The sequence below is a fragment of the Struthio camelus genome, chromosome 1, assembly GCF_040807025.1.
Source record: "Struthio camelus isolate bStrCam1 chromosome 1, bStrCam1.hap1, whole genome shotgun sequence".
NCBI lineage: Eukaryota > Metazoa > Chordata > Aves > Struthioniformes > Struthionidae > Struthio > Struthio camelus.
In genome coordinates this window covers 30,541,352-30,613,440 of record NC_090942.1, presented here as the reverse complement: position 1 = coordinate 30,613,440, position 72,089 = coordinate 30,541,352, and the positions used below count along the sequence as shown (strand labels likewise).

At 39.1% G+C, this 72,089-nt stretch overlaps 2 protein-coding genes across 2 annotated transcripts; one reads left to right on the top strand and one right to left on the bottom strand.

The window, feature by feature from the left end:
* Nucleotides 1–18,417: 18,417 nt before the first annotated feature.
* Nucleotides 18,418–45,392, bottom strand: PPP1R3A (protein phosphatase 1 regulatory subunit 3A). Its single transcript, XM_009689510.2, has 4 exons — nt 44,599–45,392; nt 23,424–23,482; nt 23,176–23,312; nt 18,418–20,958 (listed from the first exon to the last, which is right to left on the bottom strand). The coding sequence occupies exons 1-4, from the start codon at nt 45,390–45,392 to the stop codon at nt 18,418–18,420; spliced, it is 3,531 nt and encodes a 1,176-aa protein (XP_009687805.2).
* Nucleotides 45,393–52,809: 7,417 nt separating this feature from the next.
* On the top strand, nt 52,810–53,634 carry LOC104153583 (forkhead box protein D3-A). The gene has a single exon (XM_009689533.1). The coding sequence runs from the start codon at nt 52,810–52,812 to the stop codon at nt 53,632–53,634; it is 825 nt and encodes a 274-aa protein (XP_009687828.1).
* The last annotated feature ends 18,455 nt before the right edge of the window (nt 53,635–72,089 follow it).

The window sequence follows — 72,089 nt, the reverse complement described above, 5'->3', positions numbered from 1 at the left end:
AACCTGAACCGATTCCGTGTTGCTCCACTAATTCTCCTCTTGCTCCACAGTACTCTACACTTATCCTACAAAGACACTTTTAATTTGGATCCAGCACCAGTAGGGCACAGGAAAAATCTCAGTATAGCAGTTTGTCCAGCCTAGTAAATTTTCTAGGTGCACATTTACAGTGCAGAGCTGTTTCCTAGCTGTGGGAATCAGAGAAGGTCCAGAAACATGAACCAGAACTAGCAAGCCCAGCTGGAGCCACACTATCTCCTTGCACAGACAGCAGAGCGCCTACAGTCTCTTCAGTCATATTATCTGAGTTTTAACACCATTCAGCAGCAGTAGCTGCCCGTTATTTCAGATGTGGAAAGCTGTTATTACTCTGATATGCCTTTGTGTTGGGTTAATACTACTGTGCTTTTAAAAGGCTAACTGGTGACTAAACTGCCCTATAATAGCTTCAAGAACAAAAGGATTCAAGTGCAGAAATGCAGTCTGGTTTGCTTAGGTGATTGCAGTGAGTTGGTGCCAAAAGTATTGGCCTAAAGGAAGATAACTTACAGGATTTCACAAAATGAAAAGGCCAGTTGAAGCCTGAGGTGCAGTGAAACGAGGCACTGTGGTCACAGCTGAACCTGCATGTACGTGTGGTTTCCAAAGGAAATGCTGGCTTCTATTAATATGGGAAGAGTGCAGAATCAGATATCAGACACCACCACAGATGGCAGCTACTGGTTGCCTGCAGCAGCAGTGCTGGATCATCATTACCTCATGATAATTCCTGACTGACTGCAAAATTAGTGGATCTGTGAAGAGCTGAAAGTGTGAATACAATACACATCAGAGAAAAGAAGTCCCAGAACCTTCAAGGTCTGAGGGCTGCCCCTTTCAGCCACCATAACTTACCCTTCCCTGCTATTTCAGCCCCTACAGGACTTCAGCTTTAAAGGACTGGTGCTCTCCAGCTAAGAAAAAAATGCAACGTGCTTCCTAGGTCTCCATTCTGGGTGCAAATCTCTTCTTTTGTCTCAAGCAGTGCAGGAGGTCGGTGCGTGGCATCTGTTCTAGCTCCCAGCGTGAACAGGGACCCCAGGCGCACCGCAGAGCACACGTGGGTCATGCCCCAGGTCTGGGCAGTCAGGGTACGGAGGCCCCAGGCATGCCGCTTACTCTTGATTTTAGGCATGGCCGGAGTCATTCTCTCAAAACCCACTGGATTAAACCAGCTCACTGCTATTATCATGTGTAAACATTTTTTACTCTTACTCTACAATAAATGTTAGAAGGGTGGTTGTGATCTTGAGTTGAAATAAGGAGTCATCATCTTGTAAAGACTGAGGAACGCTGGGCTAGAACACAAAGAGGTTATTAATGCTGTTGAAAAATATACCACCTGAGCTTGAGTCAATAGCCAGGGAGGCAATTAATAAAGAGCAAGACTAACAATATATTTGTATTCTCTTTGTGTACAAAATGTAACTGAATAGACATAAAATCCATCCTGCCATTGTCTTTCTTTTGTTGTGGTTGTGATGGAAAGGAGATGAATGGATTTAAGAGTGGTTTCCTATACAGCAAAAGTCATGTACAGTATCCCATTAACATTGCGGAATAGCGTTGGTACTGCAATGAATTACCCAGACAAAAAGCTCTATACATACTTCTCTATCACTCATGCAGGGTATGTGACTAGATTTCCACACAAATTCACCAGCTTTTCACAGAAATAAAATATAACAGATGGCTACTCCTGCAAATTCTTCCTCTAGGAAATACAGAATCATGGAGGTTTTAAAAATACTTGTTCTAAAGAAAGTAAAATAGTTTCTCGCTAAGGCTTTATGTGCATTTTTTTTTGAAACCTGTGGTTTATAATTTTACATTACAATAAATCTCTGATTTCTTTACGGTAAATCTCTGATTTTATATCAGATTGTTGGGGTGCATGGCGAAGGTTGATTTTAGAGCAAACTGCTGCTGAAAAGGCAGGCTGCCTTTTCCCCGTACCTCCAGCTACATGCTTCCTTCCTCTCCTTCATACTGGCACCTCCTTTCATGTGGTGAGCTGGATTCAGTTAGTAATTTGTTTATTTTTCTGGCATTATAGGTGGACACTGATCTGAGCAACAATTTAGGTTGTGTCTAGGCAGATGGGTGTAAACAAAATCTAGTTTGCTTTACTCATATTCCAAGGTGGGTTATTAGTTCAGGCATGTGTAGCTATCCTATTTCCAAGCCAGAGGTGTATTCCAGTACAGATACATATCCGTTTGTACATACCCTGAATGGTTCCATCCCAAGCAAATTTTAAAGTTTTTTTAGAATAACAAACAGTAGCTCTAGAGGTTTTGCCAAAGCAAACACAAAACCAAACAGAACCAGACCTGACTGATAGCTGGTTTGCACGGTGCTGTTCAAACAGCTGGAGCACCTGCTGCTCCAAGCCCGCGTGCTGACAGTCCACCTGCCCAAGGATAAGCGCATTGCAATGCGTATTGCAAGGTAAAGCATTTTGGCTGCAGGTGACAGAGGAGAAGAGTTGTGTAGTCACACTGACATTTTAGTGATCACAGAGCATAACTTAAGTGCCACTGATACTCTCCTTATTGAAAAGACAGCTAAAAGAAGATATAACTCATAGGCTGAAAAAACAAAAAACAGAAATCAAAGCCATTTTGAGCTGTCAAACAGTTCTAAGCAGCTTTTTGTTTAATTTGTTCTGATGCTTTGACAATTCCTTTGTTTACATTCCAAGTTTATTATTTAAAAAATGTTGTCAAAATGCCAACAAATGGCAAATGATTTTTTTTTGGTCAGTGAAGCAATACAAATCATGTTCAATAACCTAAATACAGAGAGACCTCAGGTCCTAGAGCAAAAAAAAAAAAAAAAAAAAAAAAACTAAGAAAAAAAGAACTATAAATGGCCATACTACAGATTAAAAGAGTGCCTGCTCAATGAATATCAAATTTTCCCCATGCAAATGCTTGCTTAATCTTCCATCAAGTTCTTTTCTATATTATTCCTACCTTCCATAAACTGCATTTTGCATGCTTTAAAGGTGATCACAAAGAAAAGAAAATCATATTTCAGAATCTCTGGGAGGCAGGATTAATGAGTGGCTTAACCTCAGTTCCTTTGAATGGGCATTTATTGATCCTGACAATAACATAAAGAAGTGAATGATGGAGAATTCACTTACTCACTTTGTCTAGCTATGGTGTGGTGGCTAAAAAGGATTGAGACTAATGGTACTGAAACTATGAAAGTAATATATGAAAGCTAAGAAACTTGTGTCATTTAACAGAACAGGCATTCTTAGTTTCTTCTTATATTCTTACTTTTTACAGTTTGAAACTATAGGTGCACATATGCTATTTTAAAATGTGGAATTTGAGTAGATTCACATAAGAAAATTGTATGCTCAATTTACGAGGTCAAAATCAATTTTTTTTTTCACTGACAACTCAGCTTGGCTATGTTTGGACATTTGAAATTCAATTTGTGTTCCTTCTGCCAAATGTAGTACATAAGCATCCTCATTAATGATTTGGAAACCACATATCTGTACAGTTTTAGCTGTTATTTCTAATGTGACCATAACTATAGTATCCAGGTGGAGTACTGAGAGCCTTGTTAAAGATTCATGCAGTGCCTAGGACACAGCTCACTGTTCTATAGCTACATCAGTGCTGCTGGGCTGACTAATATAACATTGTTTTTCTCACCACAGTGTGACTCACAAGCACACCTCTCAGAAACAAGATAATACTTCTATAAAATAAGTTTCTGGGCAACTCAGGATGCAGCAATAGTTTGAGATATAAAAATAATAATTAATGGTGAATTAACATTTAAGCTAATATTCATCTGTAAGTCTTATTCTCATTTAGCCTGACTTACTATAGACACAGCAGGATCTTACAATGTGTCTTACAATCTTACCAGATCACACTGGTTTGAAAATAGTTATACAAAATGTTCAATTTATGCTGTTCTATGTTTTGGTGTAAACTGTAATAATTGAAGAATTGTACAATCACTGTTCATTGCATGATCTTAATTGTAATGATTTTATACTAAGTGGGCCCTCCTGTGCAAACATTGCAGGTGCAAATTCTGTGCTGTCTCATGACCCATGGTGCCCTGTTGACTACTGTGACACTACATCATGTATAAGACATCACAGCTAATGTTTCCAAAAGCAACTTCTGTGCCCATACAAAGATGCCTAACTCATATTCTATTTCAACTGAGCACCCAAAATCACAAGGCACTTTCACAAACGTGCCAAATGTTGTGCCTCTTTCTTGACATTTCACTTGCGAGCTCCCCTATCATTTATTCCCACTGGCTAGCTTAAAGTCACATCCTTGACTGATGGCTTGCTGGAAGGGCTTGTACTGTGGCTGGTCTAAGCTGCCACCGGGGCTGTTTAAATTCACTGAAGAAATATGTTTGGCCCAGCAGAGGCTTTGCTTCCCATGCTGCTGCTTCTCTGCTATCTCCTGAGCAACTACACAGAAAGGAGCGAGTGGGACAAACCGTACTTCGCCTGATCTAGGGCTCCTCTACGTCCGCATTTGTTTTTGATCCAGAAAGGAAGATTCTGTTATATTCACAGAGTTCTGCTCTCTGAGATGCTACAAACTCCCATTGCTAATAATGCACATGGAGAGAAAGGGAAATATATATAGACCTTTCATGTGAAATATGCTAGGATACGCAGCTGAAGACGTAATCAAGTATAAAGTTGGCCTTTGAAGGAAGAAGCCATAACAGTAAATGAGCTTGCCGAGGTTCATGCTCAACTACCTCCTCATCCTGGCACGCCCGTGTTCGGCACACTCACGGAGCGCTGAATTTCAGCATCTTCCCAGCTGCGACCTGCTCCTCCTAGAGGGACTCCCCACAGCAGCAGGGTGCTGAGGGTGTAGTGCTCCTCCCCATGCAGGGGATTTATCCTATTGGTGGGCACATTGCCGTCACGGGGGTCCAGGTGACGCCAGCCTTCTGCAGGTTCCCGGCTGAGCCACCACCACCACCATCACTGCCACCACACATCATTGGTCTCTGCACCCGCTCCCAGCCCTTAATTAGTGACCCTATGAACTGCTGCTTTCCAAGGTGGCCAGCTGGAATATATAAGTCATGCTACACTGATAAAAGATCAAGTGTTTAGTTGGGGGCCCCTGGAAATTTATCCCTTAGCATATTCCTTTTCACTTCTCTTTCACCAGTTGTCCCATTTGGCAGACAAGGCGATCTGGGCAGTTGCACACTGTATTCAGCCCTCATAATGGACACAGAGCCAGAGATCATTTTTTACCGGCTTCCTAAAGCAACTAGGCTTATGCAATCATATTATCTGTGTCTGTTCCACCTAATGCTTTTTAACCTGTTGGCCCATTTCAACCAATTTTGAAATAGGGGCAGCGGTCACTAAGAGATTATGTCTCCATAGTATTTTGAAAAACACTGATTAAACAGAAGAGAAAAATTCAAATTATCACCTCAGCTGAAGGAAAAGGGATGTGGGGAGAGCAGAGCTCAGCCTTGTCTGTGTGGTGCAAGAGGCAGCAGGAGTACATGAGCACTGGCAGGCTGATAAACAAGCTCATCGCTCCCAAATAGCCACACCACATGGAGCCCCGGCCTTAGCAAGACAGGACGGAGGAAAAACTGGGAGCATTCAGGAAGGAAAGGCAGTTTGCTGAAGAGGTGAGAGAAAGCTGAGGGTACACAAGGGCCCGTGCCTCCTCAGGATGAACAAGATAGGCAAGGGTTTGACAAATTTACTGTAGGAAAGTGAAAAAGAAGCGTAGGCTGCAAGTTCATGGGAAAGCAGGTTTCATCAGCGCTACCAGTCATAGTAAATTTGCTTTGAATATTATTAATTCAGTTCCTTACAGTAGCCAAACATGGTTACTAACCTCTCTTTCCAATGGGGCTTTATACCCATCTAGTGCCCGGAACCACTTTGGGATAATAAGGTTCCTACAGTAAGTGAGAGAAAGCACATCTGCAACTATTACATACAGACACAACACAGTGCCTGCAAGTGAAAGCTTCATCTATATTGTTAAAAATTAAATTCTAAAATGTATATCCGTGACAAACATAAATTGAGGGGTGGGGGTAAGTTTAAGGACTAAGAACTGATTTGAGGCGCTATCAAACAGCCCCTTTAAATTCCCTAAAGAGGCTTATGCTGGGTAGTGCAGATGTAGACACAGCCCTCTGGGTCCAGTGGCTCTGCAGGGTCCTCTAGCAGTCCTGCAGCCGTGCTGGAGCGTGCTGTGACAGCAGAGGCCCTGCCAGGCAGCCCACGCACCAGGGTGACCCGCGGGGCTGGGCAGAGCTGGACCGTGCACCGTGGCTGTGGCTGGGCAAAGGGATACTGTGGGCCACGGGGAGATCAGCTGGATATCATGTGGTGATCCCATATTAACATCGCCAGGGTTCTGCTTAGAGACAGAGGTTAATGGCTGTGCAACAACAGCACGTGGGTGTTAACTTGTTATAACTTCATTCCCCCCCCCCTTTTTATTCTCTGAAAAGTGAGGCTCACATTAACTCTGAGATTGAGTTCAGAAAGATTCATCTCATGCTTAGTGCAGTCCCATTTTGAGAGGAAAAAGGTGTATCCTGAGAAGAGTTAAGCTGATAGTAAACTACTAATTTTGAATATTATCCCCAATTAAAATAAAATTTAAATTTATTTTCTAGAAATAAAAATGTCTTACATTTTCCCTCCCTAATTATAATTTTTAAATGCCAACTCTTTCAAAAAATCTTTATAAACTAGGTGGAGAGAGAGGTGAAAACATGTTTTATCATAATTATATAATTGCACAGTTATAAGAAGAAAGTATTTTAGAATTTCCATTTGTCTAAAGTGCCCTGTGGACTTCTCCACAGCATTTTAACTGCACTATCAAAAGCAAACACCTGTTTGAAATTAGATCCAAACAAGAAAAAAAAAATACATGCATTTTTGACAGTGAGACTAATTAACTACTGCCACAGATTATCAAAGGATATAATACATTCCCAATAACCCTCCTTAAATCAATACCAGTCCCATTTTAAAACACGTAGTCTCTCATCCTGGGACTGTTATTTGAAAGTCAGTGATCTGTGATGTGCTGGAGTTCATAATAATGATGGTCATTTTTTGCCAGAGACGTCCCAGAACATTTTCCTGGGACATTCCTGGGACACTCGTATACCACTTCCCCAAGCTCTGGCTCCTGTTAGCTGCCATCGACCTGCAATCTCTTCTCTTGGACAGCAACAGTCATCAAGTCTTAAACATATTTGTCTCCATTTGCTCTGCCTCTCTCACTTTTGCCCTACTATACCCTCCCACCTGCCCTTAAAATCTATTACTTGTTAGAATAAAAATAAATTAGCAATTGCCCTGAAAATGTTTTACAAAAGAAAAGCTATCTCATATCTTTAAATAAGATGTAAGATCCCAATTTAGAAGTGTTTTAGCCATCTCTTGCTGATGTCATTGCCTTAATACCTTTAAAAACACAGCTGTTATTTCTTAGACTTCAGTATTGGGCCTTGTTGTGCCAAGTGTTGTTCCAACACTGGGTTAAATGCAGTCCCAGGCATGAATAACTGACATGCTTGCTGCACAATAGTGAGCCAAAGCCACTCCTACGCAGACTTTTCCCCATTTCTACTCTCAGCATTTCCCATCTCCTGCTGTGCTGGATGTGGGTGTGAGCTGGACCTGTCTCTCTCCAGGCACTGAAATAAGCAGAAGATCTTGCAGCCCGATCTATGCCCACAGGCTAACTAAAGGACAGAGCCAGCTGTAGGAGGACTTGTCACCCAAATCTGACCTACCTTAGTCCTGTTCTCCAAGTGCAGCAGGAAGATAGATCAGAAGTAGGGGAGCTATTGATGGCCTAAGCATTAGATTTAAGTCAGGTGGGGACTTCTGTTTGGAAATCTGCCCAAGCACAAGGGGACTGTGCTGTGATGTCTTCCGTCTGTCTTTTGTCTGTCCTGTCTTCTCCTTTCTTCTCATTTCATAGCTCAAACAAGACGTGTGCAACTCCTGGGGCAGAATCCTCAAAAAAGTGTCCTCGTTGTATCTGGAACTTTCTTCAGTGTTTTTAACTTCCTCTCAATTTCAAAGAATGTAGCTGTGTTTTTTAAAAATCTTTTTGTGGGAAAATATTCAACTCAAACACAAGCAGTTATTACTGCAAGAGCTGGGTAATGACATGGATTATCACCACAGTATATAACACAATCTGTAGCCAAAATCACCCAAAACACCATATAGCATAATGGTAAAGCTGGAGATGATTTCTTAGACTTCCAGACGTCCTCAGTCAACATAGACCTGCTCCACCAGGTGTCTTAGGCAAGTAGCTTTTAAATAAGAATTTTTTTCAGCGCTGCCCAATGCTGTTTTTTACTGGAAATATTTTCCAGTAATACTTTGAGGGAATTGTAAGTATCAATGTGAAATTTTCATAGACCTCTTGAACTACAAAATGACGCAACGAAACTTACAATTTATATAACATTTTGTTTATATGAAGTCAATAAGATTTTATGACCAAACCAAAAAAAGAATTCGTCTAAAGAGCATATCTTTCTGAATAGAATCTGTGAAATGATTAACCTGGGATGACATTAAGTCCCTCCAGGCACCTTCAGTTCCTCAGCATCTTCATCATTATTCAGTCAATATATGAGCTTTCTTGCTTTGCTCCAAGTACAGGCTCATTCTGCAGTACTTTGGGCCAAAGACCTTTTCCCCTTTTCAGTAGTTCAAAGTAATTCAGGCTTGCTGGTCACGCTTGGCAGTGTGCTTAATCATGTTCACTGGATTTTGAGCAGGTCAGAACAGGTGAACCTGGAAAGAACAGGTCCATGTTGACCCAGAGTATGAGCTAACCAGACTTTTGTCTGTCTCCAACACACCATTTAGAAATACCTACTGTGACAGCACAGCTTCTGCTGGAGCCTTTATGCCAGAAGGGAAAAGGGATCCACACGTTAATAAACAGTTTGCATTTGATGCCATAAAGGAGGCAAGATATTGTGAAAACAACCAGGTAGGTATTTGAAGGGGGATTGCAATTCTTTATGATGTGGTTAGAGAGGTTCTTCTCTGAAATCTTCAGCATATTCAGTATTGGAAGAGCTCCTTTCCTTTCAGAAGAGTATACATTGCAGCGTCAGGAGCTGGACTTCTCTGCTTGTGTAGTCACTTCTCCTTAGAGTCTCCACAGCAGGGCTCTATCTGCTAGACTGCCAGCACCAATGTGTCTGGTATCTGTCTGCTTTGGGCTATGATTTGATTGTCATTAATCTAATGGTAATAAATTAAATGATCTTGAAGATTTTATTTGCATGTGAGTAAAATATCTGCTATATCTTTGCTTAGGTATGCCTTTGTGCTGAGTACAAGTGTGCAGAGTGAAATGCACCCTGCCTAACGTTGAATTGAATGGGAGTACCCGTGAAATAAGAATGTCTAAAAGGATATAGGTATTAAAAAACTGGGCACCTGGAATCAAAGTTCTCTTAATCATAGCTGTGATGCCAAACAGGAGAGAAAATATTGTCAAGACTACAAGGTAAGTATTGAATAGGAATTGCAATTTTTTATTACTAATTTATTTAGGAGTAACATTAAAATCTGTTCCAAAAAAGTCTGTTCTCATGCACTGAAGGGGATGGATAATTTTAGTCTATGTTGAATAAAGGTCTCAAGTGCTTAAAGCAGTCCAAAACTGTAATCAAATGAGTTATGATCTGTCTATGCTGTAAGGCAGGGTCAAACTGCAGTGTGCCCTGAGTTCTGGTCCCCTGATCTTCCTCTGAGACCAGATATAAATAACAGTTCCCTTCCTCCCAGTGATCCTTGCGCAGGAAACCCACATGCTCAGAGGAGTGGTGGGGCAGCCCAGGCTTCCGCAGCCCGGGGAAGTTCAGAGCAGGGAGCTCTTTAGGGGTAAAACTTTGCACAGTATTGGCACCTCTGCCCCACTGTGCATACTCAGCCATGACTTCTATCTGATTCTGAATTGAGCTAGACTCACCAGGTGCCTTTCTATTCAAAAGAGGGCTGGGAGCATGTAAGTAGGTAAGAGGGTTTCTGAGATGTCATTCCGAAACAACTAATTTTTCCATTCCATTGCACAGAGAGTACAGAGGCCCTACTCAGGGCTCTGGATTCAGCTCCCAGTTGGTAGGCGCCTAAACTCTTCACTGAGTCAGGCCCTATGGACTGTGAACTGTGAACTTGCCCACAGCAATTTTACTATCTTAAATATCCCAAGGATCAAAATAATATGAAAGTTGTGATGGCTAGCGTGTTAGTAAAAAATGTAGCTTTGTTTCCACACAATAGAACATGTTTTAACATTGTTTTATTAAAATTAGAATTAATGAGATTACAGTTATCATTAATCGAATTTATAATCAATTTTCATTGAATTTGTAAGTTCTTGAATTTTGTAGACTCAAAAGGAAGTTACATTCATTACATAGCAAGTCATGCTGTTGCCCTATGCAGTAACAGACAACACACTTTTGAAAAACTATTATGTTTGCTTCTTTGTATGTCTGCACTAAAAGATGATGTACAGCTGCAGGTGTAAGTTTGTCCAGATCAGCTAGTCTAAAAGGTCGCAGCAACAGTTGCTAGTGTTGAGTTTCTTGCACTTTATGCCTTGCAATGTTTGATAATTTCAAGCTAATAAACAGTTTATTTAAATATTTCTTTGTACCAAGTTATAGATCATGTAATAAATAAAACAGTGTATTACTGTACTTGCAGTTTACCATACATGTTAGCACAAGATTGAAGGCAAAGGTCTGTGCTCCAGGACATAAGAGGTTAAGCAATCAATAGTGGTCACATGAGTGGGCATACATGAAATGTCGAATAGAAGCCAACTTAAGCTGGCTTTTAGCACATACTGGCCATTCCGTAGCCAAACACTCTGCACTTACAGCAGCCTAACTACCTAGCCTGTAAGGCAAACAGAAGCATTGCCTTTACCCCTAAGAACACAGTCTTCATCAGTCAGTCATCTTGTTACTGATGCTTTTGCCGTTATTTATTTATATACCGGGGGGGAAAAAATGAAAAGGCTTTTCTAGCTTTGTGCCCTCTTCTACAGTGTGGCATATTTTAGAGAACTGTAATGTGTTGATCACAAGTTCAGCCCGAACGTAGAAGATAATAATCTCATTTCAGTGTAGACACATATCTTCTCTCTTTCTTTCTCTTTTGCAGTCCTCTCTCTCTTCCTTTCTGCTCTCTGTTTTGTAAGGTGCTTTATTAATAATTGTGTCATAATTCTATAAAAATACTGTGCAATATAAAAGGGTACAAAATTGGGTAAAGAACAGTAGTTATTAATTAGAGGGTCCATGGGTATTTTTCTTTTATTAGTCAAGAAACAAATGGTTTACTAGGGATAAACCAGTCCCTAGACCTGCTATGGTCTGTTTAACACATAATCTCATAGAAATAAAAGTCTAATCCCTTCTCCCTGTAACATGAAACTGTGATGGGTATAAGACAATTGCTCCTGTTACTGGCAGCTCATTTCACATAGGCTTGCTAATTCTGAGGTCAATCAAGACGTTGTTTAGTGTGTCTAGCTGCCCCTGAGCCATTCAATAGCCTAGACTGTTCAAGGAGGTAAGAAACCAACGCAAGAGGCTTGCTACCCTTGTCACCTTTCAGTCACAGATCTTGACCCATCTGTAACACACACAGTGACTGAAAGACATGTAGCTTGTAGCAAGAGATAAGGAGCTTCTAAGGAGCTTAACAAGGACTTTCCCCAAACAAGTCACTGCTGCTGTGTTTAAAGAGTTCATGCTCCTCCTAATGGCCCCTGATTGCCCTGGGAGTAGTTCTCCCTATTAAGGAGTTAGCTTCTTCACTGACTATCCCTTGGCCAAGTTTTCATTCTCCATTCTGAGATACCTGGGAAGGATGGCAGTATGGAGCAATCTTTGGTCTTCCCCTGGAGAAGCCACCGCCAGTAGTAAAAGTGGCTGGCACACTCAGCCCCAAAAAGATCCTCTGGTGGAGAGGAGGAGAAATTTCCACATGAAATGCAACCACTATAGAGGCTTGTATGAGACTATATGTCCTATGACCTCCCTGCTGTCACACAGAAGAGAAGATGCAAGGCATGCTCTCATGCCCTCTGGTCCCTGGGAATCATCATGTCCTCCTGCAGCTGTGGATAGTAAAAACAAAGAAGCTCCTAGATGTCTCTGGACTACACTAGGCAACAGGGGGACTACAGGGGCCTAATGAATTACAGCTATTTCCACACTAACACCTACAGACTGATGTGTACTACGTGCTCCTTGTTTATAGCAGATACCCATCTCATTGGAGATTGACCTGAGCAACTGGCCACAAGGCAGGTTTGTGGCTCCAGTAGGACGATGTCCCTTCCCAGGAGAGCTATGGTGTTCTGAGAAAGAGCCTGTAGTTTTGGCCCTCAGAGCAGCTCTAATCCTGAATGACTGAATATTAGGGTCAAGGGCAAGAAATTCTCCACTATAACTCCATTAAATAATAATCGATAAAAGTTTCAGTTGATAAAAGTTAGCATACACTTTACCTCTTACTTCTTTAACCTGTATTTATGTTTTCTGTTCAACCTACACAGAACTTATTAAACTGTCATGTCTTCAGAAAAGGCTGTTCAGAAACTTTCCAATTAGCAATTCTGTTCATTGTTTCTCCTGCACTCACCCATGAAGCCTAGTTCTCATCTTTCCACCCCTTTGTCCCAATGCCACCCCCACACATATGCACACACATACGTACTACCTCATATATACCATCAAATCATACATAGCTCACTCATTAAATGACTCAGCTTACCTGTTTCAACCCTGCTCAGAATATAAAAACCATCAGTTCCCTTCTGCCTATCTACCCGTTTTCACACAGGGTAGATACTGTCCTTACCCAGACATAAGAAGTTTTAGCCTAAAAATCTCCTCTGCTTCTAAGGAAGAGTAGAGTACTGAATTATTCCCTCTGTTTTGAACCCTCAGCTGCATCAAGACCATTTAGGTCAGTAAAATATCTTGAGTCCCCTCATTACCCATGTATTTCTATGGCCTCTTCACCGACAGTACTCTCAGAAAACCTGCTATTCTTGAAAGCTCAGCTGAGATCTACCAAAGGTTATGGGTGCCTAAATAGGTACTACACAGGAATTTAAGCACATATGTAGGTGTAAGAGAGGAAACCACAAAATTCACCTATCTCCTGAGACACCTGCACATTTTACTAGTCAAGTTCCTCAGCCCACTATATGTAACTTAGCAGACCAATACTACCTGTGCTTGATCAGGAAAGGCCTGACCTTAAAATACACTTACAGGATTGAGCTCTTCAAAACACGCATTCAGCTCAGCCATTGGTGGTTATACCCCCTTTCCTATGATACTTCCATGGCCAGAACAATTCTCCAGTTCTGTTTTTCAAGAAAAGATTCAAGAGGCACTGTCATAAGGCTGGAAGAGTGATTTTATAGACTAAGGAAGAAGCTACCTTGGTAAAGGAGACATGAAGGTTCCTGATGTCTGTTTTGTATTTTACCTAGTCAGAATTTCACATACAAAATACAGGTTGCTTTTGGAAAAGGGAATATATCCAAATGTCCCCTCTTAGCTGAATGTTCCAGTCCCTGATTTAAAGGGTTAAACTTTTCCTTTCTCCAGCCACAAAACCCCGGGAATATTTTCTGCAAAGTGCTCTTTCTCTGAAGGTCGCAGCTTAGGTATGCCGGTGCACAAAAGGGTTGCAGGATGTAAAATCTGATCTGACAAAGGTATTTCCCTGCAACCCAACATTAAGCATCTAATCCCTCTGACAGAGAAAGGATGTAAGACCCAACCCTACCATCAGTATTTCCTATTAGATAACTTTGAAAGTTCCCTGTTCAACACTTTGTCTATTTTGATTCTCATTCCTAGATTTGATAACTAGAGCACTAAGATATTTAATTCAGAGGTATACATATCACTCAGGCATCAAAAATTTAGTAGAGTGACACATGACTACCATATTAACCTTCCTTTGTGGATCTAGTTCATACTCTGTCCTCCTTAGCTTTCATTTCCACCATTAAATAGACCTTTAAAAGCCTGCAGCTTGTTTTTGCAGTCCACATAGCATCAAGCCAAAAGTCACTGATGGGTATGAAGCAGCCAGCTGCTAGCAACATCGGACATCTTGGACATTAATGATGTAGTTTATTCTCACTGTCTCTTACCTAGGTATCTGGATACAGATCCATTCCTCTTCCCTCTTTCTCTAAATTCAGAGTTTAGTAAATTCAACAAATTAGAGATGCTACAGTATGAAAATTAATGTAGTCATTACACGTACAGTTTGGACAGCAGCCATAGGACATACCTTACCTCATAGACCTGAAGTAATGCAAGCAAGCCTTTTCCCACAATATTATTTTCAATCTTTATATTATAGCAGAGACGAGCCTTTCATGGCAATGGGTCATGGAGTCATGCTTCTCTTTTTTGTAGTCTGAAGAAATAACTATTACTAGAAATCAAAGTATTAACTAGAAATATGTTACTGAGGCCTACTGAGCAAGCTAAATGTGAATCACTGCAAAAAGCCAACACATCATTTCTTCTGTGAAATAAGTAAAAGCTGAATATTTTGCCAATGTTATAAAGGTGTTGTTTTCTTACTACAAACAAAAGAAAGAGTATTTTTAAAAGATAGCTTATCAAATGATAAATAAAAAAAGATAAAATGACTTGCTTTGTTGTTTTAAGTACATAAGTACTTAAAAGTTCAGGCACCTGTGTTCACAGATCTGCCTAGAGTCCTGTTTTGCAATCATAAGGTACGATACACTGTCTAAATATCTTAAGTATAGAGCAAAAAAAAAAAAAAAACATTCCAAATCTGGGAAATGCTAACAGATTTCCACTTGTATGTAGATGAAATATGCTTATTCTAACATTCAAATATTTACTCTAAATTCCAACTCTGAATGACTGTACATGTTAAAATGGCAGACTGAAACGTTTAACCTACTGGACACAGGAATTTCACACAGCTAGCTATTTGGAACTAGCTGTCTGTAGACAATGAAGCAACTTAGAGAAGTTTCCACTGATATTTAGTGATCGATTATGATACATGCATTTAAAGTCCACTACTTTTCAATGAATGTCTGCATTAATAGATCCTCTCTATTTATTACCTGTACTCTTTTTGCAGTCCCTATTGCTTTTCCTGGGCTCTTCATAATATTTTTCTGGCCATTCTTCAAAGACTGATTTACTTTCATCCCAATGACTTTCTTCCACCGATAGCCCTGGATCCATCAATTATCCCTGATCTCTTTTCTTGTAGTCCAATCAGTTGAGCTGAATCTTTAACAACTGACCACATATTTTGAGTTGAAAGAAATGCGAGAAATGACTTTCAACTTGCATACTGCATTACAAAGGGCCACCACACCATGTTCCCATGGCTCCAGGGTAATCTGGCTGCCAGGCCAGATAAGCAAAGAGCAAGAGACTCCCCAAAGTTTGTACTCTTTGGAGCCCTCAGGCAGGCTAGCCCATTCCATGATGGCTGTCCGTGCTTGCAATAAGGTCTGTGGCTCAAACATTCAAGATTATTCAGCTATCTCAGATGCTTAATCATTTATACTAGATATGATAGAAGACTTGGATTTCTCTAAAAAATGGACATTGTAGAAGTCTGTACCCTTCATCCTTTAGGCCTGCATCTCCTGAAGAAGAGGATTTGGGCTGCAAATGAAAGGTCTATACTCTCATATGGAAAGCAAAATATCTATTATTTTGAGCAGGGAGTCACTTACAGCTGTCTAGTTCAAAGAGGAAGTTAGGAATCTCCCTGTGCTTAGAGGTACAACCAAGTCCTGGGGAACAGAATTCTCCTGAAAATAACAATAATCTAATGGCTAAAGTACATCCTACTCCATGAAAGGGCTGGGTTTAATAAACTCCTTAGATGAGGATATTCAAAAATGGGTTTGAATCCTGAAGACTAGTGGTTAGAGTGTTTACCTAACAGGATAGGAACTTGGGATTGGATCCTTGTGCTGAATTTTCTGAATTTTGCTTTAAATAGTTATAGGATAATTAGACTGAAAAAAAACTCTGAACTGGGAGTTGAATCTAAAGAGTCTTCTCTCTGGTGTGATTGTTTTAACTATTAGACTATAATGTGTCTTATGTGCTTGTTCTCTCTAGCCCCAGGAGTCATGTACTTGACTGCACAGTGACAGTTTCAGCAGAACAGATGCAGTGTGCTTTCTTCACCTTTGCAGCCCTCTAAGTGAGGACCTTGATCCTGTCAGAATATATTAGATACTACCTGAGAACTCCCACTGTACTGGTAAGTGAAACAATACCTAGTACTATACCCCAGTGAGGCTTAAATGCCGAACAACTTAGACTGGGGACTTGTCAATTGCTGAGAGTGAACTTCCAAAGTTAAGGGAATGTCATGCTATTTGCAAGAGCCTGTGTTCACTATATAAAGACTAGGTTCTTCCAGCATTTGGGATCTCCAGTTAAACAAGGGTTTGGTTTCATTATTTTGGACTTAACACAGATTCTACCTCAGACTTGCTTTAAGTCTAAGCCTAAGCTTTTCATTGTATCTAGTTCCGAGTGCCTATTGAATTAATTTCTTTACCTCAATGAACATTTAGCTCCTAAATCCCTAGCCTTTCATTACAACTCATGCATGGATTGCTGTAAAAAGTTGTCCAGGTATTCACACGTCAGCTGATCAGCTATCAGCCATCAGCAATACGCCATCCACACGTTTGCTCACCTCACTGAAAGTATCCTGTTTCCACGCTGCTCCAAAGTTTTGCCCTCCTGGAGAACAGGGTTGCCAAGTCTCCTAACTTTCTGAAACTGTACCTAAGTTTTAAACTAACTCTAAAAGATATGTTTCAGAGCTAAGCTAATTATTAAATAACCTGACTATTGGGTAGCTTCAGCCATATATTGCAGCCAAGCCTTCCACAGTCAATGTGATACTTCACAATGGCAGTACTGAGCTGAGAACGGGGAAACAAATCAACTTTAAACAACTTATTTTCTTCTTAAATTCTAGTACTCCAGTAACATTATGTAGCCATGGTGCTTCTTTTAATATACTGCCTATGACCGACTTTGTGGCTATCATCCAGAAAATGGCTGATGCGCACCATAATCTGCCCAACCTCTTTCCTTCCTGACAGGCTTCAGGCATGACTGTACCCAAGAGTCAAGCGATGGTGGAGCAGCAGAGCCCCTTGTATGCCTACCACATGAGATGCCTGCTACGCAGGATCTCTGTGTGCTTGTTAGAGCAGGTATGGGGCTTTTTTGCCTGACCCAAACAGTACAAGGCAGCCTTACTGAAAATCAGGGCAATGCCCTGGGTTTTCACTTGCTGTTTGATTAAGTCTAGGTCACAAGCTATAGCAAAAAGCAATACGCCTACTTCAGAGAGGCTCAACACAGTCATAGCACTCCTTTGTAAAATTTATTTAAAGCTTTGTAGATATGCTGAAGCAACACTGGTGAAAAAATATCATTCAAAGCATTTGTCTGGAATAATACTTAGTTCAGTGAAATTCTCAGTCATGTTACATAGTCTTCATTTACAAAAACCAGAAATGTTTGTGGAAGTGAATGAATGGTAAGAGGCTTGAGGCTGTGGTCTTCAATCTATTTCAGCTCTTCAGGGTGGGAGCACCACATCTATCTGGCTACACAGCTACATAGAGAGAGTTACATGATGTTGCTGGAGTTAAAGCCTTACATTTTTCAACCACGGGTATCCTTGGAGCACCAAGTCAAAATAATGAAGGAAAATTTTGGGGAAAAAAACTATCAAAGTTTTCATATTTCTTAGCGTATTAGTTAATTACACTAGCAGATCAATTGCAATGTCAGTATCGGAATACTGAGTTAGTTACAATGCCATTCCTTGTGTTGTTATCTACTACTCAAACCCTTAGAAAAACTCCCAGAAAAATATGAAGCTTTACTGCAAAAGAAATTAATGCAGGAAAATGATGTTTTTAAGTGCTAAAGAGATATGAAGCATCGCATCTTCATAGTCTGTTAAGGAGCAACATCTGTACTTCATTTTAACTTGACGTGCTTCAGATCTCATATTCATATAGGTATTTAATGATCCAAACATAATGGTCCTATATAGAATAATTACTCATATGAAAACTCAAGTTTCATACGTAATCTTTTTGAAAAGATGCTTCAGTGGAAAACTTGCTTTGGTTCTAACAATGAAAAAGCTCTTTAACAGTGCAAATGCTTTGGAGGGGTTGGAGACCATTGGTAATGGATCTTAAGCACAGTTGACAATCAATGTTATTCCTTCTTGACAGACTCCTTGCTTCTTTCTCCTTCCCGGTATAGCCAATACAGGGAGAACAGGTAGAGTGCAAGACAAACCATTAAATCATAGTGGTAGAGTGTTGCAGCAAACACAAGAAAGAAGAAGAAATAACAGATTTTGTAGCCAATTTGCTTTAAAGCTGGAGACTCACTAGGTAGCTCATGTGCTTCACTCTTCTGGTCAGGAATATCTGCAGAATCAGAAGTGTGCCTGTTTTTGTCCTCTGAGTCATCAAGCCCATTCAGCGTATTCCCCTCAGTTATAAGACTTTCAGATTCAGAGCCTGTCCCTTCAACTTCTTCAGGAGGCTCACTAATTAAAACCTCTGGCCTTGATGAATTCTCTTGTTTGAACTCTGCTTGATGGAAACATTGACCTATATTCCTTCCTCTTCCTTCTCTAGAGATCACTGTGTCTGAACTGGAAGGAACTTCTTTTCTCTCAGCTTCAGGAGAGAGGTTTTTATTAATACATGTCATTTCATTTGGTAGACTTGAATCATATCTTGACTCAGCAGCAACCTTATCAATGACTGTGAATTCAAAGTCTCTATATGGATACTCTCCTGCCTCAGTGGATTCTGCAGAAGCTGTCACTGAAGAGCTTTTATAATGGTAAATGGGCACAACATTTGCACCAGAAGATGGCATTTTTGTTTCAGTTTTAGCACACAGGTAGGAAAGTGTTCCAGCATAGCTTTCTTCCTTGCGCTCTTTCGCCTCCTCACTGTACAGATGCTTCTGGGCACTCAGGGGACATTTAGGTGCTTCTGAATATAAACCCTGCCCCAAAGCTTCTTTCTTTGCTGCAGCAGAAGCCCTTACTGCTTGCTCTACAGGTAGAATATTGCCAATGTCTGGTTCTGCTTTGGCAAGGTTTTCCCTACTATTGCATACAGACATCGTTTCTCCTTGCAGTGTTTCATGTATGCGTGCATTATAAATATCTAAAACTGATTCTTTTTCAAATTCAGTGTCATATAATACACCTACTGTGTTGGGTTGACAAAGAGCATAATGTGAACCATCATTTCTCCCTTCATGTGTATCAAACGCTGTTTCCTTTTCCTCTGTGGGCCTGTCATTTAGTGCAGTCTCTCGAGATAGCTTAGCAATTACTGCTTTTTCACTAGCAGACATTTTTTCTGGAGAACTTTCTGATGTTGTTTTAATTATATAAGCTGTATCTGCCTCTGCTTTCTCTGTAATACCATGCTCAGAGACAGAAGACTTTTCACAACTTTCTGTCTCTTCGCAGGTAAACAATTCTTTGGTGGAAGCAATATTCAGAAACCTTGTATTACTGCTCACATCCCACCTAACTTCAGTACCCATTTGTTTCCTTATCTGTTCTGTTGTATTTGCTTCACTTTCCTTTTCTATCATTCTTCCTTGATTTTTGTTGTCTGACTTTCCACTATCTTTTAACCATGTGAATCCTCTGTGTTCCTGAGTGTCTTCAGCTCTTCTTTCATCAGTAAAAGAGGAAGTCAGAGGATCTGCTTGTGCAGGCCTGAGTGCATGGGCATTGTCTTCAGTTGACAGAAATGTTGTGTTGAATGTTTTAGTAGCATGTTTTCTATGTGACTTTAAAGGCTTAGGTGCTTCCTCCTCTCCGATTAGCGCTAAGTCTGCTACTTCAATGACTTTCTTCTCTTTCTCTGTATCAATGTTATAGTTCTTCTCTGACATTTCACCAGATACTTTTTTATGTGTATATTGGCTTTTTGTGGAATCTATTGAGACATCAGAATGTGCAAAATTGTCTGCATATAAATCTCCTCTTAAATGCACCCGAACTTTGCTTTCAATCATCTTGATTTTTCCTTCATTTTTGTCAGCGTCTGACAACAATGAATCTAGAGTTTGGTGAGACATTTGCGGCGCCTGGTGCTCTGGAGCTGGATTAGCATTGCCATCCAGCGTTTCTATTATGCAGGCACTTAATTGCATTGATTCATCATGCTCTGAAGAAATGGTTTCTGGACTCATTTCACAGGCCTGTTTTGAGGGATCAGCACCATCCTCACTGATGAATAACCTCTCCATCATCTCACTTCCTGAGGCACTATCTGTTTCACCTTTTGAAATATCTAAGTAGCTCTCTCCTTGCCAGCTTGAGACAGTAGTCATAATATCGATAGCCTCATTCTGCTTTGTTCCAGGAAAATATTTTGCTGATAAAAGAGTTTCACTGGTACCAGTACATTCCAAAGACTGCTCAATGCTGTTTACAGACCCAGTAGTAACTTTCTTTCCTGATGACTGACTGTTATAATCTCTTACGGAATACTCTCTGTTGTCATTTAATTTTTCTCCTGTCTCTTGTGAAGTATTTTCAAATGAGGAACTGATAGGCACAGGGTGCCTCAGCAAGTCACTGCTTGTTTCTATACAGGTTAGCTTTCTCTCCAATCCTTTGGTTTCATTTGGAAAATTAACTGATTCTGTTGTGTGTAAGTTCCTTTCATCTCTGGAAGAGGGACCGCTAGCTCCTGTGAGGTGCTGATTTAGCTGAAACAATAGAATAGAAAAGAATGCTCAAAAAGCACTTTATGAAAATATGCCAAATGAATGAGGCAGGATTTCATTATGGGAAGTTTTGTTTTTAGTAACAAAGCTTTTATGGAAACGTGTTCCAAACCATTTGCAAAATTTGCATTGTATGTATTTTTTAACATAGGTAATGAGCTTTACGGTGGTGCTGAAAAGAGCAGGAAATAAAGTAGAATTCAGAACCCTCTCTCTTTATTCATGAGTTCAGTAAGCCGCTAGTGCATTTTATACAAATTAAATCTAAAGAGAATATTCCCTTAAAGGGAGGCTAATTCATTCTCTACATATTCGGTTCTAGGTTTGGGAAGAGGGAGGCGGGGGGGGTGGGGGTGACACTTAAATGAGGGCATTGATACAGTACATCAAAGCCTGGTAACGTACAGTATTGTCCGGTAAAACAAAGACACATTTCACACTGACAAATACTGTAAGGATTATCTTTGCTTCATTTCTCTCAGGGACCATTTTACAGGCTTCAAACCAGACTGTTTTTAGACAATCTGGTAAGACATGAGTTGGAAATGAGATTAGTGAAGTAAAAGGCCAGAAACTAATCACTCTCCCTCCTAGCTCTCAAATATTATATTGTATTATTCAGCTATGCCTGCTTGTCATTGCACTCTCTCTCGCTTTAGCATAGTCACAGTGATAGCACTAGCTGATCAATTAGAGGCTAGCTTCTTGGGCACCCCTTTATACATTTGCACTTGCTGTAGATACCCCCATTACAGTTTCTCTTATTAATATGTTTTCTGCAAAGCCTCTGCAAACTATTAATAGTAAAACGTCACTCAAAGAAAAGTGAGGGAGCTAATGTCTCTGCAAATTCTGTTTTAATGACCCTCTGCCAACCAGTGCTCAAGTGTATTTGAGTTCTTCGGTGATGCCAACTGTCAGGATTTAACAGTGAGATGCCTGTGTTTTTTTCCCCTCCTCATAACTGACATTTGCATGATCTCAATAATTATATGCAAATCTTACGATTTCCCCTTCTTCTCACATAAGGCTCATGTTACTTGTCAACTGCACAGCTGTCTTGTGAGCCAATGCCTGTGTGTTTCAAAGATTCAGTTTTATTTCCATCTATTATAAGCCTTCATTGTTTAATTCATTAAAGAGCGCACAGTGCAAATTAACATCTAAATTATAGCTCCCCCTTCATTTAATGTAAGGACAACCCTGGCAATTTATAAACAAATGGTTATACTTGATCTTGCTTTTTTGTAGCAGGGTGGACTGAGAAAAAATAAGTGATTTTAGAGGTCCTTTTTTATGTTTCACCATTAAAAAAATGGAGATGTTGACTTTCAGGCAGTGCAAGGTCCCACAATAGGTAACAATTTTGAACTTTCTTCAAGTAAAAGGCAAGAAAACTTTATATTTAAATAAGATGAATTTATTCTTTCCCTCTCTATCAAGAAGAAAAAAGAATGGTTCTCATCTTCCTCTCCTGTCTGATTCAGCATTCACATTTTCACAGGTGATAGCTATTATAATCTATGATTATGAATCTGTGCACCCAAATGATATGAGCTGAGAACAGACACTGAGAATAATAGATTGCTATGTGTCTCATTTATTGCCATTTTTTCTTTTATACGGAAAAATGCAAGCCAAACCACACATACACATGCACACACACAAATCCGAATAGATTGAATGTTCACTGAGTGTGAAATTTATTATAACAAATTTAATGCCAAATACTGATATAGAAAAATCTGCTGTATAAATATATATATATTTATTTTGTTCATATAGCATGTTACACTGTTATCCTTTGTAAAATCCGAAAGGCTAACAGTACCATAAATGTAAGAATTTTACCAAATATAAAGCATTTATGTAAGAATATATCCATCCTAGAGAGTAGGTAGAGAGATCTTTGAAATGATACTCTTCTAATGCCTTCAAAATGTCACTTAGAGCCTCTGGTAAAGAAGTAAAAGAGAGAAGTCATTAATTTAAGACCAGAAAAAGTTGAGGCAGTATACTAAAATCAAAGCACCTTCTATTGTTGAATCAGTTAGAGATTCAATGAAAGTACAGACCAAGGCTTTACATTTGTAAATTAGTACATCAGTCAGCTCTCTTAAAAGGGGGCATTTCACCAGCTTTGAAGCGTAAATGGATTCATACCGTTTAATACTGTAGATATAATTGTATAACACTTACCAGCAACTCTAATTCTTTTTCATCATCTCCATGATCACCCTGGTTGTACTCTGCATTTTTACCTTTTATATTTTCATTAGCTGGCTCAGTGCCTTTGTCTTCTGCTTGCGAATAAACAATCTCTGGGATGTTTGTTTCTGAAGAGTTAACAAAAATATACTTGAATATTTTCCATGAGGTTGTTTGTTACACTATCTTTATAATTAACATGTGCAGTAAGGAAGAACTAATTAAACCGGGTGTTGTACCTGAAGTCCTTGAATTATTCCATATGGCATCATCAGAGGTTGCCGATATTTCTTCTTTGCTGTTAAACAAAAAGAAATTTTCTGTGTTATTCTGCAGAATATAATTGTTCTAATTCCTTTTAGACTCAGGTATAAAGACAGCTAATTAATTACACAAAACTTTGAATGCTGTTTGAAACTCTGAAGACAACAACTTTATCGAATGTAGCTGGTTGGAATGACCTGATATTAAGACTTGGTCAAAGAAAGAATTAGCCCAGAAAATGAAAATGTGTTGACCTTCATATTACATTGCAAAACTCAGGCCTTTTCTGAGAAAGCAGCACAAAGGTGATTAGATGGGTCAGTAACAGGAGAGCGTAACAGTCAAGGGTCCGGAAGGATTTATGTATTTGGGAGACTAGCCCTCTCTGTTGCTTATATTTTTCAAATATGTGTGTGTGGACAGAGAACACAGGAAAAAGACATCTTTGTTACTTGAAATAAATCAAAAGAGTCTTGCTGCATGTATACAGTATAAATCCTGTTGCTAAGCTATCCCTGTCCGGTAGGAATGAATCCTGCTTCCCTGCAGCCAGCACGGCTTTTGCTGTTGCTTTGCTGCCTTTGAACACAAAGGCCAGGTCCTAAAAGACAACCACCTGAAGGGAGATGCTGAGTGCCAACAGTCCTCAGCAATAGCAATGCAAAGCAATAGCGCTTTGAATTGTGTGCTTATAGGCATGTAACCTTTAGTAAAAAAGGGAAAAAATGTAAAAAGAAGGTCACTTATGTAAAATGTAAATTAATATATCTTTCATAATTCCCTCTCAATGAGGCGGATTTTTTTTTTTCTGTTGGTCTTACCTTATGCATTTTTGAACCAGCCGTCCACCTGTGCTACTGCAAATTACTTTCTGATTTTCAGATATTAATCTTTTCTCCTTCTATTTTATCCTAGCTTCTTTCATTTGAATTGATATAACATTAACTCTGTCACCCAAAATGCCTAATTCAGAAGGAGGATGCTAAATTTGTACATTGTTGAAAGAATCTAGACATCGCCTGTCACCAACTTTTTTAAAGCCAGCCTTTATAGGCTGGATTGCCATACAAAAGCAGACAGCAGATCCATCCAGTCCAGTATCTGATCTCTGGCACCAGCCACCATTAGATACTTCAGAGCAAGATGTAAAGTTCTTGTATTAAAAGATATGGGATAATCTACACTGCCTTATTAAGGTTCCGCTTGGTCTTTTGTTGTTACAGTATGTCCTTGATGCACAAGGTTTAAGATCCTTTCAACAGTTCTTTTTCACTATTAATTACAATAATGCTGAATATTCTTGATATGCATATGAATGTCATGGCACTTCTGAATTCTGCTACACGCATTGCCTCCACACAGTTCTCACTCTCCTACTCACACGAAATTGTACTTTCCTCTGCCAACAGTTGCTATGATCAGAATAACCTGCATTTCATCCTGAAAAGGCTGGCAGAGCCAGGCCCTTATTACTAGTAGACCTGTGGGTTTTTAAGATAAATCATCACTGCTTATTATCTGTACATCATCATGCATTTTTTGTACTATCCAAATGCTCATCTTGGTGTTATATCTGCTCCCCAGTTTTGTTCTGCCCCTTTCATCCACCTGCTTCCATAAGCCTAGACACTGAGTAGTTAGGGGCTGTAACCATGAGACAGATGCAGTAAAGCACTTAGGTGCTTAAAAGAACATCTGCAAAAGCCCTGAGTCAGAAGCAAAAGCCCTAAACAACACATGGGCTGAGTCAGTCACCCCAAAATGATGATCTAAAATGGAATTTCTCAAAGCCCTTCTTTAAATGTACGTGGCCACCTACAGCTTCCAGCCAAGAGGATACAATTCACAGGAACCCAGCCTGGACTCCTTCGCTGCTGGAAGGGGCTCTCATCCGCTTGTAACAAGAATGGAGATAAAACCACTCATTTCTTGCAAGAAGCATTCCCAGAAGGAGGAGAGCTGTTGATACCCATATTTTATTTAATAGTATACTGGCAGCTGGAGCTCTCATCCAAGATGTAGCGGCACATTCAATTTTTATCACAGTCTGAGGAGAATGAAAATCACACTGCACACATATTCAGAAAGTATACAAATTACCAGGGCGTAGAATATTTTGGGAGAAACAGGAGGGAACATTTTGCCCACTCCCCTTGAAGTTGGATATACAAGCAGGAGCCTGACTCTTTAACTCACTGTTCTTTCCTTGAAGAGAAGAGAACCTGGATTCTGTTCCCTTTGATTATTCCCTATTTAGGGATTATTTTTTATTTTTGATAAACAACTTCTTAGTGTAAAATACAGACACTGTCTTTGGATCTGGGGCTCCAGATATCCCTTCCCTCAGGGAGAGTGCTTCAGGTGCTCTCTCCTCCTTGACCCCAAAACCTTTCTTGAATATTGGCATAGGTTCAAAGAAAAGAAAAGAAAAAAAACCGAGACAACAGAAAAAAAAATGCTAATGTGAAAGGTAGGAAGCAATGCTTCTAAATAACATATATTGCCCATGTTTCCCAGAAAATGCCTTAAGCAAGGATGCCAAGGAGGAGCATCCATTTTCTGACTCTTTAAATGGGCAAGGACAAAGCTGCTTAAGAGGTGGATGCTTATGGTCGTATGAAAAGACAGGGTCCATCTTATCTAACCTTACCTTTCTAAGCATCTATGCTTAAGGCAGTCATGAAGATTCTCTCTATCATCAGTGGACGGAGAATAACACTTTGAAAGGGAGAATCGCTCCATCTGTTGTAGACTTTGCTGGTGAGATGGAATGAAATATCCTTGAAGGTGCTTCTCTTTCTCTGACTATAAAGGGAACCTACACTGGCTGCCCCAGAACCCTCAGTTTCACATGGCCAAAATTAACTGAAGTGAATCCCACGCTGTGAATCTACATTCAAACTGGAATGTAGGTAATGAGCTTCCATGGCAAGTGACTAGGGCTTTATTTGACGTGTAATGTGTGATCCTAGCACCTCAATTTCATTTTAGTGTAACAGCTATTTTCTTCATTTCAAGTCTACATCAGGAATATCTGTCCTTATATAATTATTCTAGTGGGAAATCTAAAATTAACCTAAATTGAGGATTTTTGTATTATAGCCTTGGGGATCTCAATGCACATAAAACAATAGTCATTTAACAGCACTGCTTTCATCTAAGGAGTGATGTGAAGATGCTGAATCTACAGGTTGACACAGTCACAGAATACTATCAGACATATATGTACACCTTGAGGAATGAAATATTGGACACACACACGATTTTAATACCACAACTGAAAGACTGTAAAGGATAAATTATCTCTAAGACAAGCAAAAATGTGACACAGGCATGAATGGAGGTGTAAAAGACAGTGCTAGCCCATGCATCCATTAAGTACAAGCATCTAACTGTTTTTTTCACAGTGAAGTGTTCGGTCAAGGTCACAGAAAGGCCCTAAAGAAACTGTCTTGGGTCATGCATAATAACAGTGACAACACAGAGAAGAAAAAATAACAATGTATTTTGTCTTCTGCTTATAGTCATCAGCTTTAAAATTGTTTTACAGAGATATAGTGTCCTTTACAATGGTAGAAGCAGAACAAAGGTAATTTAGCCCATGTCTTGTCGATATCTTATAAGACTTTCATAACTCCACTTCTAGTCTTCCACAATTTATATGTGGAAATTCAAGAGTCCACTTTTTTGTTGCAATGTATACAAACACATCCTAAATGCCTAAAGAAGTTTAAAGCATTTCGAGGCCTGCCAAGCCTCTAGACTTTCTTCAGGTTCCTCACTGAAATTTCCCCAAAGCCCTTGAATATTAGCCCTTTCATCAAACACTGAGAACTGGATGGCAGAAAATCTCTAATGCCAAAACATTAGATCACTTTACTTTTCACAGTACCCTTTGCTTCTTGCAGTCTATGTAAAGTGTTTGTCCATTTAGAAAGGTTTTTGACTTTCTGTTTTTTCTCCTTATTTCTCTGCAAAGTTCCTTCCTAGTTCAGAGTTAGCATTCCATCAGTCAGATTTGTTTACTAATAATTTTCACTCAGTTTTTAGTTTTTAAATTAATGATCTCATTGCGTTTTTTTTTGAGGGGTGGGGGGGGAGAAATATAAATGTGCCTGTATTGTGTATTGAGAGATACAAAATTTCTCTTCAGTTTTAATTTTTTTTTTTATTTTTAAGTGAACCCATATATTCTGATAACAATTTAAGCTAGAAAACTGCATGTTCCCCTCCAACATAAATGCCTGTATACCTGCAGAAGATCAGTTACTTTTTCTCCATCAGATGAACACAGTACATCTTCATAAAGTACATCAGGAATTTAAGAATTTCTACTAGCTTCAAAAAATATTTATTTATGCTCATATGATTCATTCCTGGTAGAACTACCATTCACTTGGACTAAGTGATAAAAAGAAAGTAGAAATGAGAGTAGGTTTTCACTACAACTTTGCATGTAAAAAGAACAAACAAGAGGTTTGAGGACTAGTTTGTAGGACTGAGATGAGAAACGTTGGTGGACACTATGCAAAGGAGTTCAGAAGTTCCAAAATTACATAGAATTTGCATCTAAAATGGAGAAAAAAAATGTCAAGCTTAAATCCTAAAGATGATCAGATAAAGCTCTGTGGAGTAGATGGAGAATCTACAGGCAATGGGAAAAAAGATTAATTAACCAATAAAAACATGCCTTTGACTTTAGAAAGGGTAGGGATAAAGTATGACTTGTCAATGGCTTTGGAGTCAGCCTTTTTCAATTAAATAGAATTTTTTTTTAGAAGAAGAGAGGCTTGATCAAGATTTAACACAATCCATGTATGACCCTCAAACCAAAAGACTCCTCTAAAACTTTTCTACCACAATGCGGTGCAGTTATATTAGAGGAACATGATCAGTACGTTATAACTGATAGGAGTACAGATTTGGAGAATGATATTATTTCATCCACTATGGGAGCAGAACTTGGGGTTTAAATACACTCCGGTTAAGAGGAACAGATAATCTCCAACCCAAAATATTGAGAAGCCCAATCAGAGGAAGTCACACATTAGTTTAAAAACTTTGCTATTCAGATCTATTCAATTGGTCCTGATACTATCGTAACAGTATCAGAATAGGAAAATTAGTATCTATATTTAGGAAAAAGGAAAAAAGTAGTGTCCAGCTAACTACAGGCCCAGGTGTCTACAGAAAGTCTTCACAGTAGATTCAGACCAAAACTTAAAAGAAACAATAAATAAAGATAAATGCAATATGGCATAAATATGCCAGACTCACCTGATAATATCTTTCTTTGACAAGATTACGATATTTCCCTTGTCTAAAAACCAGTTATCTACTCTATCTGGACTTCATTAAAGCATTTGCTATGCAGCCACATGGGAAATTTATTAATTAAACTGGAGAACCGGGAGATTAGTGCAAGAGTGCTGAGGTGGGAGAGGAGCTCACTGCCAAGTGAAGCTCGTGAGCTGGTCTAAATGGAGCTGTGGAGCTGGGTAGATATCACGGCGGAATTCATATGGACGGATCTCATGATCAGACTTATTTAGTAATTTTATTAAAGATCAAGGCACAAAAAGTCAAAGTTAAATTAAATTTGCGAAAGATATGAATTTGGGAGACGTCACCAACACAGAAGAGAATTTAAAGAAGTGGGTGGCCTGGAGGATCAGACTAATAGATATGGGATGGAATTCAAAATTATAAAGTGTCAGGTCATACATTTAGGGACTACAAAGAGTTTCTGCTATAAAATGAGGGCTCAAAATGGAAAGAAGCAGATGAACAAGAAAAATTAGAATTTGTTTTTTATCAGACAACATTTGCAAGCCACCATTGTGAGCTGGACATGGAAGAAAGGAAAATAGCATTTTGCAGTAATATGCCAGACAAGGTATTCCCAGTAATGAAAGATTTCCAGGAAACATTCATGTCACAGTACCAGGCACTGGTGAGAACTGCTCTGGAACATTTGTATACAATGTTCAAGAAAGATTAATTCAAACTGGAACAGGTGCAGAAGACGACTACATGAAAATAGGGGGAATGGAAAATCTATCTTAACTGAGCAGACAAAATGAGTATTTCTATTTTTAGAGCAGCAAAACAAAGTCTGAGAAGGGAAATAAATGCTCACTATTAATATACGAAAGGGGTAAATATTGAGAAGGGAAAAAAGACATCAATACCAGGACTCTTCTAGTATATTAATAAAAATGTTTCCTGAAAACATTTGAGTGGAAAGTTAAAGAGAGATTTGTATGCATTAGAAAAGTATATCCTGGAACATTTTTTGTGTGCAGATGATAGCAGGAACAAGAAACTGAGGAAACCTCAGTGTGGAAACACTCATGAACATATTACGAATGGGATTATACAACATGTTTCCCTGGGACTGCCAGGGACAAGACCTTATGGTCCTATAGTTCCAGTCCAGTCCTATTTCATATGTTCCTATGCTACTAGGTGCCCTAAGAGGTACATTTTCATATATATGGATTTCACCAGAGAACAGCAGGTGCACTGGTTTGCTCTGAGATAGATTTGGGCCTATAGCCAGAAGCTACTAATCTCTTCATAATGGGTGGAGCTGTTACAGCTTTAAGGTTTAAGGTTTAGGTTTTAATTCACATAAATGTTTGGCAGAAGTTGTCTCTGTATGTTTGTGCAACTTGCAACACAGTTCACATTGTTGCATGTTATGTTCATTTATGCTATATCTTAATATCTGAAACACAAAGTATTTATTTTGTAGAATCTGCAAAGGCTAAAATTGTTAGAACATAAAGTATGGAAAGATGAAAATGTACCTCTAAAGCTCTTGAAATTAATACAATATGGGCAATTTTACACTAACTCATATTTAAAAGAAAATGTGGGCATATTTTATTTAGTCTGAAATTTTAAAAAATATGGTGAAATTAAGATATTTAAAGAATATATGTATCAAATATATTTAGATAGAAACATTTATAAAATGGGAAATAGTTTCAGATCTAATTTTATTCAAAAATCCAGATTAGACTCTCACAGAATTTTTTCACACTTCTATTTTTTATTTCAAGGGAAATTCAAAATTAAAATGATCCTCTTCTACCCTGAAGTTAAGCTGAAGCCAAAATGTCTTCATAAGAGAAGCTGGCAAGATTCAAGGACTATCCAAACAGCAGTTCTGTTTTAATTTCTGGTAAAACCTAAACCTAGTAGGAGTCTAACAAAGCAGCAATCTTCAATACAACTAGTGCTTTGGATTCAGAAAATAGCTAGCCTTGCTGAAGAATGGTGCCACTGTGATGTAATAATATCTGAGATCATTGAAAGAAGTAGTTAAATGTGTCAACAATATTCAACAATTAGTGAGACCTAGAAGAGCAAAAAGTAAATTAGTGTAAGTAAGTGGTCAGGATTGAGATGTCACTGGAGTCAAACAGGAGCCCTTCAGACTGGACTTCACAGAACTGGGGGAGGGTGGAGGGAAGGACTACTGTTTCAGTTTGGTTGTTTTTAAATCATAAGCACCATATAACATGTCAAAAGGAAGTACAAGAGGAAATATCTAAATTTATTTAAAAACAAGCAAAAAACAAAATAATTTTTAAAACTTTGCAAGCACATTGGAAGCAGAAAGCCTGTAAAAGGTTTGGAGGAGTTGGCATAAAAGGACATGTCTGAGAAACTAGACACTTTTTTTGAACTAGGCTTTTCCACATATAACTGTGAACATCAATAGCATTCTATGCAATTTTGTTTGAAACCCACAGACGTACAACACAAATAAGGATCTCCGTATTTAATTCTGTTCTATTTTCCTCACTTCATATATGAATTAAACATTTAACAAATGAAGATAAACTCATTCCTTGCCTTTGTAAGGCTCAGACCAAAACTCACTATAGGGACAAGTGTCTTAGTGATTTAAATTGATGCCCATGTTATCAACTGTTGAAGTTAGAGACTTATAATACAACCACTCCAAGATTTCTTATCACATCTGGTGCCAACACCTTATAAATAGTGGTCTCAAACCCTGGTGCTGCCAAAGAATGCACAGTGGAGCTCAAGAAGGGGAGGTTCAGCCTCGGCTTTAAGCCATCTCTGTGCTTCATGGATCCTAGCTTGACTGTTGCCCTTGCCCTCAGCACAAGTTAGGGCTGTCAGATGGCAGGGAGATGACAGGGAGGTTGAGGATTACGTATTTGTGCCATTTCTACACAGGCGCATGAGGGTGTGTGCCTTCTTTCTGCTATGGAGAATTTCTAATATGGGAGGCTGTGCCTGCTGGAGGTGCACCAAGTAGTCTCCCCACCGAGCACTGCCTGACCTGTTCTTTCCGAATGCTTGTAAAATCGAGACACCACCAAACATCTGCAGCAAAACCCCATGCAGTGGGATATCTATAGGTGCAATCAACTCTTTGCTCCAGAGACAATCTGGTAAGCGCTCAGCTTTTCAGGAGCAGATGCGTACCATGCGCAGAGGCTGTCTGGAGGCAGTGCCACCCGCAGTAGGCCCAGGCAGGCTGGCAGGCAGCGAGCATCCAGCCTCCTGCCTGCAGGTCTGCATGGCAACCAAGCCATACCGTGCTTTCCACTTCCTGCAACTAAGGAAGAGAAAGATCCTTTATAAAGATATGGAGCAAAATCATTGCTTCTGCAGGAACCGCTGCTTATTTCTGATTTGTTTACCTGTACATTTTGCCTAAAATAAGGCTGAATATTATTTTTATGAGCACTATGCTCTCACTTGGAATTGACACTAATGAATGCAAGGCCCTTTCCCCCTCTTGTTTGTACCATCAAATTAATTAGCTCTATTGTGACATCAGTATTTTTCTCAAGCAGTTCAAGGCTTGAGCGTTTTCCTTTCTTTTTCTAAAGGGCATCTTCAGTGCCCTTTATCTACCATAAGAATCATGCATCACTTGTATTTTTCACAACTAATGCTGTTTATTATAAAAACTGATTGTGATGTGAAGATTGTTATACTGTGTGGCAAATTGCCCAAACAATTACTGTAAATGCATGAGCCATAAACTGTACTGCCAAGGACACTGGTAGGTTAGCTCCTATAAAAGAAACAATTAGAGTCTGAGGTGAAAATAATAGAGATGAGATGACAGTTATTGAAAAGGCAGAACATCCAGTTTAATGTTGTAAATATAGGTTTGTGGATTACACTGATGGCTTTAAAGTGTTCACGGCTTATTGAATGGAATAGAATATTACATACTTTAGAATGGGACCATAATTATTACTCCTTTTTAATTGTGATGTCTGATGCATTTGTGAGCAGTTGTTGAGAACATCCTCACATTATACTGATTCTAATTCTAAATTATCATCCTGCTCTAAGGTTTTTTTTATTTTACTTTTTTAGCATTTTGTTGTTCAGGGTCTGTTCTGAACAAAGTATTTTCTCTGGAGGAACTTAGAGTGCTTAGAGGGTTACAGCAATAATTATTTCAGTTTCAGCCTACACACTTCACTGCTTTAAATCATCATTAGAAGTTTCATCCCTCAGCAACTCCTGCTGAGATGGTCTTAAACTCCTAGAAACCATTAGATAAGAATAGCTTATCTTTATAACAACTTGTATATAAAAGTATTGATAAGAATTTGCTAGAAATCAAGGGAATACATTTTTTCTTAGGAATCATCTAAATACAGAGTAAGGGGGGGTTTATGATTGTTAAAGAATTCCAATCATTCAAACTAGTTTTGTAGCATATGAAGATTAGGCTGTATAAAAAAAGATGCTGCACATTGTGCAAGAAGATGTGTTGTGATAGCCTATGGTAAATATGAAGACAATATAAAAAAGTGATATTGCTACATTAGAAAATTCAAGGGCCCTCTGCCCTTTTCAGAGAGGATGTAAGGATAAAACCAAGAGAAGCAAAATTCAACTATAAAGCCCTATGGAGTTTGCCCTAAACAACTGGACAAAGAATTACGACTGTCCAGGAAGAAGGAGGTACGAGGCACATAAATCAAAACTGGGGAGAGTCTGTCTATGATTTGATAAGCGAGGACAAGGTGTGCAGCAGAATAAAGATAGCAACCGGTAAAAAGACAGCCGGTGTCAACACTGTAGCATGTGCAAGCTCTAAAATACCAAATCCATTAGTGGCGGGGGGGAATCAGTAAAGTGGCTCTGAAAGACAGTTGCAAGGAAACTAAGCGCTCAGCCACACCGCTTTTCAGGGAAATGTTCTAAGTCATTTTGGGGCTTTTACACACTGTTAAGAGAAGCTGATCTCAATGCATATGCTCAAGGTAGGGGTGTCACAGCTGTGTTGGAAGCCGATTGCACGTAGCCCAAGTTCAGCTTGAGAGGGGCTGTGCTCTGAGGCTGGGGCAGCTGCCTCAGCCCTCTCGCTGAATTAACTATGTCCTAGCAAAGCTCACGGCAGAGTCCAGGAAACTGTAACTATAACTTCGGTACAGCAGAAACCAACAACTGCACAAATTAAAGACAGAGTAAGAAAAGGCAAAGAATGCTTTATGTGCGGTTTGGAGTATTGATAGCTGTGCTGACAACAATGCAGATGGTGGATTGCAGCTCAGCTAACATAATTCTAGTCTTCTATTTTGCACTCCAAACATATGCACCTTAAATTCTACTTGCCAGATTACTTTACCTAAAAACATGGCCAATTCCTACCAAAGAGGATTTCAGCTTCAAAAGATCGCTCACTGTGAAGACGTACTGGATATGCCTGAACCATGAGGCTGCTACTACATGTCACGTATGTGAGTGCCATTGTCTTCTGTTTATAAGTTTACATTTTTAAGGGGGTATTTAAAAAATAGATTCCTTGGAAACACAACAGAAGAATTTAATTTCAACAACACTGCAAAGAACAGTGTAAATTACATTGTTAGATTCTAAACTAATTGAGGCCACACAGGAAAAGACTGGGAAATTAAAGCAAAAACTGCAAAGAAAATCTGCTTGAGCGACAATGACAGCTGTAAATAAATAGTAGAAGAGTTAAGTAGAAAGTACTGAATAATATTTTAAAACATTATGACATTACAAGTGATCCCATTAGAATGAAGCCGTATGTAAAATCAGAAACGTTATTACAAATCTAGACAAGGTTGATTTTCTTATATGACCTTCAAATATCAGCAGTCTTTGAGAAGGCTCAATCTAGTTCTTAGTAAATAGATGTCACCAAACAAACACGACTGACACTAATTAGCTCCCTTGTTGATAGCCAGGACACAGAGGATAGAGGCACGGAGACAGAACGACCCTCTCTTCATTTGAGCTGTAGTAAGGATATTTGCACGCTGGTAAGGCAATGGAAGTTTATACCACAGCTACCATTTTGCAGCTATGCTATGAACAGAAGACTGCATTATCATGAGAGTCAGTTTAGCATCCTTCACATGCATTTGCACAAAAATAGAGTCACAAAGAAGCTTCATCTAAATGTTTGAACACTGAAAACAAGAATATGGCAATTATATTAATCTGTGGTATTTCCTCAGCTTGAGGAAATACCCCTTCATTTTGGTGAACTCCTCTAACAAAAGGAGCTGAAACCAGAAAAGGAGAAAAGGCAGGCCTGCAAAAGAACAATAAAAGACTGTCAGTAGCTTCTAAACAAGGAGAAATTGGAAAGGAATTTTGGAACGTGAAGTAGAAAAAGATGCTCAGAATAAGAGGTATACAGTATGATGATTAATAGTATCAAGGGGAACAATTGATCAAGAGAGTAGCTGAGTAGAATTTTGAGTGTTTTTTTCTGAAAAGATAATTCCCAGTAGGGTTCAGGCAATGTTTGTAATAAACCTATTTTTATTAAGATTATTGGGTTGGTGCTATCCAGAGGATTATATTTTCCAATTACTAATATTTTCATTTTTCAGTCTTAGTTTATGATTGAAGCAGGGACATAGGTGGCACAGAACAAAATGCATTGGCCTGGTTTGGGATGAGAATAATCATAGCCTCAAAGCAAACAGAGTCCCAAGAAATTAGTCTTTATTTTCTAGCTCATTATAAAAGACCTTGAGTTTTAATGGTAAAACATTTGTACTTTTTGTTCTAAATATAGACGTGTACCTGTCCATTTGAAGATATTAGTGCCATCCAGTGCAAACCTGATCCCAGCACCAATTTGGTGCCATGCTCAGACCTTCGACATAGCCCCATCTGTCCTCAAATCTCATGATTATAGGTACAAAGACTGTAGAAAAAGTCATGTAATTTATATCTTGAATTAAGCTACAGCAACTATGCACAGGAAGACAGCAACTTTTATCAGATGCCTTTATACCTCTGTCATGAATGTAGCACCTTATTACAGTATCTGCATAACAATGTTGAAAATTAACCAATTATTTTGTGGTCTTGCTATACAGCTGTTTTGTGCCAAGACTGGTCATAAAATTGCTAAGTCCCTCCACATGGTCGGTTAACTACTTCAGAAACTAGGTCAGAAAATTCTTAAAGAAAAGATTCCCTTGGCCAAGGCTAGAAGATCTGTTGACAGCTCTGTTACGGAACTGTTGCAAAATAGGAAGCAATACCTTGTTACTGGGGTGCCTATCTCCAGTACAGAGCTGTTGAGACAGAGAGAAAGCTGAATCTGGAGTCAAGCTTCATAGGGGCTAAACTTCGACTGAGGTCAGAAGAGACCCTTCTCACATACATTACCAATGACTAGCTAGAACTGATTGCCATTTAGCCTGGAAGGCGTATGGTCCAGTACAAAAACGTTGTAGAAAGGAGTTGGCGGTGGAGAACTATTCTGCTGCTTCTTTCTGCCACTGTTTTAAAAGCCAGAAGAAGAGAAAAGCAATTTTACATCTACAGACCTAGTGCTTTTTCCAAGTTAAATCTATTTTGGATAGGTCCAAGAGAAAAAAGACCTTAGGCTATGTGACACCTAGTGTTTCCCTGGATCTCAGCTAGGGGGGAAAAAAAAAGAAAAAAGGAAAAAAAAAGTGAAGAAAGAAAGCAGTCCCCTACCAGCATATCAGGAGCAAGTCATTTTCTAGAGGCTGAGGGCACTGTACCGAGACACGTACGCAGGAAGATGACAGATGCCTTAGAGAGACTGTAGCTAGATAGATGGCAGTCAGGTGAGACTAAGACACAGATACCATCCCTAGGAAGGAGGACAAAATGGCTGACCACAAAGAGCCGTACTCAGTCTTTTTTGAGAGAGGACAGCCATGGTCTAGAAGTTGGAAAACAGTTGTATCTTAATACCCTAAAATTCCCAAATGTTACCATTACAGAGAGGAGATTTTTATAACGTTTGTTTTTTTTTTTTTTACATGCTGTTTTACTATAACATAGCAAGAAGGCAACTGTGTGATACTTACCAACAGCTCTATCAGGAAGACTTAGAAAATGGCCTAGGAGATTTATACTAATACTGGTGCAGGTTTACTTGGGCAGCTGGGGAGACTGTCAACCTCCACAGCCCTCTTCCACAACATGAAGTGATCCAGGTCTTGAAGGTCTGCTAAGAGCACAGCTTATTTCAGGCAGAAGCATTATTGCAAGGACAGCTACTATGCATCAAATTAAAATTTAAAGCCAAATCCACTTGACGCATCTACTCGCAAGGTGAAAGAAACTGCCAGTTGCATCTAGTTCTCATGGACTCCTCATGTAGCACTAAACTCAACTGTCCAGCTCAGTGCTCTTTAGGATTGTTATTAGCGACCAGTACTAATAAACCTTTGGTTTTAGTGTCAGACTACTATCTGCTTCCACAGATAAGGAGGAGAGTGGAGAGACAGTCAGAAAACCAACCGCCTCATTATGGCGTGGCACCTAATATTTTCTTGTGTGTCACTGAAGACCTATGGATCAAACAGCCACTTCTAACATCCTGCTTTCCCTCAGTGTTTAATATGCCTTACCTCTTCCTTTGCCTTAAGGCAGGGACCGCATTTTACTTGCAAAGTATTTGTTTGGACCGTTCTTCTATGTTTTGTTTTTGGGACGATAATCCACATTATATATTAAAAATACAACAGGTACTTGTCTCCTTGGACTTACTATGTAGCAGCTGAAATCAATTGCTTCAATTTCAGAGCTGCCGTGCTGTGGCTGGATCATGGCTTAAAGTTCATAATCAGAATAAACAGCTCAGATGACACTGGTAGTGAATGCATTGATTAAATATGACTCTAGTTCTCTCAGTTAATGTTTCACTGACTTTAAACATTTTTTCTGGACTAACATTTAGCGAAGGTGAATGTAATAGAATAATTTTTTCGAACTGAACATTTATAACTGCAATACCTGAACAGCGGAGAGGAGACAGAACACTGAAACGTTCATTACCAGCCTGGTTCAATTTGCAAAATGGATATCTCACTACACAAAAGAGTCATTGAACAATGCAATACAGGAGTTCCTTCAGCAACCTATTTCTATTTGTCCGAAGGTCCTTAATCACTGATGTGAAAGAGTATAGAGGTAAGCTCTGGTCCCGAAAGTATTAACATTCAAGGTTAGTTTCACACATGCAGAATCCCACAAAGTTCAGTGAGACTCTTGATGTTCATTAAGTTATTTATGGGCCTTCTGCAGGATTAAGCCAGTTGCTGCATTAAATAGCTCAAAGAGTCAGTTGTAATAGTGTTACAATATGCAATTTAAATAAGCTGATGAAATTGTAGCAATTGCAGAAAATCTCACAAGTATAAATCCAAGCAATGCACATATAATTACTCATCATATGGTTGAGAAATTATACTCATATTACAAAGCATCAGTTTTCTATGTTTTAAACAAACAAACAAACATGCTTTATAGCAACTAACATTTCTCATATGTTAGAGCACTAACTTCTGCTCTGTCATGTTGGTGATAGCAAGTTTTTCCAGCAGATCTGAACACGCAATGAATGACAACCACTGATACTAACAAAATACAGAGTAAATACTACACTAAGACTGCCAGTATAGGTTATTTTCAGATGTTATTGAAAACTTTAGAAGTTTCTTTTACTATTCCCAGTAGAGTATATTTATGGAGCTAGAGTAGTACAATTCACAGTTAACAAATGCAAAAGCTAGTCAGTTGTTCAGCCTTCAGGTATTCTCCAATTAGGAGCCCATACGTACGGTTAGTAGGTGTTTCTCTGCTGTATGATGCCATTCTCATCTTAAATTTCACCTGTTTCTTCAGCGTTTTTGTGACAGCATTCACAGCCTTATGCCATTAACTTAGGTATTTATCATTAGGGTCTTTAGTGTATTTCATAATTAAATCACCAAGTGTATCATATTTTGAAATATTGTGATTAGACAGATAGAAAAGAAGTCATAAAAGTCACTGAGCGCAGTTCCTGGTCAAGTACGACTATTCCCCATAGAACATTTTTTCAAGTGGTTTATCTTAGCTTATTTTAAGTAACTTTGGAGAGTAAAGGAACAACAATTTCCGGAAAAGCTAACTCTACAGTCTAAAAGAAGATACTATTAAGAAGCGTTTCCTAGTACCTCATCACAGTTCCACAGCTTGGTTTTACCCCACTTGCCTGAATAATATGTTTTAGACAGCTTTTAAACAATTATCCTGAGTCCCTGATAGTATCTCTTCAACTACCTGGAGAAGTGTTATTTTGGTGCCAATGCTATCTATTTCTACAACTGATAAAGACTGGCAATGACAGGGAGCAGGCAAGAAAAGGGCTGGGAATATTGGGTCGGGTTGACCAGCAGCCCTGCTTTCAGCTGGCTCCCTGTGAATGGATAACTTCCCTCGCAGCTGCTCTCCTGATAAAAACAGTGACTGCAGTCACTACCTAATAATAGTAATAAACTTTAGTCAAATCCCATGTCTGTATGTTGATCAAGGTGTAACTTGTGACTTGAGATGCCAGAAACAACCTTGAGATTAAATAGCAGTACACAAAGACGATGTATGTTTTAACAGCTTTTCTACCCTCTTTTTTACTTTTCAGTTATCATGTGCAATAATGAAAAGAAGAAAGATTAAAAGGGAACATAACTTTCAGGCCACATTTTAAATGGACCTTCTGGGAACAATGCAGTTGTTCCTCCTAGCAAAGTGCATGCAATGCCATTTCCAAACAGCTTCCTCAGAAGGTCCTGATTTTCTAATTACGTCACGGGCTTGTGGAAAAGGCCAAGGGGAGGGAGCTGATGCAGAATCACATTTGTCAGGGCCCTCAAGGCACTTGTCTACCACCTGCCAGTGGACAAGTGAGCACAGAGCAATCCTGCCAGTCTCCATCTTCAACAACTTACTTCCTTTGCCTTCCATCAGAAATGGGGTGAGACCAGAGCTGAGGACAGGAAAGCAACCTCAGCCAGCTTTTCACCAAGAAAAGAGCACTAATGCACAGAAGAAATGTTCTTGCCAGCATTGCTTTAAGGTCATTCAGTACTTATACTGCTGAAACTGGCAGTAGTCGCACACATATCTGGATTTTTTTGCTCTTCCTTTTCATTGGGTATTGTGCATAGAACACCATTCATACGAGGTAGTGTCCTATTTTGTGTCCTGCTTTAAACTGGCATCGCTAAGACAAGCGAATTGATGTCTAACCACTCAAGGAGAAGTGCAGTCTATCAATTAAGAAATTAAGAAAAAAGCACAGGACCAGAATCAATTTAGAGGGACAAGTTGAGGGCTCAGAGAGGTAACTGGGTGATAGCTCTAACAGTTGCGATAAAAATATTGGCCTCCACCTTCCTGGTCAGAGGGCATGAGTCCACATACACATCCTACCATACCGAGAAACAATTATCATGCCTACTAGCCATTTTCCTTGCGTTTCTGCTCATGCTGCCCTCTTGACAGATGGCAACCTAGGACCAAGCATGGAAAAAGGGCAAGAAAACCAACCCTGTTGTGTCAGACTTATGCAGGAGCCCGGTAACAGCCTCAGTCGATAACAAAATCATGTACCAGACCCTAGGATCAGGGGAAATATGTGTTCAGGACCATTGTCCGTACCCTGAAAGCAAAAGTCCCAAACAAAGAAAAGAGCGGAGCTGATCAATAGAATTCAGCCGCATTTTTTTCTGAATCTACTTACCACTATCTACAATGGACATTTGGCTGGCATACAATCTGATGGAACCCAAAGTAGCCGTGATTTCACAGTCAGTGGTATCAAATCATGATTTTCGCATCAGCTATGGCATATTTAGTGTCACGTATGTTGGATTGTTTAGATATATAAATAAATATAAATATAGATATAGATATAGACATAGATATAGATGATATAGATATAGATCTGAAGAAAAATAGGGTTGTTTTTAGGAGTCAATTTTTTCCCCAAAATATATTTATGAATATCTGTAAGTTAAATGTACACTTCCAGGTAAACTAGAAAATAAAGTAATTCATTCAAATATTATTTTTTCAGAATGTATTTTGTGCCTGTAAATCCTTTAAAAATTTTTGAAAAATACAAAAATTGATGTTACAATTTACATTTGAATTAATTTTAGCTTGGAAAATGCAATTAGAGATAAATACTTGTATGAAAGTTTGATAGACTATTTGTTCATGTCTTGGCATAAAAGCACAAGCAAATGAAATGCAGAGAGAATGGGCAGGATTTTAGCTTATGTGGTTTTGATCATGCAAATCTAGATGAGCTTCAACAATAATTATTCCAAGCAGCTTTGCTCTTCCTTATCAATTTCTGCAGGGGCAACTTTTGAGGGTAGACTCCATTTTTAAACTATTTTTTAATATTGATGTCAGAAGCCTCCCCACTGCCCTCATTCACACAACTTTGTCCTGACTTATGCTCTCATGGGTAACATGATGCAGTCATATTGTATTTCCTCAGTGGCTTCCTCCAAAAATGTATGTCATTCCTTTCATTTTACTAATGCAACAAACACTCAGTAATGACATTGAAAGACTCACACAAGTATGCCCTAAAAAGACTATCTATCTGTTTAAAAATATAATTCTTTAATGGTCCTATTTTTCAACTGAAAATTGAAATATCTCAGAGCCAAGATTTTGAAAAATGTTTTAACAGTTACATTTCTAAACCTGAGCATAGGTGCCTAATAAGTGCCCTGTTAAATATCCTTGCATTCAGACTGTTTTAACAAAATCTTTAATTAAAAATGTCCAGCTTGAGGATATGGATAGCAATATTCCCTCCCTGCATATTTACTGTTTGAACCACAAGGAAAATTGTTATTACTTCTGTGTAGATGTTTGCATTGCAACTGCTCTTAAGAGAACCCAGTTATGGCCCAGGACCCCATTTTGCTAAATGCCATATAAACATACAGAGCAGCAGTTATAAACTCTGCAGCACTTATAATCTGAGTGTAAAACAAGAGGCAAGAGATGGATGGGCTTGTGGAGGAGAACGGGGAAACGGGCAGTACTGCTCAACATGATACGAAGTAGTCATAGCACATCAACTGCTCAACATGATACGAAGTAGTCATAGCACATCAACAGCCTCACTTTGCCAATTTTGGGGTGGGAGTTGTTTTTGTTGTGCTTTTTTCTAGACATCAAAGCAAAGGAGTTTTAATGAGGGTTTGAAGGAGAATAATGAGGTACTTTTGCAGATGTCTGCAGGGTGTTCCTCCTCACTCAAAGGGGCAACATGTACAAAGACACTTTGAAAAACAAGTGAGCAACAGAGGCTCGCATCTTAGCTCTTTTGAAATGAAAGGCCCTAATGCTGACTTCATTTACGCTGCAGAAAGTTGTAACTCCTATGAAGTCTGTGAATTCTCCGTAGCATAAAATTGGTCCTAGATTACAACCTATCAGAGCTGTCTTTTAGAAGCCTTGGTGACCACTGAAAACATATCCCAAAAATACTTTCAGCTCATTTTTTCATTTATCATTAGGTCCCTTTACATTCTTCTGCCACCAAAAAGAGTCTTGCAAGTACATGTTAGTTTTTACCAAAAATGTGCAATAGACCTTAATGCAAATAAACCCCTTTATTTTTAATATTATCACAAATACGCACATGTGTATATATGTGTATATGCACAAATATGTGTGTGTACATACAAACAAATTTGTGTATACACACACACACATATACATACGTATGCATACAGATATATGTATATATATATTTCTGCAGTCTGATATGGAGGAAAACAGCTTTACACTCTGATAGGAGACAAGGTAATTTTATGTTATAGGGTAGTCATGTTACTTCCTTTCCCATTTTTTAAAATACCTATTTGTATGAATTACATGCAATAAACAGCATACATATGTGAAAGAGAGATGAAACACTTCTACGCCTTATGCTAGCACTGCAGGAGAGTTCAAGGAATTAAGCTCTTAGGCATCATTTAACCTCAGCTGCCCAACTGCATCTAAATTTGCAGGTCAGTCCTGAAAGCAGTTGGAAGCCCAGGGCTCCCTAAATTAAGACTCAGCTCTCCACGTCCATCTCATCCACAGGGGCTAGCTGAACTCAGGTGAAATCACACTGCCTCCACACGCTCGTGGTAGCCTGATATCAAGGCCTTTCTGCATCAAGGCCACCTTATTTACCCAGATTAGGCCATGTGACACTACTTGAAGGACAGATGTGATACACAAAAACAAAGCACAAACGTCAGGGTCTAACTACCTGGCAGGTAAATGCCTCGGCCCTTGTGCTCTGACGCACTCGGACTTTTCCCCTTGGTGGGGTTGCCCCAGAGCTGGCCCAAAGGGCGCTCTGCCAGGCGCGCGTCGCGGACTGGCTATGAATTTGGCCTCAAGTTAGGCCTGGGGGCTGCTCTTACACAGTAGCATTGATGCAGCCATTAAGCCCCATTGCCTGCTTCTCCGCACAGGAATCACGTGCAATTAGAGCTGGCAGGTGCTCTCGACACAGTGAGCTCATGCTACAGAAGACGATGGGAAAGGGAGGGTTGGCAAGGGGGAAGTCCTGGCTGCCTCCCTTCTCGTTAGGCTTCCAGCCTCCGCTGCCGTTTTGTTTCCCCTTCCCCATCAGTTTAGTCCAGGTAGGAAGAGCACAGGCTGTGGGCAATTAAAATCAGGAAAATAAAACAGCACTGTCTTGCTTGGAAAGAATATAAGTACTAAAACTCAAGATGAATTCACTTTTGGGATCTAGATATTGCAATGGACGCTATAGGTAAAATGCAGATTTGATTCTGCAGTACCACTACTGACTTACAGGAAATTTGCTGAGGAGAATATTGCGAACTGGATTTTCATGGGCAGCACTGCTTTACTCACACAAAGAAGAGTTAAATACAGAGTAGGAAACCAAAAACGTTACTATTCCTGAGCTTCTCTGGTTATGTGTTGCTAAGTTATAGGTTATTAATTGCCATTTTACTCTATACTTAGCATAGTACTTGCCGACATTTAATTTTCAAAATAATATATATGAGATAAATTTTATATATCCTTTCTATTTAAAATAGCACCAGTTTTGTCGTGCACATAATTATTCATTTCACTGTTCATATCTCTGTTGGACATAGATAGGTTTTTTGTCAATTTGATCACAGGAACATCCATCAGCGGCAGGAAGAAGGTATTACCCACAAAGAAGGTACCACCCTAAGATACAGGTTGCAGCATAGCCCTACCAATTGCAGAAAAGTTTGTACCAGCTATTCTAAACACAACAGGATCCTTCCTAGAGTTATCAGCTTCCTGAACGACTATTACTGTTTCTGTTTTAATAAGTGCTTTTAGAGAATGTCCATATGGAATGAATCATGAGAAAATCCAGGATTTTTTTTGCTTTTAAAATCTTGTAGACATACCAAAGAATTGAATGTAAAGTGATTAACTGCGCAGTGATCTCAGTTTACAGCAAACCTCTCAATGATGTTAGCCCACTTTACATGACAGAGATTACAATCAGTACCTAGCCCATAATTTGTAGAACTCACATTACTTTTCAGATGCATGGCAGGCATGCCATATTTTGTAAAGATGACTTTTGATCATAAGCAACCTTTCTGCAAAAAACAGCTGGCTAATATATACAAGAGCATTACTGAAACTAGGTCTTGGTCTTATTTATCATTAAAAACAAAACAAAACAAAACAAATAGAATAAAACAGCATGGGAAGTCTTAGCTTCAGCAGATCCAATTAGAAAGTCAAAATTAGCCAGTGTTATATTGTAAATTAACAAAAGATAAGACGTAACCTCACCTGCTTGGTGTTGTCTTTAAGCAGCCTTTAAGATGTCTATCAGTAACCTCCCTAGGTGCTTTATTATCCACTTTAGGCACAGTTTCTTTCTTATGACAAATGAGCGTGTAATTTTTGTCGTCGTTGTTTGCCCAGAACGTGCCAATCGATGTCTCGTACCGTATGCAGAACTCCACTTTAGCTCCATCTCGCTGGTAAGGAGGCACCAAAGAAATCTTAAAGCAGAACTGGTCAGTCTCACTGCCACAAGAGTTGGGCATGAACTCTGCTAAGATTTCATAATAACTCAGCCAGTCATCCAGTGTCATTCGAACATATACCATTTTTTCAAAAGATATATTGAGGACTCGTATAATGCCGTTCATACAGGTAACCCCAGGTAGGAACACAATTGACTCCAATAATACTTTTTGCTCACGTACTTTTTGCAAAAGTTCTTCTTGTGAAGCAGGTAATGTAAATAGCTGAGATAAAAGAAATTCCTCCTCAGGGAAAACTTCATCTTCCTTGTCATCTTTTTGTGATGTAATTGGAACTTCCCAGGTATCAAACTCTTTAACAGACACAAGATCAAACCCAAACGCATCAGCAAAAGAAACTTTCCTTGCAATGGTACCGGGGGGCTCTGCCTCCTCTTCCTCTGAAGAAGCAGAACTCCGCCTTCGGGGCAATGGAGAGAAACGAAGTTTAAGGTTAGTTTTGACATCTTCATCTTCTGAAGAGAAATCATTTACAGTAGGGATTTCTAATAAGTTATCCCTACTAACCCGACTAGGTCCTTCAAAAGGCTCCATTGGGCTCTCCGATATAAACTGAAAGAGAACTGTATAACTAGTAGCGGCTGATATTTGAGACACTGTGATTTAAAACAAGGATTAATGTTACAGTTGACACTGCAAAAGGGAGTCAGGCCTATTAATAGATTCTATGGTGTGTTAGCTATGTTGGTCTGTTCTCCAATCTGATAGTATTAAGTGTTATAACTTCAATGATATGTTTCAAATATTGTATTCCCTATTTTTCATATAGCTTTATGTGCAATGGACAAAAGTAGTATTTAAAATCTAATTTCTTTGCATTGCTAAACTGTGTAAATGAAGCTATTTTTAGAAAATCAACTTATATTGCACAACAAATTCATTACATTGCACAAAAGAGGAGGTATTAATCTCCTATTAGGATGTATACTTTATCAATTCCCATGTTCATTTTCAAGGCCATTATTTATGGTGTTTTCAGATATAAAAGTGCAATGTCACATTCTGCCCTGGCTTTATACCATGCTAACTCACTGGGTCAGATCCTAGGCCTATGTCAATTTATTCTAGCTAAGGATAAGCCATCACAACTTAAATGAACCAGGAATGCAATAAAACACTGAAGTGAGTACACTGGAGATGAACTTGTGATGCACCTCCGTAAATATGACTGAATTTGCCACTGATTATATTATGAAATGATCTAGTGCTAGCCTGCGTTTATTATTCAGACAAATGGAGAGAAAAGTAAGGTGCAGAATTAAGTTGTGCAGGTAAACCTGAAAAACAAACCCTGTGCCACGCAGCTGTAAACAGGGGGAAGAAACACACTGCACTGTTTAAAGGATTTTCAACATTTGAGCACAGCTTCCCATGATGTGAAATGAAACTGTGGCTTCTCACTGAATCTAATCACTTGGCATTCGGCTTTTACCTCAAGAGCATCCCACATGTGGAAAGATGCAGGATTCATGGGACAAACACCATGAACTTAAAATGCCACATTTTTCCTTCCTATTACCTAACCTCTGCTGTTTCCCTGGTGTCTCTCTCAAAGGCTAAGCCTGTAATCTAGTGGTGCAGTATAAGCTAATAAATATAGCAGGACTTGCTTTGAATTAGGTAGATCAGAAACTGATAGCATTACTGGCATCATCACAGATCTCCATGCAGGCTAGAAAGCTAACTCTTCATTCAGACTTTCAAACAGTTCAGGTTTCACAGGCTGAGCTGAATTCTTTCTTTTGTTGTTACCACGCCACTAGTGCTTTTAAAGCTAACCTGGGTATGTCTACTACTAGACGATAGGATAAACTAAGACTTCCCTATGAACCTCCTTTTCTGATAAGGCAGTCTCCCACTCCATGATGACGTCTCCAGGTCTTTCCACTGCTTCTCCACTTCGACCTCTCAAAAGTTGTCTCATCCACTATTACACAAATATTCATACTTTCCTATTACTACCATCCTTTGAGGCAAAAACATGTAAGGAGAGGTTTATAAAACAGCTTTCTATCATAAACTGCATAACCCCTACCATAGCCCATAACCTCCTGGGATACTGCTGATTTTGAACCAGTACTGTCAAATCCTATTTTTCAACAAGAGCCAACAGTAAAGGCATTAAAGATTTCCTATTTAAAGACAGATGGTAGTGCTATCCAGCTATAAACTAACAACTGCTTAAGAAAATGGAGTGAGATCTGCAGAGCAGCTCTGGAGAGTCCAGAGGAGCTCTCACTCAGTGACACCCCAGAAGCATCACTTCTGCCTGCCCCTGCTTACTGCTCTGCACATATCTGTGGAGCTAATTTGCTGTATCCACATTTTGGCTTTGTATTGTGTGAACTAGGTACAGTTTGGAAAATGAGGCTTCTTGCTCTAGCAGCAACTCAATTTCTTGTGTCAACATAATCCAAGAAACTACTACTGCAGTAATTATGTAAACAAGGAGAACTTATTTATGACACTGTTATCATAATGGTAGCACCTATTCTTTTACAAGCCATTTCCCTTTTTTATTCTGTAAGTGTCTTTATAAAAAGCTACAGAGAAAAATGCAAATGGGAAGCTAACTGCCCAATGAGCTCTAGCAGGCCACTTGGGTATGAGGGGTTAGGCAGAAAGGCAGTGATGCCTCTGAGCACACTGAGTTGGAAGAAGGAAGGGCTTTTCTCAGATCAAGGTGTGGTTTTAGAACTGGTTCATTGCTAGCTGAAAAGGGAAGGAGAAAAGCAGAAAAACAAAAACCATGGAAACTAGTGTTCTTGTTAGATTGTATGAAGACGGGATTAAGACTGGTTAAAGAGGATTCTGCTCTTGACTATTTTCTGTTGTGTCTTTTGTTACCTTAGAGCTTGCCAAAATCAAGTAGTGCTTTGTCTAGGCCCAGTCCAGTACCAGTTCAGCCAAAGAGAGTCTTTCTGTTAGCTTCAGTATGTATTGGGTTAGACACTCTAACTAAGCCATCAAACAAATCAGTACATGCCATGAAAAGGGTTGCTTATGAAGTAACGATGAGCTGCAGGATGTTCTGAAAAAAAGATTTATTTAAGGACAATTTTTTTTTCAAAATCAAAAAATGTTAATGACTTTAATTGACTAACATTGTGTGCACCTGTGCATCTGTAACTCTCTTGTCATTCATTGAGTTCAACTCCTTTGCTTCTATCTTGGATTTAAAGAAATATGGGATTAAGGAACCAAAGGGTTAGTTAGCATTTTAGCATAAGTGCTGCCATTGAGTGATAAAGTCTTCAATCTTGCACTATTATTTAGTAAGAGAAGCAGTAGGTACTTAGTACGGTCAGTTAAAATAAGAAACAGAAAAACATTGTATAAGAAATAAACAATATAAGAAAGAGAAAAGATTTTATCTTTACAAAGGAAAGAAATACTTCTGGCTATAAAGATGAAAAGCAAAGAACACGGGTGAGAAGAGGAATATCCCACGTCTGTGGAAAGCTGTTCCCTATCCACAAGCCTCATTTTCTTCAGTGCAGAAGGTCAGGTTCTCCGCCTGATCTAAGACTTGCCTGGCCAGTTTGTACTGGATTTGACTTTTCGTAAGGGGGTAAGTATATAGTCAAAAGTGTATATTGAGGTTGTGTCATTTGTTTTCCGCATCTTGCAAGAAGGCGCCCCAAAAAAACCTAAATCAGGCAACAGATTAAGTATTTCCTTCTAGATTGTACCAGACTTCAGACTGGAATTTTAGAACATCTTCATGGGACAACTGCCCTAAGTACTTCTTTTCTAAAGCCTCATCTTTCTTACCATTTTTGGACTCTCTAAATTCAAATATTGAATCAAGACAAATGCTTTCTAGGTGTTCTTAAACACTTTTTAAGCAACAGTGGAAACGAGGTAGAACAGGAAGAATGCACAGAAAAAACACAGCTTTATGTGGAGTAGCTGCTCTTGTGAACAGTAAAATAAATTTTCCTGGAGAGAACATCATGGAGGCAGCAGGCTTGGGACTTAATTACACACACAGCAGAACATCAAAAGCATAGCAAAGTAGCCTTTTAATTAAAAAATACTGGCACCTGCCTCTGTTTTTTGGCATATCTATTATCATATGTCAGGCCTGGCTGACTGATCTTTCTTGGTCTTATCTGGAAGGAGAGAGAACCTGTGTCAACTGAAAAATTATTTCTTAAGCATGGTCTAATGACGAGCAACATAAAATCTGGTTCCACTTGGCTTTCTAATAGTGTATTCCCTAGTGCCCTAGAAAACTGCACTACCTCAGCTGAGAGTATGAGACATATTACTTACTTCACTGCTACTCAATAAATCTACTAGGATAAGGAGTAAAAACACTTTCTCGTTGTAGAGATGGTCAAAAGTGGTGAACAAGAGGTGGAGGAAAGATTTTAAAGGTTATTCCTTTAAAAAACATTGTTAGCATAGTGTGTGTGTGGGGGGTATTTTGAAATAGCAAAGTACGTGGACGTAAGGAAGAAAGCATAGCACTTCACTTAACCAAGATATTCTCTCAAAATACCACATGATTTTAGTTAAATATCAGAAATAAAGGCTAAGGACAAAGGCTGCCCTCAGTTGTTTTCTGCTCTCACTTACAGATTGAATGTAACTTCAGAAAGTTTTACAAAACTTGGTCCTATGACTGCAAACTGGTCATTATTACTATTGATTTTTTGTGACCCAGAGCTCACTCTCTAAAAACTGCACTAGTTTCACTGCGCCAGGAGTAATAATTGCAGTCTTTGTACTTATTGTAAGGTTATATTCTGCTTATAGTGAAGTCAATGACAAAACTCTCTTTAACTTAGATTGATGACAGACAGCAATATACTGACGGAGGAAAAGACAATTTTTGCACAGTCAAAATTCAGAACAGAGATTGCATTATTATAACAGATCTTCCAAATTGTTCATGTATCGACAAATCAAAATGAAAAACAATTTAACTAGTCTAGCTGATACCAAAGATATCCTATTCCTTATTACAGTGTTTTGAGGAAAATCTTAGATTTTTAATCATCTAATGTTTTGGCAGCACTTAAGAGAATGTAGTAACAAGTGCACTGCTATAATAAGGTGCATGTGGATATCTGAAGAAGAATCTGCTTCCACAGATTGGACAAGGTCTGTATAGTAAGAGTAGAGAGTATGGTTTCTCTGCCTCTGATTTTTCATTTCAGATGAAACTGGACTTTGAGCAAGTGAAGGTGATTCTCACTGCAGTATGAACGCTTTGCAGACATTTCAGGTAGTGACAGGAAGACTCCTACAAAGAATAAGCATAAAACATGACTTTTGCTTTAGATTTCGTAGAAGGAACCTTGATTTGGGGAAAAAGGGAGGAGACTTTTACACTTTCACCTTTAAAGAGAGGACTCAGAGGAAAAAAAATTTTCCAGAAATAGCCTGAGAGGAAGAGAAAGTAAGATACCTGGAAGTATGGGGTGAATATTTTCCTCGAGCACATACCTGGAAAAAAAAAAAATTATCTTAGAGATCCAGGCTTTCAGCTCTGCAAGATAAAGCTCTTTTTGCTTACCTTTTATGTTTGATTCCTTGTAGACTCCACCTTTACTGATAATATCCCTTCTGAAGTGATTATTCATCTGTTCAAGCATGAAGCCCTTTCCTACATATTTTTTTCTTCTTGCTTAGCATTCAAGTTCAACTTTTGTGCTTTTGACTTACAGGCTTGTAAAGCCTTTACTACATTTAAATTTCTGAACTCTTCAGTTTGGCTCCATTTTTAACCATTTCTCTCGGTTTCTGAAAGCATGCCCTTAAAATTGAAAACCTTAATAAGATGTTTTTGCTTATTCTTGATTTAACTTGGCTCTTGTAGTCCTTCAGTCAAAGTACAGTCTCTACGCCTAGTCCCTGTGTAAAATCCTCACCATTTACAAAGTCAGAACTAAAATAGCAGAATATGTGGTTCATTCCGCATGTCTTGTTGGAGACATGGGGGAAGGAACTTGCCATAAGTGAATTGCATTTGTTCTCTGGTCTACAGCTGAAAGGTAGAGCGTTCCATAAGGACAACAAAAACTCCAGCTATGTCAAATCCAGTGTTTGGAATCTAAATCAAATTTCTGATGTTATCGTTGCGCAAACCTTTTTAGGCATGATTTACCTTACAAACTGCAGCCACAGAAATGGGATGAAATGTCATAAATAGTCAAAAGTGCCAGATCACACACTTCAGAACTAATCTTAACAATTTCTGCTGTGATCTAGGAACTGTTCAGCTGCAAATAAGAGAGAGAGAAAGAATTGTGTTCATAACCATCACAAGGTTATGAATAGCCACTGGTGTAATGGAAAGATGATGGCAACTTTGGGACGTGCCAGGCAAAGAATTCCCAGTAGGGATGGGGCAGGTAAATATCACAAGGAGACATTGTGAGACCTCAGACCCAGGAGAAACGTTCACTAGCTCATCATGGCATCACGAGGACTTTTGAATAACCCAAGGCTTCTCAGTCAAGACACTAGGTATACCCATTTGCACGGTTAGTGGAAAATTTGTCTATTAAATCTTGCAAGCAAGTAGTTGACAGTTCTGCCCTGACACAGAAATGCTAGGTAACAAACAACCTACCAAAGTGAACGTTACATCATGAGTCTTTTGTTTACTGATCTAAAGACACTGTAAGGAGTAACTGAAAAATAGGCTGGTGAATTTGAAAGATCCATAATCCATCCTGAGAAAAATCCTGAAACTGCCCAATCAAGATGATCATCAGCTAGGATGTGAACTCCAATATCAGAGGGCAAGGGATTAGCTTAATGGAACCTCTAGTGTCTCTCTCTCTTTCTCTCTTTCTCTCTGTGCCGAAGTCAGCATGAGAAGGAAATGAATAGGGTTTCTTTCAGAGTCCCACAGAGCCTGAACAACAGCATCAACATCAGCCTCAAAAAACTGAACCCTCATGGCTGCTGTTGATGCTTTGAAGAAGTGATCTCATGTGGCAATACAAACTTGAACATAAAAAATGACCCGAAAGAATGCAATATGGTAGTCAAAGAGATTCCTCGGAAGAGCAAGTTTCTCTTTTGAGACCTTTACCATTTAGTTCTGTTTTACTTTAGAACATATGAAAACATGGTTAATTAGCTTATTTGACTAACCAGATGAGATGATCATCCTATCCTTAATAGTATCGGACCTTACAACTCTGAGGGCAATGTCACAGCTCATGCTTTGAGGGTCCCAGGGTACAGTGCTCACTTTCTCTGAGCAGTACTCACTCCCTCAAGTGGTTTCTTGGGCCAGCAGGATTGGCCGCACACATACTGAGCTGGAAAACTAGTTGCACAATTGGGATCAAAGAGTTAAGAAAAAAAATAGGGAGTAATTTGGTTTATTTGTGCTTTAATTCAATTTCACCAAAATAGGTACCCTGCAGCTACAAAATTTGATAGCAAGTTTCATTTCACACAATACTTTCTTTTAGTGCATAGAACAAATGTTTATTGTACTAAATACAACATGTTTGACTAAGTGTAGAACACAGGAACCAACATGTTGATTTCAATTTGTTCTGCCTATCAGTGAAGGGTCTAATCCTTTCACAATGCTATCTGACCACAATCATTTTTTCACTAATCATTATGTTTCAATGAGGAACACTGAAGGGTGTTTTCTCAGATTATAATGAAGTGGAAGGCTAACGTCATGGTCTGCTTATCTTCATACTTAGCGTAGTATAATTATTTTGTATTTTCTTCATTCAGCTAGGACTTGCACCTTGACTTTTGTAAACATAGGCAGTTCAGTTTTCATTGTTAAGGATGTTGACCTAACAGAGTATAAAATAGGAATCTGGGTACATTAGAGCAGCGCGTTTAGAGTCCAGCTTCCATTTCACCTGCAGTTTATATTCAATGGACCAATTATTCAACTGCATACTTACAGTAAAATATCGGGACACTTAAAATAAAGGCTAGACTTCATGCTGCTATAATGACCGAAGATATTTCTGAAAACAGTGAAGGAATTCCAGAAATCTGTGTGTTTGGAAGAGGAGAAGAAGGAAAACTGGTTCACAGGATTCTACCCAGAAGTCCCAGCTCCCCTTTACGCATCAAAAACAGTCTTTCTGTGAGTGTGGATGAAGGAAGATTTTTGGAAAAGCCACCTCTGTCTTACATAGCCTTAATTGCAAAGGCAATTCTCTCCTCCCCTGCAAATAAACTCAATTTAGCTGCCATTTACAAATACATTGAAGAAAATTTTCCTTTCTACAGGAACAAAGGTCGAGGTTGGAGAAACAGTGTAAGGCACAATCTTTCACTAAATGATTGTTTCATCAAAGTGGGAAGATGTGAGGATGGCAAAGGAAATTACTGGAGTATCCACCCATCAAACTTAAATGACTTTGTTCACGGGGACTTCAGGCAACATCGAAGGTCACGAAAGCGAGGACGTCAAAAGGAGCTGGAGCCTTGCCTTGCTGTGAATTATTTCACGCCTTGGGGACACTATCCTTCTTACCCAGCACCAAATTATCTTTACCAAACACATTATCTGTTGGATCCTTTGTGGAAAATGCTGTATGCTGACAGACTGCAGTTTGTGAATGAATACCAAAAATGGAAGGTAAATTATGATTTAACCATGGGGAAGTTTTCACCTCTGCCACAGTCTGATGAAGCACAGAGCATTTCCGTGGACTGGTTTTACGGATCTCCTGCTACTTCAGCTATGCAGCAGAACATTTTTCTAAATATTCAACAGACATTCCCTAATTCACTTCTTTTCTCTTCTCAGAAGCAGCAGCGAACTTAAGCATTCAGACACATCTGTAAGTACTTAAAAGAATGTCTCCTGCACTTAAAGTGCGATAACTTTGCAAGAAGCTCTGTTTAGGACTCTGTCTAAATGCAGTATATTAATATGTATTTTATGGTTTTGTACGTTTATGTGTACTTGAAGACAGTAAAAGACAGTACTTACCTATGTAAGCCAGTGATTAGCAATGATTATTACCTGAAAGTATTAGCTTTGAAATTATAACAATTAAAATTAATTTTAATAATTCTGCTTGTCAATTGCAGCACACAGACTATTTGGTATAAGAGTAAGTCCATTATGACTGATCAACCAATGAAATTCTTTTAAAATTGTCCTATATTAATCATATTAGTGTATATTACTGTTCTATTAGATTCAAACATGCATGTATAACTACACATATTAACTACATACTCAAATATGTGGATGTACATATTTACATTTATGTTATAGAGTAGGAAGCATTAATGCATGTTTCCATTGTCAGCTGTGAATGTCTTTGAAATGCTACTTTTCACTGACCATACTGTTAGAAATACTATGATGTGAGTTATTCTACTAATCATTGTATTTTACTCTTTGGTTAGGACTTACTTGAAACTATTAATTCTGATGCATTGAACTGATCCAAAAACCACCATACATCTATATATCTTTAACAATCAACTGTATACTTGCTTCTCTTTGAATAAATGTTCAGATTAATATTTCAGATGAAATATGATTACAATATTATTTTTGTTTTAATGTTTTTAAACTTCAAATTTTGTTCTTAACTGTACAGCCACATACTAATCAATCCACTTAAATGATTAGTTACTGACAGCATAACTAATTACTAGCTTACCCACCTGTTGAGAATAATCTGTTTAAGAAATTTTCACTTTTCAGATAACGTCACCTATGCAAAATGCACTTCATTTTAAAATGTAGTATTATTACTTAGGTTTATTTTATGCTTTAAGTTTACATAGTCAGATGCATTTACATAGGTGTTTACATAGCCATAGAATATATGATGATATCAGGTACTCATTTAAATATGTTTGTTAAATGTATATATCTATCCAGTAACCTTATTGTAAAAAGAACATTAAAATGAGCTTCATATTGTACAACCCAAAAAAAGTTTTATACTTAAGGCTGTTTGAGAAACACAGTGAAAGAAATTATCCTATGTTACGTGGGAACTCCCTACATTGACTGAGTGCTTAGAATGTTCTTGATGGTCATCTTTATTTTCAGTTGCTAAACATTTTGCTGTACTTATCTAAAAAATCTGCCTTCTGATGATTGTTTTTTTCTTTTTTTGTTTTTTGTTTTTCTTTTCTTAATTCCATTGAAAACGTTTCAGCATTTTGAGGACTACATGGGGCTGAGGGTGGAAACAAACATTCTCAGGTCCACATATTATGGGAGCAGCACTTGAAGCTTACTTGCTGAAAGCTTTCTTAATCAGGAAAGCTTGGCAAACATTCCCGTAAAAACATCCAGCTCTTGCCAAGTTATAAACTTTCAGAGAAATTTGCTTTGAAATATTCGCTCACAATGTAGATTTGAGCAGTAAAAGCTCTAAGGGCTCTTCTGTGCCTAAGTCACAAAGAGCTGTAGTGCATGCACAAAACTTGAGACTCAGACAAAGCCTGGGTAAGGTGGGATCCAGTGGCTGGCTCGGTGGGGAGACTGAACGGAGCAATGAAAGGTGCTAGCTAGGCTTGGGACAAGGAGTGTGGGTGTGCTGGGTGAGGAGGCAGGAGCTATGAGAAGTCTGAGGAATGCAAACTGTAAATGACAGGCAATTATAATCAGATTAGAATGAAAACTAGGGATAAGGAGAGACAGGGACAGGTTTGAGTTGTAGCCAGTGAAAAAAGTCTCTGCCTGCAGTAGTTTATGTACCAGAATGCCTGGGGTGGAATTTAATGCTCACCATTCTTCAGTTGTCAGCAAATTACTTTAAAATTACACAGGACGACAAGTTACTACTCTTCTCACTTGCTTCATTACCTCACTTGGCAAAAGCTTGTGAAGTGCACCTGAGGATATTCCTAGAAGGATACAATGCCATTTGACTTCATTTTCCATGATAAAGAAAAGTTGGAGGAGTAGAAGCAGCACATAATAAAGCACTTTGCTTGAGCTAACGTGACCTATTGCTTATCAGGCCATTCTTTAAAGCTGGAGCTGGAGCGGGAGCATTCTTTACAGCTAACGCTGGAGTTACCAAATTTAGTTTGCTCTGGAAAGAGAATTTCACTTTACCACACTGGTCATGGTGGAAGTGTGGCATGTACCAAACCATACACAAGCTTCTGGCTCTCTGTCCCAGTTTCCTGTAGAAAAGTGGTAACAGGAACTCACATGCAAGAGAAGACATTCTTCTTTTCAGATGCTCAGATTTTATTTGAAGATTGCTTCGAAATAGCTTTCATACCACTAGTGGTACACATACCAAAGTCTGGGAACTCCCAACTTAAATATTTCCAGTCTGATTATGTGGCTGTCAATATGCTTTCTTATGTTTTTTTTTTAATGTGTTTTAACTTTTTGTTTGTATATATAGCACCTGCATTCCCCACTGAAGGAGGACTCTAGTCATGTAATGAGCAACTATTTTCTTTCTCATCACCATCCACTGTGTATCTATAGCCTATTTACCATGCATAGTTTAAAACCTGCTATGAAGACAGAAGTATTCATTCACTATTTTGTTATAATCCTTCAAAACCATAATATGACTTACTTTCAGTGCCCTGAGAGATAAGGAATATTTTGAAACTTAGATTCAGAAAGACTCAGGTCAAATACACATGCTCACTACAAACATCACATTTGTGAAACAATTAGGTACCATTTTATATGCTTAAAGTCCAGCTCCCAATGCCCTGGTTGTTAGCTCTGAGTGTTCAGAATATTTGCAATGATCCTGCAGTCTCAAGCAACAAGTGAACCAGTGATCAGCTGTGAAAAGTTTGATTTCAGTAACTTGTCTAGCAATACTGCAGCAGCTGAAAGAGTGGAATACAGTTCCTTAAGGCAGGTTTTAACTGCTTTAACACAGGCAATCCTTTTTCTTGCTGTAATCCCCAACCCAGTTCACTACCTACCTTCCAACTTCTGCTTCAAAATCCAACATTTCTTCAATATGCAATTCTAATTCATCTACAGGAACAGGTCTGCTTTGCATATTAAATAAGAGAAAAATTGATGCTTTCATATAACTAAAGAAAATATTAAAATGCCTTCAACTGAGGAAAAGGCCAAGTTAGGAACGCACAATTTAGGTAAGATGCCATTTTTTTCCCAAGCTCCTGAAAGTTTGACATTACAATCTTAGTAATGTTTTTCATCACAGCTGAAGGGGTAGGGGGCCATTTTGTGAGGAAAATGTCAAAGTACTAATTTGCAGATAACCTGAAGTGAAAATTGTAAAGAAATAAGGAATAATTCAAGTTATGCACTTTAGCTTAATTCCAAAACCCCAAATCCATTTAGCATATAAAAATACATAATTTTCCTGATTTTGAAATATCATCCTACAATTAGAGAGGACATTAGATTTCCTATATAGGAAGCTACCATTTAATGAGAAGGCAGAAAGGTTCCTAAAAATTAAACGGGTGAATTATACACTTGTATAGGAATGTCAAGGCAGTACATGTGATGCAGGAGACTCTCTCAGAAGTGAAAACAACAGTTACAAATGCTGAACTACAGAAAATGTGACATTAACACAACATCCAAAACTTACATATTGGCAACTTTTACGTTTTCCAGCTGAAATTCATTACTGGGTTGGTAAAAACGTCAGGAAGTCAGAATCTCAGTATTTTTACCATTGTCACCTCTGTTGTGCCCATAAACGAGACAGAGGTCATCTTTTTACAGCAGATCTACTTTGGGAGTACACAGATGAAATGCCAGTGCGTGACATAAATAGCTGCAAAGGAGGTCACATATGCTCTCATAAACAAATCGTGCCAATTGCTCTCCTCTTTTTTGAACTAAAGAAAATGGCTTGTGCATAATGAAATCACGTTTGAAGTCATGCATTTGCTATAGATTTCAGTAAACTGTATCTTAATGATAAGTAATAAGAAAACGAGGCCTGCAATGAGAACCTTTTATTAAAAACATTTTTTAGGTAATCGTTTTAAGCCAGATAATAACATTCCTTTTGCAGTTGATCTTCATCAGTTTATACAAATATTTATTTGAAAAGTTGAGCAAAATATTTAAACTCATAAAACTCATAAAGTCAGTATACAGTTTAATTTCTGCCCAACACAACTGCTGACTCTGAGACATGACTTTTTTCATAACGAAAAAAAACCCCACTGCCCAGGAGCATGAATGAAAAATGTGTAGAAAAAAAAGAAGCCTCTAATTTGTAGAGCCATTCAAGCCTATGCTCAGTAATTTATGCTCACCCAACATTTATCCAGTTCTTGTGCTCCCTGCAGCAATGCATGGAAGAGAACTCTTCCCTTTGGAGGAGAAGCAGAGCACAAATGCCACTTCCAGGTGTGGTAAGGCTCGTATATGCGGATCCATGAGGATATGTCAGGTTTGGCCTGTAGTGACACCATGAGGGAAGAAAAAAGGAAACATTTAAAGCATCTGTGAGAGCTAGCATAATCTCATATGGGAGTATGAAAATGAAAATGCTCCAATCACAACCACAGAAAGACAATATAGTATCCCTACTGGATACCGTTATGATTGATTCATTTAAATGTGCCCTCCTGTACCTAAACTTTTGAATTTCTTTGAAGTGTAGTTTTAACCAGGACCTTCCCTGGTTTGTATTATCTGGCCTATGTGTGTCATAACTATCCAACTATAAATATATTATGTATTATATGCCAATCTCAAATATATATTATATGCCAAACTGTAAAATTTACTTGTAAATTTAATTCCATCTGTGCTATTGAGGCTGTGGGTATGGGTCATGGGGACATGGGTCGAAAGATACACTTTTTGTACTCCGCACCAATTTTGATCCTTTCTGCCAACATAGACTACTGACCAGGTGCATCCAAGCACAGGAGAAGTCCCCTGGAAGGTGCACCTCACAAACCTGAAAGCCACCACCCCAGTGCTGCGTGTCCCATGTTGCCCCAGTGTTACTTTGGCACAGAGTATGCTTCTGCCAGAAGCTGGAGGCCACACTCTTCAGTGATCTTTCAGGCTGTTCCAAGCTATGTTTGCGATGGGTTTAGGTAGAAAGCTGGGTATAAAATCCATGAATAGCTCCTCTGTGCCTCACCCGTTCCCCAACTAAGGATCTAGCCAGGTGTGCTAATTATTTCATCCTCTCTTTGCTCCTCTGTTAGTGTTTACTCTGTTTGTATTCTCTTTGCTGTCTCCCAGGTCCTGTCTGAATTTCTCATTTTGAGTTTTCCTGGGACGTTACTCTGCTACCTTTTAGATATGGCCCAGCCAACACCATCAAAGCAGAACTTTAGATTCCAATAATTTCTAGTACCTCAGCAATAAGTCAAAGCTTCTGTAAACATACCAGAACAAGATTTTCAACAACTACTGTAAGACACAATGCATTTCCTAACAACGTAGAAAGATGACATAGGGCCTGACTCTGATCCTACCAACAACCACGGAAGCAAGGATACATTTCATCGGAAGCAACAGTGTGCATAAAGTTGGTAAAGCTCAAGCTTGTGGACTTTATTTCTATCATAAGACCATACTGTACCAATTTTCCTGTGTCTCTAACAGATTCCTCAGCATAATATGTAACAGACTTCAGTCAATGTAGTAGCTCGGCAAACAAAGCCTCAATTAAAGGACTTGCTCCTGGGAAGTTCTGTTAAATCTTGTCTCCAGACAGGACTGTCAGCTCTTCAGAAAACCCTCTGGAGCTTTCAAAATTTTCTGTGGCATTTTTATTTAACTATTTTAACATTCTTTTCAGTATCGTGCTTTCAGCACATATTGCTTACCTACATGGGCCCTCTGAACACAGGGCCTGGCTTATTTTACACTTGTGAAGCATTAGTCTGGTATGTGTAGAGCTGAGAATGAACATCTGATCTGGCAAAAACAAGACAAAGTGCCAGGCCTGCTGGATTTCTATAGGGCTGCCTCTCTTCTAGTAAAGGAACAGTAAAATAACGGGGGCATCCTCAGCACCAGGAAAAACATCAGGTGAGTTCGAATTTGTGGTGAAAAATACCCTGAGAACAGAGCCTTGAACTGAGGCTGGGAAACCAGCAGCAAATAATGCAAAGCGCTTCTTTTAGGGAGTCTTCGTTCCATTCTGGAGGAAGCGACATTTGCTTTTTTAAGTAATGAATTGCAACAGAACAGTTTACTGACCTTCATTAGTAAGAAAAAAAGACATAAATCTGCTTGCTGGGAAAGTGTTTCCATGCTTTCATGCTATCCAAACATGAGCAAAATAAATCTTTAATAAAGATACAACACTTAACAAATCCAGAATCCAAAAAAAAAAAAAAAAAAAAGAATACTTTATCTGTCCGTTAGGAGAGATGGACTTGATTTTGCAGCTTGGAGGGGAAAAGGGGCCACCTGCCCTGTAACAGAAGCTACAGTTCTTGACTGTCTTGTAGTAGTCTTGTAGTACAATGAAATTGAAGATTGCTCGACAAGATCCTTGTCCCTCCTGTAGTGATTTATGGAAGTCCAGCTCTGCATATGAAGGAGAACAAGGTTCCTCTTTGAAAGAGCTACTTCAGAGACATATGAGAATTTTGGACATTAGAAGTAGCGTTGTGATAACAAGTGAAGTTCATCCTAAATTAGCTGATTTAACAAGTAATTTAAGTGGATTGCTGCTGTGGAAGCCAATTCCAAAGTAAGTCTACATCAGAAAGGAAATGATTACAGCTACAACATAGCCACTCTACTCCAAGCAATTCAAATACTCTCATCTTCTAGTGTTGATGTTGACAGATACATATGTTTTCCTGTACTGTAAACAAATCAGATTTCACCATATGTGCTCAGAACAGATTAATAATAGACTATGTAGTTCAGCTTTTTTAAACAAGCATATTAAAAATCAAAATATATAACTAGAGTACTGTGTTTTTCAAAAACCAACAAATTATAAAAACCCTGGACACCAACTCAAATAAAACAATATTGCTATAGCATAGGATCAGCAGCTGGGATATACAGCTCCACTACATGAAGAAAAAAATTATCCTTCTTTATTCTGCTTCCATAATAATTCTGAAGCTGTGAACCACAATCTAGTCTATTCAAGGCTTTCAGAGCTATTTACTAATTCTAATATATAAGCAACATTCCAGGGCTCCTGGTATGACAGCAATACATGTAAGCACTAAGCACAGTAAAACTATCCAAACAAGCAACTAAAGCAGCCATTAAATACAATTCAAATGACACATATTCCAGTCTTCCCAGCCTAGATATGGACTGAAATAATTAAATTAATTTCCTTCCCTACTTTCAGCTTCCTAAGAATAGTCTCATGGTTATAGCTATGGGTAAAAGTAAAATCACGAAAAATTTAAAAAACGGTAAAGTAAAACCATTCTAAGCAGAGACTGTTCTAAATCCAGAGACTGCAGAAGGGGTTTGAGAAAAGTATGCAGATACTTTGAAATAGATTTTATGTGGTAATAGCTTATAAAAAAATCTTGAAAGCATTTTTACAGAAAACATACACAACCTGAACTTCACGATGTAAAGTGCTTACAGTGTTAAGAAAGCAGCATTGCTCACCAATTGGACTATCCGTATTTTTTCAGAACAAGATGCATTTTAAATAGCTTAGTAGCAAGTTAGTCAACTTTTTTAATCTAATATAGAAATGGTACATACATATTTGTGTGTGTGTGTGTGTGTGTGTGTGTGCGTATATATGAAGGCTCAAAATGTCAGCCTTCTGAAGTGGTTGATAATTCTGCAACAAGTTGAACAGCTGTCTATAAGAAATACTGCTGGTATAAAAAACAAATTGATGATACTCCAGTATTAATAGCCAGTGTATTTGCTGCCTTCACTGCTCTTCATGTTCATGAAAGAGAAGCTAGACATGTGGAGATAATTATCCCATTATGTTAGTAGTACCATCTCAAAGTTGAGATTAAAAACTGTAATTCTGTTTAATCCCTGTAGCCTGTGACACAATCAAAGAAAAAAGGTAACCTGAACAAAACCTGCAAAGCAGAAGTAAAAATAATGTCATAAAGGGTGCTCCATCAGTTAAAAGCTCTACATGTACATCTCATTGCAGCAGACTGAAAAATCATTGTATAAAACATCAAGTAATGGGTTCACAGAACAATTCTGAAATGCAATGCAACGAATTAAATGGCACACAGTAAGAGTCATAATCAATCAGGACAAAATTTATGTCATGCTTGAAAGCCTTACTAGAATTCATGTAGCAATGCTTCAGTTCGTAGATCTTTTGTTAATTGAGATACAACAATACATACCAAAATTTAGTAAGAAATGGCAGATGTGCTACTAGCTGATAATTACTCTGCAAATCTGAATCAAATAATAGCTTTCCAACAATTAGAGTAATCACAGTAATTTTAAGGGTGGAGAGAACAAGGATGATATCAAGTTTGTAATATTACAAAAAACTGGGATTAATACTTGGATAATCTCCATCATTAATCAAGAAATAAATCCATCTTGCAAGTAGATTTCTTGAGAGCAGTTAATAACTGCCATCACACTTTCCAAAGCCTGCAATCCAAATATAGATAGAAGAATGACTGATATTAGTTGTCTGAAAGTGACAATTCCCTTCTGAATATCACCAGAACATGTGACCTGTATAGTACGAAGGTTTGAAGTTAAATGATCTTATAAGGAAATAATTCAGCAGCTAACTTGATGACTACTGTGCATCAGAAGCATGAAGACTTTAGGCAAGTCTGATGTATTTCAAAGCTGAGAAAATTGACCTGTTTTTTGGGCAATCTTTATTCAAATTCAAAATCAAAAATTTTTTTTTTTTACCAATTTTTAAGCATTAAACTGCATTCCTTCTATCTCCAGAAGACTTGAACCTGGATTTAGAGGAACATGCACTACTCAGTGGATCATGGGATTTCCCTCGGCATGCCCACTCTCCTGCTGAAGCTGTTCCTCTTTGCACTGAAAAGTTATGCAACACAAAGTCAATACAAGAATAACTAGATGACACATGTTCCTGCAGCCCAGTAGCAAGGGGCAGCTTCCTGCAAGGAGGGAAGTCTAAACCCGGTCCCTGCTTCAGCAAAGCAGGGATCTACTCTAACTACATAGCAAATCAGAGGCTGGATCTTCCTCTACTTCTCAGATGAGTTTAATAAAGAGTATTCCCAAAGCTAGGTTCTCACTAGCTCTTATCCTTTCTCTAATTCTCTTTCCTCTTTGGTTGTTTCATCCTGCAGTCAAAAGGGACCACATTCAGGACAATCCTTTGATCTTTTGGGGACTGACTTCTGAATGCTTGAGATTGCCAGTACTGTTGCTTGTTAAAAGAATCTAAGCAACAGAAGATAAAAAATCATGATCACTCTGAGAGTACAAATCAAGGGTCCATTTGTCAGATGAACTATTACAAATATATATTTTTCCTAATAGCCTGATCCATGACTCATGGAAGTCAGCTTAGATTTTTATATAGATGTGAATGACTATGAAAGGTGGTACAGGCTGAATATGCTACAGTGAATAAGTTATTTTACAGATTCAAAACATGTTCATGCGCATTTTTTAGGTCCTTCATCAATGTGCAGTCAGAAAATTCCACAGAGGGCAACGACTGTATGTACATTTGGGGTGTCCTTTATGCAGACTGCCACCTATCATTTGAAATAATTAGCCAGGGGAAAATGTATGAATGCCAAAATCAAAGTCTTATTTCTCCATGACCAAAGGAAATCTATTTGCTAGAACAAGAACAGATGAATGAAATGCTGCTGGAAAAACAAGGTGCTTACTAAACTTCTGCAGTTAACAAAGTAATGTGTTAGCAAACAAAAGCAAAGAGAAGTTTCCCAGTTCCAATATGCCAGGCAAATGAATTACTCCCTGGAATGGCAGTCTGATGTATATATGCAAAAAGCAACTGGAAAGATTAATTTTGCTAACTGTACTTCAATAGAATTCTCTCACTTGAAAGATCAAAGAAGAAATATGGCCTAACACGGCCAGTGGATGTTGCTGTGAATTTATGCTGTGATTTAAATAGCAGATTACAGTGCATAAATGTTAAAAGAAGAAACAAAACATTTAATTCTAACAGAAAACAGAATTTTGCTTTTTAAAGGCGAATTAAGTTTTTCTGAAAATTATTCCATCAGCAATTCTGAAAAGCAACATCTCTTTATCTCCAGGACAGTAAATTTCTGTATAGTATCCTAACAAAATACTTAGCACTTGTCTGCATTAGGAATTGTCTCTTCCAGGCAAAAACCATATGCAAATCTTTATTCACTACAAAAAGAATAGTGTGTGTGTTTTTACTGAAGAGTATATGCCAGTGATGACACAGTCTGGCCCTCTGTGGCTATGTGAGTGAAGACATTTGTTTTTTGCCTTTATGAATTTCTATGTCCTGTGACTTATAAAGGGTGACAGACTAAATAACAGGTTTGCTGTACCTGCTATGTAGAACTGTATTCTTTCCTAACTGTGTGGGAGAGAGGTGTTCAATATAGTCAATATATGTGGCTTTTCAGCAAAATAAATGATCTGACACTTGAAACAAACCATCTCTGTTTTTCTGAAAGTGCCAACTCCATCATTTTGTATAAAAGAAGTGTTCAAAAGGCTTTAGCATTGGTTCAGTGCAGATCAGCTCACAGATGCTTATTGTCCCAGCCTCCTGGAGACAGCTCAAAATCTGGCCAGCATCTTAAAATGGCACAGAATGACACCAACTGCTCCTCTAAACTTGAGGAGTCAAAAGGAAGCACATTATGAGAGAAAGAGAAGCAAGGACAGCACATCTACTGAAGGTCAATCACAAAAGAAATGCTCCCAGTTTGTAGAATGGGGGCTAGCGAGGCTTTGGCTGAGGATGCCAAAGGGAAAAGATGCAGAAGACAACAGCAACATGGAGGTAGCATGTTCTTCAAGAGAGTTTACCTGTACATTATGTTATTGGTTGCTTTAGCACCTTCCTGGCCATTTCTGGCATTTTCCCATGCCACTCCTGGTTTCTCTGCCAGCTACATGACCACAAAGAGGCACCAGAAAGGGGAAGGCCCTTCCTCTTTGCTCTATGTCCTTTGAATTGTTATCTTTGAGAAATTCTCTTCCCCTTTGACTTGGACTCAGAAGCATGCATGAGCATGCTTTTGGTTTTGCTTTTGGTTTTGCTTTTGGCTTTGTAATACTGTGCAGTTGTCACTCAGGTCTACAGCATGGTCACTGTAAGGGGAACCGATGGAACCAAGGACAGCACTTTGACAAACAGATCAGATGGTGCCACCACTCTGAGCATGCCGCAAGGACAGGGACACTTGCTTGGCAAGAAAGAAAGAGGAAAGGGGATGAAGAGGAAGAGGTTATGGCAGATAGTCTGTCTGTTCCAGAAGGAGTGAGCTTGCTCGCTTGCTGGCTTACCACAGACTCCAGCTGCCCTTGAGAATACTTGGTTCAGTGAGGAGGACAGGAGAAAAGAAAACGGAAACTATGACTTGGTATGAGGCAGGAGGTGAGCTACTGCATTTTCAACAAGTTTCCACACTACTTTGGGTCCATCATGTTAACGGTGCAAGTCAGGGAACCAGGGACAGTACTCAGAAAAAGTACTAGCTCACAAAATGGTGATCTGTAGCTCTAAAGGAAAAGCTAAATATTAGATAATACTGTGTCAGACCTATGACCTTTAATTAAAGCATCTGCAATGATGCTTTTCAGGCTTCTCAGCAGCGACATTCAGCTCAAAATGAAATATTTTGAGAGGCAGAAGGCTGATTGTTAATGGGTCTGAAGGCAGGGTGCTAGGTCAACCTTTATGAGCTCTTGGCTGGGTCTGGGTGAATCAGATGTAGGCTGGCTGTTAAGCACAACACCACCTGCGATCAGTACTCCTGACTGAAGCAAGTGACTGAGACAAGAGACGCAGTCCCTTTTGTGCATTTATAGCATCTGAAACAAAATATCGGCTGATGCTGGCACTCTGTGTCAACAGTCCAACTGCCAACAGTCCAACTTTGTGTCAACAGTCCAACAGTCCAACATGACAAATCCTTAACTTTCTTTCAAAACTTCTTCATATCCTTTGTTTCAATATAGCTCTGTATGACCCTGCAGCAAAGACTTTGCACCGCCATTTTCCTAGTAGCTTCCTCCAAAACATTTGAACTACTCCCTCTGATCTCCATCGCTTCCTTGTCTCTACTTTCACACAGAAAGTGAAGAGCTGTGGGACACTCACAGAGCTCTGGCTGGAAGAACAAATATAGACATGAGATATAGATATGAGCCAGCACTTAATGAGATGTAACTTGTAGCAGCTTGATGATGGAGCTGTAAAGTTTGTTCAGGTAAAGAATCCAGCTGGTCAGGACAGGAGAGTAGTTTGTAGTAATACATGATATTTCGAGGTTATACCTAACCTCAAAAACATCACTGCTACTAACTTACTGTGAGATGGAATTTCTGATGACTTGAATAGAGTAAAAACACCAGAGGAACCTGCCAGCTACTTCATACTCTGCAATTCTACTGCATGGATGCAGGTCTATTTAAACAGATGCAATCCACGCTGCACAGCATAAAGTACCTATGCAGTCAGTCCTCCTTTCCCCTAGACTTTCGTAATGTCAGTTTCTCCATTCCTTCAAATCTTGGTTACTTGGTTAGATCTGTCAGTAAGATTTATCATTATTGCAAATTGCAATGATGAGTTTCTTCGGTGAGATGGTTATTACAATTGGGAAATAACTGAAACTCCCTCCTCACTAAAAGTTCAGTAAAGGGGGCTATCGAAGTGTGATTCTCATCCATGGATCAGAGGCACTGTGTCCCATTAACACTATAAAACCATGCAGCCTGTGGATTTTGCTTTTTTCTTATATTTACTGTAAGAATTAGCTTGTAAAAATGCTCATCAGTCTTATATTAAAGACTAATGCTGTTGTGAGAGAATTTGAGAAGAGCATTATCAACATGTTTACTGAAAGCTGTGTATCTTCCTGCAAAATGTAGCACATCTTAAAATGCTTTCCTGATGCTTGTTTGTCAACGTGTTAAGTACACGCTGATTTAGAGACACATTTTCTACATACTTACCTCCCATTTTTGTCATTTGCATGTCTAATCTATGTGCAATGCACTGTTAATTTCCCCCGTAGCGTTCCCATGCAATATAATTTGTATGCACATAAAATATCAATGTAATATCTAGAGACGAAATCCAATGGAAACAGTTTACTGTGAAATCCAGTCTTTGTTCCCTCATTTTTCCACTTCACTGACTGTTGCTTTTTCAAACTACTCCTAGAGCTCTCTCATGCAGTCCTTCATTATGCTGCATTTTTATATTTCTTTATTTGGAAAATAAAACTAAAAAGCATTTTTATATAACTTGATTTCCTGCAATTGTTGGGATGATGTTAAGATACTTTTTCTGGAGAGAAAATGCTAATCAATTTTATTTCATAAACACATTAAAATTTCACATAAATTGGTGCCAGAGCGCAAATGCTACTCAACTGGGGATGGAGGGGGAGAGGGAAGAGAAATATATATCAGCTCTCACTTTAATACAAAGGATGTGAGATACATTTTATTTGAATCAAATACTATTTAGCAAGTTAAGCATCTGGAGCACATCTGATAACTTGGGTAAAACGTATTGATTTCTCTATTGATTTTCTTAATACACCTTCTCTGTGAGGGAACTACAACCAAAAGCAGCAAGTGACTCAGCTAATGCCAACCCTAAGCAGCGTGGAGACGTTCAGAAATGCAGGATGGGTCATCATGGAATTTGAAAATACTTTGGATCCTCACCTTTCACTTGGAGGAAAAACATGGTATTGGTTTCTTTCTCATTTGGTCTGTAGTGTTTACATTTTTTCCAGTATGAAGCTTTTAACGCATTTTTCTAGTGGTATGAATTAACTGGCCTTGTTCATAAGATAGCAGATGTACACATGGATCAGGATAGTATACAGCCTTTATGCTATATGCCATTTACTTCAATCTTGGGATAAGGCATATAGAGCATTTTTATTCCGTCCCCACACTGATTCACATGCTGACATAATACAGGATCATACATAACACCAGTGAATTTCTGGACAGTTTATTTCCAGAAATAATTCTGAAATGAAATGTTTGTCACTCTCTCTTGGCAGTTCTATATAGCCAAGGGACAGAGGGAAATCCTTATGTTCTCAGAAACCTAGAACTTCAGCTGTTGCTTTTAATGAGACTATAATTTCCTGGGCCCCAATAAAAATCCCTATTGAACTCAGTGCAAGTTTTAGCTAACTCTGCACTGTCAGTTTTAGGCTTACAGTCTGTTTGCTTAAATTCAGATTATACTCTGAAAATATGGCTCAGAAACAATGGAATTCTGCTTTCCCAAAAAGGCCTATAAAACCCTAGGAATGGCAGTCCCCAGTTACACTTAACATTCCAAGTATTTACACCCTGAATAATCTTCAGCTGTAGGAACCCAAACTTTAACTCTAAAGGTCCAATAATAGGCTCTGTAATGAAGAGTATTCAAGGCCCCCATAGACCTTTAGCAGTTGCCCAAACAGTTCTCCGCATTCCCTTACTGCAAAAGGCAGGCTGACACAGCTCCTTGGACACGAATTCTCATGAAGGAAGGGGAAAATTTAGGACAAATAGGCTGCACTATGAGTGCTTTCGCTACTCTTTGTAAAGGTGTAATAAAATTCGTGGTCAATCTTCTTTCTGTGACAAGCATTGTTTGCTCTGAGCTTCTCTACTGGTCTTAACTCAGATATTGCTTATTGCAGTAAGAATTATCTTGCAGTGGAAAGAAACTGTCCAATTTACACCACCTTTAACATGCTCTCCGAATTCGGCTCAGGGCTTCCATATGAAAAACTTCTCAGGTGGCACACCTTGTTCTTCCTTCAAGACACTTCCAATTCCAGAACAACATTTAGCCTGAAATGTCTTCCACATTCTCCAGTTTTGTAATATTTTAGAAGCAATTCCTGATGTCTGTCACAATGTTAGAGAAACGCAACACCCAGGGATTCTAGGAGATGAACCTTGAGAATACAGGTTTTGCAAATAAAAAGAAGATAAAGAAGACTTAATCTGCCGCATTCCAGGAATCATGAACTACCTCGAACCTTCACTCAGACCTACGACTGCTGTCAGTGGATCACCTGTGTGCAGAGCCATTGCTGTGTGTTATCCTGGGCTACACAATGACCCAGTCCTCACTTCAGCTACAGCTGAAGTAAAGCTGAAATCCAGTTACCAGCAGCCAGCACATCTCCTCCTCTGGCATTATCAAGCCCAGCTTTTCAAAGTTTTATGTAACTCTCCACGAAAAAAAAAAAAAAAAAGAATTTCCTCGTTAAATGCTATCGACTCCTGAAATCTCTCCCGATGTGCCTCGCACGGCCTCACCCTGGAAACAACATGTCCGTCTCAGCTGCCTTAGGAGGAGTAACTCAACACCGGGAACGGTCGGGAGGGGGGCACGGCCCCCGCCCGCCCTGCTCCGCCGCCAGCCACGCGGTGGCACCAAAGCGCCGCTCTGCCGCCGCGCAGCCCCGCGGCCCGCTGCGCGCTGCGCGGCGCGGGGCGGCGGCGGGCGGGAGCGCCCCTCGTGCGGGCGGGCCCCGGGCGCCGCCGCGCCGCCCGGGCGAGCGTGGGAAGGGGCGGCCTGGGCAGGCACGCTCGGGCTAGCGCTGCTGCGCTCCGCGGGGCCAGGCCGCAGCATAAACGCAAACAGCCAAGCCTGTCATTCCAGAAAAAAAAAAAAAAAAAACGAAAAAATAAATCAGAGCTTAACATTAATGGTGGAGGCACGCAAAGGCTGTCATGGCTGAGGTGTATTCAGTGCCCTTTTGGTCAAGTGTGAATGGTGTTTGCCATGAGTCGGGGGTCAGGTTTCTGTCGCACCTTTTTAGCTCCTCTCTACTATCGTAATACTTGTTATTCCTGGCACATGGAAATAGGACAGCAAATCATCTGCTTCCATCAAAAAGGGAGAGGAAATGAGAGAGTCAGGAGACCCCTCCTCTTCTAGCACTGCTTTCTTTGCTCCGTGGCATTGCCAAGGAGCTTGTGCCTCCACATGCAGTGTGAAAATAAGCACATGCATCTTTAAGAACTGCTTTTAAACTGGCTTTTCAACTGTCTGTTTTTTACAGTGCATTCGCTAATCATACTAGGGTTTAAGACCCAAAACCTCCGCCTGGCTCTATGCGAGCACAACTTTATTGCTGCACAGACTCCCAATATAAGAAAGCAATCCACAAGCACCGCTATATCTAAGTGCCCATACTTGATATGGAGAGTCGGTTGGTGTATTGCCTTTATAATTCAAAAGTCACAATCAGAACCTGACTCCCGTAGGCTAAGTGCTGGACAAATAATGCCTTATCCAGTGCCCACTGAAGCCAGTGGAGGTTGGATGGGCCCCATAGTGAGTGTTGCTAGCCCGAAGAGCTTACAAGTCCAAAAAGACAAAACAAACAATGACAGACATAACAAGCATGCAGACAGCTGCCTTGGCCCTGACCCTGCAATTTTTTCTGGTCTGATTTAACCCTGTCTGAGACAGTGCACAATCTAGACTCTTATTTTAAATGCAAATCTTGCCTGCTTACTAATCCGAGGAAGCTGAATATACTTTCTTTAATGTATTCTAAGCTCAGGCTTTAAAAATAATATCACTGTTAAATTTGTTTTCATGTATTTAAAGCATCTCCAGAAAATAGACAATACGATACCAGTTTTGCTGCTTCTAATTTGCTCCTCTCTTTTTAAAAAGATATTTGTCTTTCTCTCATCTCTCTCCTCCTTTTTTTTTTTTTCCCCTCGACCCTTCCTATTCTGTATTAATTATTCCTGGTTTAATGCACCATTTCCTATTTCAGGCTTCTATCTTGTGTGTTTATCTTTACTCGTGTATTCCCACCAGGTATCAATGAAACTATTCACATGCTTAATTAAACACAGACAAAATTTTGCAAGATTATGACTTTGCTTTTTATGCAACTATTAATCCTTAGGTGTTCTTTTTCTTTGCTCTTTCCATCTTACCTGTCTTTTGACTTAGGCTCTAAGGCAGTGATTCTAAAGCTATTTAAGTTGGGTCCTTTTCCTGTGACGTTTTAGATCCCCACCTGCCAGTCACACTGCTCATGCCCACAGTACAACAGTCTGCACTGTTTATTTCTCCTCCTTAAACTCTTGCATTTCAAGATGCAGCAAAACTGGCCTGATCCAGCTTTCCATCCCATCTTCCTCCTAGGTCCTGCATCCGGCTTTCCAGCAAAAGCCCACTAAAAACCTCACTAGTTAGCCCACTAACTCAGCCTTCGCCAGAGCACCTTCTTCCTCCCCAGTCCCGGCCTCCCACAGGCTGTGAGAACGTCACAGGAGTCCCCCAAAGACTTCTTTTCTCCCTTTTATTTGGTAGCATTCGAAATGACAATAAATTTGCCAAGCCTGATTTCAAAAAGCTGATCATCTCTTCAGTCTACCCTCTATCCCTGCTCCACATTTCTGCATGCAGTTGTCCCCTGCCTTCAGAGCAATAAGACTGTCACAGACAAGAAACCTTCAGGTTAGTCTTCATGTTTTCAGCCCCTGAGATCTTTTTTATCTCTTTGAACAGACTGTCTTCAGGAAGAGCTCCAGGTGCTGTTGTTTTCTTGGAAGTAGCGTTTTATGAATCATTAGCAGGCGTCACATACAGCTCAATTCAGCAAAGTAATGCCTTACTTTTGTGCCTAATTTTAAGAAAATGTAAGGTTCTCCTGAAGTCAATGAGACAATTTTTAGGCTTAGATATTTGCCTAATTTTGCATATATTGCTGACCTGAGAGTATTGACATGGTTTGGAAAGCAGGTGCTACCTGGGGGCTTCTTATTAAAAAGCTACTATTAAATTAGGAAGGCTTCACGTGCACCTTTTGCTGCTGATAATGAAGCTGTCTTTCTCTGGACCTGGATCATTTATCTGCAGATGACATGGCAGTGGGACTTACTAGCCATCCCTCCCCTCTCCTTAAGCAAATACTTTGCCTTACAGAGCACCAGATTTTTTTTTTTTTAATGTTCCTTGGGTGGTTTTCAGTAATCCCCACCTTGAAACTTGAACTTCAAAGTGGAGCAGTATGTCTGGTGCCCATCTTCTCAGCATATTTTTCAAGAACAAATTATAAACATTTCGAGCAAAGTGCACTTACTACAACTTTGTTTGCCAAGTACTGCTGCCTCCCTTCCAAGTTCTTGCTGTGTCAAAGCAT

Coding starts and splice junctions, on each gene's coding strand:
- LOC104153583 (XM_009689533.1), top strand. CDS start 52,810: ATGACCGAAGATATTTCTGAAAACAGTGAAGGAATTCCAGAAATCTGT.
- PPP1R3A (XM_009689510.2), bottom strand. CDS start 45,392: ATGGAGCCTTTTGAAGGACCTAGTCGGGTTAGTAGGGATAACTTATTA. Junction 23,483..44,598: donor TTAAAGACAACACCAAGCAG/GTGAGGTTACGT, acceptor TTTGTTTAACAG/CAAAGAAGAAATATCGGCAA. Junction 23,313..23,423: donor GAATAATTCAAGGACTTCAG/GTACAACACCCG, acceptor TTAACTCTTCAG/AAACAAACATCCCAGAGATT.